Source organism: Coregonus lavaretus (genome assembly GCF_964263955.1).
Source record: "Coregonus lavaretus genome assembly, chromosome: 11".
NCBI classification, from domain to species: Eukaryota; Metazoa; Chordata; class Actinopteri; order Salmoniformes; family Salmonidae; genus Coregonus; species Coregonus lavaretus.
The window spans coordinates 1,023,067-1,095,155 of NC_139998.1; the positions used below are offsets into that span (position 1 = coordinate 1,023,067).

The following is a 72,089-nucleotide window of genomic DNA, read 5'->3' on the forward strand; positions in this document are numbered from 1 at the left end:
AAAAGTAGTACACTATATAGGGAATAGAGTGCCATTAGGGATACACCCAAAGCCAGTGAGGAAACAAAGGCTTACAGGAAATAGACCTCTGCTGTCCACTGTGCAGTCCATGTCAAATCTGCCGAGGTGATCTGAATGGAGAGAGCTGGGGGTAACTGGTGGGCTTGCAAGTGTGTTTTATCCAGGCCTTGTGTTATAAGCAATCTGTAGAAGCCTGTTTTATCCAGTTGATCAATAGGCCTATTTGGCATAAGACTGGAGTGAATGAGACAATGGACTGGAGGCAAGTGGTTTTAGGCCTCTAAGTGTGAGATGGGCCTGGTCAGTTGTCAAAATAACACACAGTGAAAATACATTTTAACCATGCCTACATTTTTATATAGGTTATATTGTTAAACAATACAAAATGTACTACTAAATGATGACCATTTCACCATTAAATGTCTTAGTAAAATGGAGCAGACTATAGGGCCTGTTTCCCCGTACACAAATAAAGCTTAGTCCAGGACTAAAAAGCAAATTCAATGGTGAAATAGCTTTTTAGGACAATATTTTGCCCTAATTTGTGCCTGGGAAATCGGCCCCTTATGTACAGTATAGCCATATACTTTTCTATATGGAGTATATTCCTGAACCATAACATGCCTTGTTTGCGTGTGTTGACCAGGACCTGTGCGATGAGCTGTGCCTGATTGATGTGATGGAGGATAAACTGAAGGGTGAGGTCATGGACCTGCAGCATGGCAGCCTCTTCTGCAAGACTCACAAGATCGTGGGTGACAAGGGTGAGTGAAGAGTCATAAACGTATGCACAAACACTCTAACACACACATACGCACAAACGAGTTGTGCACACACACAAACATACACATGCCCGCACAAGTTGAGCAGACACACAAATACACAAAGGCACACACACACAAACACACACACACCAAACACACACACACACACACACACACACACACACCCTTATTTGTTGTGGGGGTGCTCGGAACACTAGGTTGCATTTGTGTGTGTTTAACGTGCATCTTATATCACACTCAAGACTACAGTACGACCGCCCACTCCAAGGTGGTGGTGATCACCGCCGGTGCTCGTCAGCAAGAAGGCGAGAGCCGTCTGAACCTGGTGCAGCGCAACGTCAACATCTTCAAATTCATAATCCCCCAGATCGTCAAGTACAGCCCCAACGCCATCCTGCTGGTCGTCTCCAATCCTGGTACGAGAGGAGAGAGGGATAATGGAGAAGGAGTGAGAGAGCGAGAGAGAGAGAGAGAGAGAGAGAGAGAGGGATAATGGAGAAGGAGTGAGAGAGAGAGAGAGAGAGAGAGAGAGAGAGAGAGAGAGAGAGAGAGAGAGAGAGAGAGAGAGAGAGAGAGAGAGAGAGAGAGAGAGAGAGAGAGAGAGAGAGAGAGAGAGAGAGAGAGATGGATGGATGAAAGAGAGAGAGCAATAGAAAAGGAAGGTAGACAGATGGATAGTACGATAAAGAGAAAATTGGAAGTGAAGGTAATTCGGTTCAACATGGTCCAGTAAATTGATCATCACTCTAGCATTGTGCTAAGTCATTGATATGTTTGAATAATATTAGTGCTGGGCTGGAACAACTCTATGGTCATATTGCTGACATCTCTGACAAAATGTGTCACCCCCCTTCACCCCTCCTACCCTCCCTTTCAGTCCCCACCGTATGCCCAATCTGCAAAGTCAATATAGGCTATATAGTGAACATTTCTACAAAGAAAACATGTAATTTAAGGTTAGGCTAATGTTAGGGGTATGGTTAAGGATAGGGTAAAGGTTAGGGTTTGTTTTGTTAACTCAGATGTGCTAATATTTGTCACCACCCTTCTCCCCCCATCCCAGTTGACATCCTAACCTATGTGGCTTGGAAGCTGAGTGGTTTCCCCCGTCACCGCGTCATCGGCTCCGGCACCAACCTGGACTCCGGTCGTTTCCGCCACCTGATGGGCGAGAAGCTACACCTTCACCCCTCCAGCTGCCACGGCTGGATCATTGGAGAGCACGGAGACTCCAGCGGTATGTAGGCTATGGCTTCAAATACACTCCACTCCGGAACCTGTCTGTTTGATTACAATATTGTGGAAAACCTTCACGTACATTGGTACTGTATCTATGACAGACAGGTAACTGACTGGATGACTGTCTCTTCTCTTTCTCTCAGTGCCCGTATGGAGCGGCGTGAATGTTGCTGGTGTTTCCCTGAAGGGCCTGAACCCAGACATGGGCACAGACGCAGACAAAGAGGACTGGAAGCACGTCCACAAGATGGTGGTCGACGGGTGAGTCTTATAAACACACATTGCTATCTGTTCAACTCAGAGCGCACCCTTTTAAAACATTTTGCAATGGAAAACAAGCATTACTTATTGGAGAAGTTCAGATAGTACTCCATTCAGATAGTACTCACTCAGTTTCGACGCGTTTTCTTGCATTTCATGCCTAATGAACACAACCCAGTGCTAGCAATGCTTGGGTAAAGCAGAGCTCAGCGACTACTGTAGCACATGACGATACTATTTATATAATTAGAAACCTGTTGTAGTGAACTTGTAGCCTGTCATACTTGGAAATACTCTGCTTTTAGGACCGGTTTCATGGACATAGCCTAGTCCTGGACTAAAAAGCGTACTCAATGGTGAATCTCCACTAAAATAGCTTTTTAGTCCAGGATTAGGCTTAATCTGGAAAGTGGTGTCTAGAGTTTGACTCCAAATGAATCAGTCTATACTCCATAAATCATTAACGCAATGGTGGAGGTAGAGTAAAAATTACTACAGGCCTAATAAAATCCAATGGAGTTTGGAGTAATGAGGAAGGAATTTGGAAAACATGCTGGACTAACACAGTAAGCACTGACTACACCATTGACTAAAGCAGTTTACTTGTTGTTATGGAATGCAGAAGACTGTAATGGTATTACCATTAATTACATGTTTTTACAAGTAATTCACAACCCACTTTATAACTACTTTAATGGCATTTGCTGTTTTCAAAATACACTGAATATACAAAACATTAAGAACACTACACTGCTCTTTCCATGACATAGACTGACCAGGTGAATTCAAGTAAAAGCTATGATTCCTTATTGATGTCACTTGTTAATTCTACTTTAATCAGTGTATGTGTGCCATTCAGAGGTTGAATGGGTAAGACAAAAAATGTCAGGCGCACCGGCTTGTGTCAAGAACTGCAACACTGCTGGGTTTTCCACCCTCAACAGTTTCCCATCTGTATCAAGAATGGTCCACCACCCAAAGGACATCCAGCCAACTTGACACAACTGTGGGTGAGAAGCATTGGAGTCAGTATGGGCCAGCATCCCTGTGGAATGCTTTCAACACCTTGTAGAGTCCATGCCCCGACGAATTGAGGCTGTTTTGAGGGCAAACGAAGGGAGGTGCAACTCAATATTAGGAATGTGTTCCTAATGTTTGGTATACTTAGTGTATATTTTCCGCTAATGGTTTTTTACATTTACAATAGGAAAAACAACCCACATTTCCTATGAAATTATACCTTTTTTACATTTACATTATTTAGCAGACGCTCTTATCCAGAGCGACTTACAGGAGCAATTAGGGTTAAGTGCCTTGCTCAAGGGCACATCGACAGATTTTTCACCTAGTCGGCTCGGGGATTAGAACCAGCGACCTTTCGGTTACTGGCACAACGCTCTTAACCACTAAGCTACCTGACGGTTGTTTTAAATGTTTTACCAACCTTATAGGTTAAAGAGGTGTGTACAATGGTGTTAAGTTAGAGGTGTAGGTTAAAGGTGTGTGTATAAAGTTGTTATGAAGGTTACACATATGTTATATATATGTGTTTAAAGGTATTTGTATGTGTAATATACACTATATATACAAAAGTATGTGGACACCCCTTCAAATTAGTGGCTTTGGCTATTTCAGCCACACCCGTTGCTGACAGGGGTATAAAATCGAGCACACAGCCATGCAATCTCCATTGACAAACATTGGCAGTATAATGGCCTTACTGAAGAGCTCAGTGACTTTCAATGTGGCACCGTCATAGGATGCCACCTTTCCAAAAAGTCAGTTCGTCAAATTTCTGCCCTGCTAGAGCTGCCCCGGTCAACTGTAAGTGCTGTTATTGTGAAGTGGAAACGTCTAAGAACAACAATGGCTCAGCCACGAAGTAGTAGGCCACACAAGCTCACAGACGGGACCACCGAGTGCTGAAGCGCGTAGCGCGTAAAAATAATCTGTCCTCGGTTGCAACACTCACTACCGAGTTCCAAACTGCCTCTGGAAGCAACGTCAAGACAAGAACTGTTCGTCGGGAGCTTCATGAAATGGGTTTCCATGTCCGAGTAGCCGCACACAAGCCTAAGATCACAATGCGCAATGCCAAGCGTCGGCTGGAGCTGTGTAAAGCTCGCCGCCATTGGACTCACTGGAGCAGTGGAAACACATTCTCTGGAGTGATGAATCACGCTTCACCATCTGGCAGTCCGATGGACGAATCTGGGTTTGGCGGATGCCAAGAGAACGCTACCTGCCCAGATGGAATAATGGTCTGGAGCTGTTTTTCATGGTTTGGGCTAGGCCCCTTAGTTTCAGTGAAGGGAAATCTTAATGCTACAGCATACAATGACATTCTAGACGATACTGTGCTTCCAACTTTGTGGCAACAGTTTGGGGAAGGCCCTTTCCTGTTTCAGCATGACAATGCCCCCGTGCACAAAGCGAGGTCCATACAGCAATGGTTTGTCGAGATCGGTGTGGAAGAACTTGAATGGCCTGCATAGAGCCCTGACCTCAACCCCATCGAACACCTTTGCGATGAGTTGGAATGCCGACTGCGAGCCAGGCCTAATCGCCCAACATCAGTGCTTGACATCACTAATGCTCTTGTGGCTGAATGGAAGCAAGTCCCCGCAGCAATGTTCCAACATCTAGTGGAAGCCTTCCCAAATAAGTGGAGGCTTTTATAGCAGCAAAGGGGGGACCAACTCCATATTAAAGGCCATGATTTTGGAACGAAATGTTCGACGAGCAGGTGTCCACATACTTTTGGTCATGTAGTGTATGTTTGTATCTTGGATGTTCCCCTCTAACTCCTCTCCTCGTTTCTTTCTATTTCATATAGTGCCTATGAGGTCATCAAGTTGAAAGGTTACACCTCCTGGGCTATCGGCATGTCCGTCGCTGACCTGGTTGAGAGCATCCTGAAAAACCTCCACAAAGTCCACCCCGTGTCCACCCTGGTCAAGGTAAGAAGACCATATGCTGGGAGTCCATCTGCCAAATTGGGACAGATGCAAGGTTGCGTCCTCTATCATTGTGTGTGGTTGTAGACTAGGAGTGGAGTATTTCTTTGAATGTTTTTTTTTTTTTATAGTCTCAAGCCGACATGCAAACTATATGCTAAATTATATACTGTACCTAATGCTTGCTATGACTGAAGATGTAAGGATTAAGTTGGCACACACACGCTAATACACACTTACACACACCTACCTACCCCTCATGTACACACATGCCCCTCCCCCCCACCACACCCAAACCAACACTCCAGCTGTGTTCGGTCCCTAACCAGTTTCTCTCTCCTTGCCGCCATCCATCCCCCTCCCTATCTCAGGGAATGCACGGTGTGAAGGATGAGGTGTTTCTCAGCGTGCCCTGCGTACTGGGCAACAGCGGTCTGACCGACGTCATCCACATGACTCTGAAGCCCGAGGAGGAGAAGCAACTGATCAACAGCGCCGAGACCCTCTGGGGCGTGCAGAAAGAGCTCACCTTGTAAAGAGCCCTCAGTGCCCTTCCGTAACATCCCCTACCCCCAATCCCACCTTCTGTATACCCGTTCCTGTACTCCCCTATATTCTTACTAGTGATGGTACAAATGAAGCCTTTTAAATATCTATAGGCGGGATCAATTGTGTACAGTAACTTTGTTGAGAAGCCAATGGGAGCTCGGTTTGGCCTCTGATAAAAATGATTATTTTGGGTGGCAGAAGTAGCTACTTGATTGGTATGATGTAGAATTTGGAGGAGTCATTTTGCTGTTGCTAGATATGAATGTGTTGGTTTGTACTATGTCATAGATGTTTCTCGTCTTCCTCACACTCCTTTGCTATTAATGTTTTAGAAAGTCTTCAACTGATTGAAATTGTGAGCAGGTTGATTTCCACCATTGCACTCTTTGTTTAGTGTGTGCTAGAGTTGACCAGAGCCATTCAGTTGCAAAACTAACCGTAAGTGCACCAATGCGAGTCTCTCTCAATGAAAGGTGAGTTCCATTGGTATCGGTAGGCAGTAACACTAGGACCAAGTCTGAAGAAAGGCACTGGGTTTGAACACACTGCCAATTGCACTGTACCTGCTGTTTTGCATGTCAATAACAAAAAGCGTTATAAACAGAGAACTTATTGAAATTGTCTGGGCACTCACATAAAAAAAAAAATCTGATGGCACTTCCAATGTTATGTTTTGAGTTCAAACTTGACCTGTAAGTAACTGATGGTGACGGTGACAATCCTGCTTGTCACCAGTGTTCTGTGCGCTTCTGTGCACCCTAAACGTCTGCTCAGTTTTGTCATCGTTAATGATGATTTCTCAAACTCAGTCTCTCCATGTGGCTTTGGACGGAAGCCTCAGTGGCCCAAACTCCGCTGTGACGGTACTGCGATGATGGCCTATACAGTTATTATGAGCTGAACTGGAACTAAGGCACTGTACTGTGCTTGTCAGGGCAGCTGGATGTACTTACGATCCGATTTGCTTCACCACCAACCAAATAAAACTACCAGGATGAAACAAGCCTCTCTTTTGTCTCTCTCTGTGTGTGCGTGCGCGTGTGAGCTATACCATGCCTGTATGGGAGTTTTGTGTTCACGTGTTAGAATTACAGCTGATTCAGGTTGTTCAATTGTTCACCTCATCCAGTGATATGGAGGTTGCTGCTCTTTTCTCTCAGCGGAGCTCTGTGGGTGGGATATCATTGCTAGGGTCTGTGTTACACATCACACATACAACAATAGAGCTCAAACATAAATTATCAAATCTCTATGCATACAACCATGGGCTCGTGGTTTTTAAGTCAGATATGAACCAATGTTTTATTTCCTGACTTGTCGACAAGTAGTGCAGCGTAATTGTCAGCCTTACCAAGCGGTGGATGTTAACCTTTTCACACACCTGAGCCGAGCTGAACTGTGCTGTGCTGACCTGGTTACAAATGATCAGTTGCAGGAACAATGCTGAACAATGGGAAAATACAATATCCAAGGCAGCACCGTACGGTTTGGGTCGGCACGATAGTGTGAAAAGGGTATACGTGTACTTGATCTACACCATCACCAAAGTGAGCCACCAAAGGAGTCATTTGTGTCAAACCCAGACTTTTTGTGTAGATTTAAATGAAATAAAAATGAAAATCTATTGTTGAAAATGAAACTAAACTGAAAAAAACAAACTGTAAATGTACTATCATAAAAGTGCATTTACATAGTAAAAGCTACTTTAAAGATGCACTATGCAGAAATCCTGTTTGCTAAAATTCTAAAAGTTTGCCTAATTTCAGTTTGTGACAAAACAAGCAGTCATTGTGTAGAGAATCATTGTACCATCTAAACCGCTGTGAAATATATTTTCCATAACAAAAATATTGTATATTCAGCTGGTGTACATAACTGAAAGTAAAAGATGCAAAAACAAAACTTCAGAACGGGACGCATAGAAATAGCACACGTAGAACAGATCTACAGAATGAAAGACCTATAACTCACATTTCTATGTGAATTTGGTCGGGTCGCCCAAAAAGTGATGTATTGTAGCTTTAAAAGAAAACTGTCTGCACACTTAATATAAGTTCATTTCTGATTAGTTCAATCATTTTGAATCCTTCGTATCTGCCACTTTTTACTAAATCACAACCTTTGTACATAAATTGAAAGGGTAAAGAAATATATAAATCTCTTAGGACTTGAAGTGGACAGGAAAAGAATAATCAAAAACCAGTGAAGCAGAAGCAAGAGGGGTTAAGATAAAAAATCTATATGTTCCTTTAGATGCATGTAGTATTTGTATTTATTATGAATCCCCATTAGCTGCTGCCAAGGCAGCAGCTACTCTTCCTGGGGTCCAGCAAAATTAAGGCAGTTCATAAATTTGAAAAACATTACAATACATTGACAGATTTCACAACACAATGTGTGCCCTCAGGCCCGTACTCCACCACTACCACATATCTACAGTACAACATCCATGTGTACGTGTGTGTATAGTGCGTATGTTATTGTACCTATGTTTGTGTTGCTTCACAGTCCCCGCTGTAACATAAGGTGTTTTTTAATCACCTTACACCATTTAAACATGAACATACAGACAGACATTGTACAGGAGCTGAGGGGAGTCTTTTGTGAAAAAACTGACATGATCGAAAGTGACTACCTTGAAAGCCTGTTATTCTTTAGTTAGGTTGGTCAGGGTGTGAATGCTAGAGGTTTTCATGTGAATATCAAGGTATCTATCTGTAGATCTAGATTGTAGGCCGGGTGTGGTTCCCAATCAGAGGCAGCTGTCGATCTGATTGGGGATCATACTTAGGTAGCCATTTTGCCTACCTGTCACGATCGTTATAAGGAGCGGACCAAGGCGCAGCGTGATAGGCGTACATACTTTTATTTAGTGTACTCACACGAACCAAAACAACAAACCAAATGATACGTGAAGTCCTAGGTTAACACCAAAACAAACCATACGGAACAAGATCCCACAATAAACATGTGCCAACAGGCTGCCTAAGTATGGTCCCCAATCAGAGACAACAAGCTACAGCTGCCTCTGATTGGGAACCACCCTGGCCAACATAGAAATACACAAACTAGAACACAAACACATAGAAAACTAAACAATAAACCTACACACCCTGGCTCAACATTCAAGAGTCCCCAGAGCCAGGGCGTGACAGTATTCCCCCCCCCCCCCCCCCCCCCCCGAAGGCGCGGACTGCGACCGCGCCAACCAAACACAACAGGGGAGGGGCCGGGTGGGCATTCCGCCTCGGCGGCGTGACCACCACTCAGAGTGGAATGCTCTGGCTCCAGAGTGGAGCAGCTGACCGGTGCCGGACCAGGCACCGGTGGAACAGGCACGGGCCGTGCCGGACTGACGACGCGCACCACTGGCTTGGTGCTGGGAGCAGGAACAGGCCGGACCGGCCTGGAGACGCGCACCTCTGGCTTGGTGCGGGGAGCAGGAACGGGCCGGACCGGGCTGGCGACGCGCACCACTGGCTTGGTGCGGGGAGCAGGAACAGGCCGGACCGGGCTGGCGACGCGCACCACAGGCTTGGTGCAGGGGACAGGAACGGGCCGGACCGACGACGCGCACCACAGGCTTGGTGCAGGGGACAGGAACGGGCCGGACCGGGCTGACGACGTGCACCACTGGCTTGGTGCGGGGAGCAGGAACAGGCCGGACCGGGCTGGCGACGCGCACCACTGCCTTTGTGCGGGGAGCAGGAACAGGCCGGACCGGGCTGGCAACGCGCACCACAGGCTTGGTGCGAGGGACAGGAACAGGCCGGGCTGGACTGTGGAGACGGACTGGAGGTCTGGAACGGAGAGCTGACACAACCCGTCCTGGCTGAATGCCTATTTCCACACACTCTGTGTGAGGCATCAGCACAGGATGTACAGGGCTGTGCACTCGTACTGACACTACAGCACGTGGCACTGGCGCAGGATATCCGGGACCGAGGAGGGGTACTGGAGGCCACGAGCGTTGAGCCGGCACACTCCGTCCTGGCTGCATGCCCACCTTAGCACGACACGTGCGTGGTGCTAGCACAGGACGTACAGGACTGTGCCGGAACACTCGCGGCACAGTACGTAGCTCCGCATGACTCGGAACCTGCCCAGTCTCACGCTGCCTAGCCTGAGTACGGGGAGTTGGCTCTGCTCTACCTCTAGGCTCCGCCAACCACCCTTCCAGCCCCCCAAACCTGGTGGCCTCCTCTCCTAAATCACCGATGCGCCCTGTAGCTGCCTCCAGCAGCCCCGTCGTCCATGCCGTGTGCCCCCCCCCCCCACCAAAATGTATTGGGGTTGCCTCTCGCGTGTCCGTCGTCGGCACGGTTGGTGCCGTTTCTCCTCTCTTGCCAGGGCCTGTACCTTTGCCCAGGGCCCTCTGCCCGCGAATATGTCCTCCCATGACCACCATTCGCCCACCTGAGCCATCGCCAGCTTCTCCTCCTGGGCACGCTGCTTGGTCCTTTTATGGTGGGATCTTCTGTTTCGATCGTTATAAGAAGCGGACCAAGGCGCAGCGTTATAGGCGTACATACTTTTATTGCAGTACACAACACGAACCAAAACAACAAACCAAACGATACGTGAAGTCCTAGGTTAACACCAAAACAAACCATACGGAACAAGATCCCACAATAAACATGTGCCAACAGGCTGCCTAAGTATGGTCCCCAATCAGAGACAACAAGCTACAGCTGCCTCTGATTGGGAACCACCCTGGCCAACATAGAAATACACGAACTAGAACACAAACACATAGAAAACTAAACAATAAACCTACACACCCTGGCTCAACATTAAAGAGTCCCCAGAGCCAGGGCGTGACACTACCTATGTTGTGGGATCTTGACTCTTGTTTGTGTGTAGCCATTGTGAGCTTCACGTTACGTTGCTTTTGTTGTGTGTTTACTTAGTTAATAAACATGTATGCATTCCATGCTGCACCTTGGTCCAATCCTGTATTCAACGAACGTGATAACTATAAGGGTTCTGCTCATTACATTTTAGTCATTTAGCAGATGCTCTTATCCAGAGCGACTTACAGTGAGTGAATACATTCTTCATACTGGCCCCCCTTGGGAAACGAACCCACAACCCTGGCGTTGCAAGTGCCATGCTCTACCAACTGAGCTACAGGGGACATTAGGCAACAAACAGGGAGGGTCTACCCGTGCTTGTCCAATAAGAAACATATTCCTCCTCCATTGCGAAAAGTTTGAAAACGTCTTCCATTGACTGTCATAATAAACAAGCCTTAGGTCAAGTCAGAATGAAGGATCATCCTGAAAAGCCAACACAGAAAGACGCTCTTAATTGTTCAAGATGCCAATTGGAGCAATTTTGACAGAACAGTTGAGATAAAGAGTAAGGGGGACTGGGAGCACAAGCCATTGACGAGGAGAGAAAGAAGTTCAGGTTGTACTTCCAAAGGTTTCGTGTCAACATGAACGCGACCCTGCTCTGAGAAAGCATGCTCCTACTAGTTGAACCCTTGTTATTTCCTAAAAGGTTGAGACGTGTATTTATATCAGAGTGTAACCTTTCCTTTAGAGGGGAACAGAGCGATTGGTAGCACACACTCACACCAGGAACTGTCACACTGAATGTCAGTGCACATATGCTCACAACTCATGTTTGATACAATTGAAGTCAGAAGTTTACATTCACCTTAGCCAAATACATATGAACTCAGTTTTTCACAATTCCTGTCATTTAATCCTAGTAAAAATTCCCTGTCTTAGGTTAGTTAGGATCACCACTTTATTTTAAGAATGTGAAATGTTAGAATAATAGTAGAGAGAATGATTTATTTCAGCTTTTATTTCTTTCATCACATTCCCAGTGGGTCAGAAGTTTACATACACTCAATTAGTATTTGGTAGCATTGCCTTTAAATTGTTTAACTTGAGTCTAACGTTTCAGGAAGCCTTCCACAAGCTTCCCACAATAAGTTGGGTGAATGTTGGCCCATTCCTCCTGACAGAGCTGGTGTAACTGAGTCAGGTTTGTAGGCCTCTTTGATCGCACAAGCTTTTTCAGTTCTGCCCACACATTTTCTATAGGATTGAGGTCAGGGCTTTGTGATGGCCACTCCAATACCTTGACTTTGTTGTCCTTAAGCCATTTTGCCACAACTTTGGAAGTATGCTTGGAGTCATTGTCCATTTGGAAGACCCATTTGCGACCAAGCTTTAACTTCCTGACTGATGTCTTGAGATGTTGCTTCAATATATCCACATAATTTTCCTTCCTCATGGTTCCATCTATTTTGTGAAGTGCACCAGTCCCTCATGCAGCAAAGCACCCCCACAGCATGATGCTGCCACCCCCGTACTTCACGGTTGGGATGGTGTTCTTCGGCTTGCAAGCCAACCCCCTTTTTCTTCCAAACATAACAATGGTCATTATGGCCAAACAGTTCTATTTTTGTTTATCAGACCAGAGGACAATTCTCCATAAACTATGATCTTTGTCCTCATGTGCAGTTGCAAACCGTAGTCTGGCTTTTTTATGGCGGTTTTGGAGCAGTGGCTTCTTCGTTGCTGAGCGGCCTTTCAGGTTATGTCGATATAATACTTGTTTTACTGTGGATATAGACACTTTTGTACCTGTTTCCTCCAGCATCTTCACAAGATCCTTTGCTGTTGTTCTAGGTTTGATTTGCACTTTTCGCACCAAAGTACGTTCATCTCTAGGAGACAGAACGCGTCTCCTTCCTGAGCGGTATGACGGCTGCATAGTCCCATGGTGTTTATACTCAATAATATAATAATATGCCATTTAGCAGACGCTTTCATCCAAAGCGACTTACAGTCATGTGTGCATACATTATTACGTATGTGTGTTTCCAGGGATCGAACCCACTACCCTGGCGTTACAAGCGCCATGCTCTACCAATTGAGCTACAGAGGACCACTTGCGTACTATTGTTTGTACAGATGAACGTGGTACCTTCAGGCGTTTGGAAATTGCTCCCAAGGATGAACCAGACTTGTGGAGGTCTACCATTTTTTTCTGAGGTCTTGGTTGATTTCTTTTGATTTTCCCATGATGTCAAGCAAAGAGGCACTGAGTTTGAAGGTAGGCCTTGAAATACATCCACAGGTACACCTCCAATTGACTCAAATTATGTTAATTAGCCTATCAGAAGCTTCTAAAGCCATGACATCATTTTCTGGAATTTTCCAAGCTGTTTAAAGGCATAGTCAACTTAGTGTATGTAAACTTCTGACCCACTGGAATTGTGATACGGTGAATTATAAGTGAAATAATCTGTCTGTAAACAATTGTTGGAAAAATTACCTGTGTCATGCACAAAGTAGATGCCCTAACCGACTTGCCAAAACTATAGTTTGTTAACAAGACATTTGTGGAGTGGTTGAAAAAATAGTTTTATTGACTCCAACCTAAGTGTATGTAAACTTCCGACTTCAATTGTACCTCTCACAACATTGTGATTATGGAAGCATATGGCTGCCATTATTAATTTTAAACTGCAAAAATTAACATGGGCAGTAATTTGCTTCCATATCAAACTGCATATTTTCCACATTGGTTAACTAACTAAATGCATGTTTGGGGGATGTTTGAATCAAATGTAAACAAAACATGATAGCTCTTTTTATACAGTTTTAGGAATTAGGCGTAGATTTCACTTAATGGTCAGTTTCAGGAGAAAATCAGTTTCAGGAGAAAAATACCCAAAGGCGGAACTGCACTATTTCAAAGAGAGGAGAGGACAGACCAAGAGAGAGCGAGAGAGACGGGAGGATCTGTACAAAGGGAGAGACTGGGAGAAAGGGGGAGTGTTTGTGTGTGAATGTGGGGTCATTAGAGGTCACTGAGGCCAGCGGTCTGGTGAGCTTTCTGCATGAGGGCTCGCAGCTGGAACTACTTTCGGGAGAGCAGACGCACATGCTGTAACAGGAGAGAGAGAGGGAGATCTTTAGGGAGTGGTGTGTGTGTGGGAGTGAGTGTGCCAGCTATTGTGTACCTTTGTGTGTGTGTTTGCATGTGTTTGCATGTGTATGTGTCCACGCGTGTCTGCATGTGTGCTCCAGGTCTATGACCCCGCGGCACCGTGGCTCTCCCAGGTAGAAGATGGGGTCCTCAATGGCGGTCTCCTCGGCATACAGTTTGAGGATCTGCTTGTAGAGCGGGGCCATAGGCACGATGACTTCATCGATGTCGTTGTTCTCCAAATGGTCCTCTATCTTCTCCAGCGCCTCATCCTTACGCTTCAGTAGGTCGTTGTTCCTTTTTTTCCGACTAATTGGTCGTTTGACCAATCATATCAGATCTTTTCACACCAGATATTGTTCAGAGCTGATCTGATTGGTCAAAAGTCAAGTGAGTGAAAAAAAGATCAGAATCGGGCTGCCTGTCTAAACGTAGCCTAAGAGTCATAAACACATGAACAGAACACACACAAAGTTCTTGTCCACCAAACATAATTCATAAAGCTCTGAGGACAGGTAATACTTGATAGAACTGGGGGAGCTACAGGTAATACTTGACGGAACTGGGTTGAAGAGAGACGAGAGGAGGAATCCTAGAATTCTATTTCTATGAGCGGAATAATAGTTAGAAGGAGAAAGAGAGAATAAGAGAATGAGCATAGAGGGAATGAAAGAGGGAAGAGAGTGAGAAGAGACAGAACCAGAGTGAGCGAAAGAAAGAGAGAGAGAGGAGAGTGGGGGGATTAGAAAAGGACCTAGAGTAAATGAGAAAGAAAAGACAAAATATAGACAGTCAGAATAGGAGAGAAATGTAACTAATATATCACTATATTCCTCCTCAGCACATCCTGGTCTAGCCGCGAGATCATTTCGTCCAGCTTGTGGTGTCCCTTCTTCAGGTCCTCCTCTGTCCTCTTCAATGCGTCCAGCTCGGCCTGCTCCCGGTCCATCTCCTCCTTCATCCTCCAGCAAAGCTTGTCACTCACCGCCGAGATCAGCGACACGTCGATGTTCTCCTCACCTCTGGTGCCATTCCTATTGGGGCCTGGAGGAGAGGAGGAGAGCAGCCTGTATTGGCTCAATTTAACTTATTTACATGGTGAATTCAAATGCCAATTCAAAATTAAAACACTACACAGCAGTGAGGGAGAGATGTGAGAGGAAAACGGAGAGGAGGAGAGGGGCATGGGGTTGGGGAAAGAGAGGAGAGGAAGAAACTAGCAAGGCCATACACTACAAACTGTTCCTAATCAATAGTGCCACAGGCTAAAGGCATTTGCTTTTCCACATTTCCAATCCTTGAAGCACATAGTGTCCTTGTTTGTGTTCGTATGTGACCATTAGGATTTCAGACATAACAAACATAACAGCTGAAGAAGTTGCAATGCCTTATCGGAGTTCAATTCTCAAATGCGAATGGAATGACCCTAACAACATTTGAGATACAGTTAAACTGATAGAGAAAGTTGAAAAACATGTTTCAATGGTATGAGTCTCTGTTCATGTTATTGTGTTGCTATTAACCTAAAATGACTGGGCTCCAGTCAGCCACTGACATGGTTTGGCTGACAGTTGGCAGGAATTTTTGTTAAATGACACACTGTCCAGGCTACAACCGACAGCTTATTTGCATTTCTTAAGTTTCACTTACATTTTTGCATGGGAAAAGGGCCCTCGCGCTCTGATTGGCTCAAGGTTGAAAGCCATCACTGATGGATGACGATCAGGAAAGACTGCCACAGATAGCCACCACCAGGTAGGGCTACCTGGACTCAGAGGTAGACGTGGACCCTGATAGACCATTTCCGGTGGCACCTAAGGGAGGACGTCCGACGGGAGCTAGCCTGCCGGGATGCCATGCTATCATTCTCCCAACTGGTGGACATGGCCATCCGGCTGGACAATATGCTAGCAGCCAGAGGACGTCCTGGTAGGGGTCTGCACGTTCCCACTCCGGACGACTCTGACCCCGAGCAGATGGAGCTGGGGGGAGCCACCTGTCGAGAGAGCGCAGGAGGACAGCGACAGTGCCACTCTGGTGGCACGAAGGGACAATCCACCTCACGTCAGAGTCAACATTATTTTGGGTCTGGAGGCGGTAGGCAGGGTACTCATGCATCACCCCAGGTAACGAACACCCAAACATGTTCAGAGCCCTTTGCGGCACACTGTACTTTATCTATCTCCTTTCCAGATAACTTGGTAGGTTCACAGTGTAAGGCACTAGTTGATTCAGGGGCAGCCAGGAATTTTATGGACAGGGCATTTGCACACCGTCAAGGCTTTTCATTGGTTCCCCTAACCATTCCACTCCTAATTAGAGCACTAGATAGTCGACCATTAGGGTCCGGGTTGGTTAAGGAAGTTACTGTACCAGTCACCATTATTACGCAGGAGACACATGTTGAGCAGATCACCTTTATGATCATTGAGTCTCCTGCTTACCCTGTAGTCTTGGGTATCCCATGGTTAGCCCTTCACAACCCCAATTTCTCATGGCCGCAGAGGGTTCTTATGGGATGGTCGTGTGAGTGTCCGGGTAGGTGTCTAGGTGTTTCCATTGGTGCGACCACGGTGGAGTCCAGACGGTACCCCCACCGTGCGCATTCCCCCCGAATACCATGATCTAGCGCTCGCGTTTTCCAAGACGCAGGCGACTAAATTACCACCTCATCGGGAGGGGGATTGCGCGATAAACCTTTGGGTAGCTGTACCTCCCAGGAGTCATGTGTATCCCCTGTCGCAGGCTGAAACGGAGGCTATGGAAATATACGTCACCGAGTCCCTGCGCCAGGGGTATATACGTCCATCCACTTCACCTACCTCCTCGAGTTTCATCTTTGTGAAGAAGAAAGATGGCGGTTTACGCCCGTGCATTGATTATCGACCACTGAATAATGTGACGGTACGATTTCGTTATCCTCTTCCACTCATTCCTTCAGTGATTGAGTCAATGCATGGGGCCTGTTGTTTCACCAAATTAGACCTCAAGAGTGCCTACAACCTGGTGCGTATTCGGGAAGGGGATGAGTGGAAAACAGCATTCAGCCAAACCTCAGGCTATTATGAATACCTGGTGATGCCCTACGGTTTGATGAATCCTCCATCCGTTTTCCAGTCCCTTTGTGAACGAGGTGTTTCGGGACATGCTTGGTCGCGGTGTGTTGGTCTACATCGATGACATCCTGATGTATTCCGCTACGTGCACCGAGCATGTGTCCATGGTTCGCAAAGTACTGGTCCGACTGATGCAAAATGAGCTTAATGCCAAGGCAGAGAAGTGTGAGTTTTTCCAGTAGTCAATCTCCTTCCTCAGATATCGCATTACCACCACAGGTGTGGAGATGGAGGGAGACCGCATTGCAGCCGTGCGTAATTGGCCGACTCCAACCACAGTAAAGGAGGTGCAGCGCTTCCTTGGCTTTGCCAACTACTATCGAAGGTTTATTCAGGGCTTTGGCAAGGTCGCACCTCCCATTACCTCCTTGTTGAAGGGTGGGCCGTCCCGGCTCCGCTGGTCTGCTGAGGCTGATTTGGCATTCAGTAGATTGCGGGGTCTGTCACCTCAGTCCCGGTACTTGCTCACCCCGATCCATCACTACCGTTCGTAGTGGAGGTCGATGCGTCCGAGGTAGGGATAGGAGCTGTCTTATCCCAACGCTCGGGCACACCACCCAAGCTCCGCCCCTGTGCCTTCTTTTCTAAGAAGCTCAGCTCGTAGGGCTACCTGGACTCAGAGGTATACGTGGACCCTGATAGACCATTTCCGGTGGCACCTAAGGGAGGACGTCCGACGGGAGCTAGCCTGCCGGGATGCCATGCTATCATTCTCCCAACTGGTGGACATGGCCATCCGGCTGGACAATATGCTAGCAGCCAGAGGACGTCCTGGTAGGGGTCTGCACGTTCCCACTCCGGACGACTCTGACACCGAGCAGATGGAGCTGTGGGGAGCCACCTGTCGAGAGAGCGCAGGAGGACAGCGACAGTGCCACTCTGGTGGCACGAAGGGACAATCCACCTCACGTCAGAGTCAACATTCTTTTGGTCTGGAGGCGGTAGGCAGGGTACTCATGCATCACCCCAGGTAACGAACACCCAAACATGTTCAGAGCCCTTTGCGGCACACTGTACTTTATCTATCTCCTTTCCAGATAAATTGGTAGGTTCACAGTGTAAGGCACTAGTTGATTCAGGGGCAGCCAGGAATTTTATGGACAGGGCATTTGCACACCGTCAAGGCTTTTCATTGGTTCCCCTAACCATTCCACTCCCCATTAGAGCACTAGATAGTCGACCATTAGGGTCCGGGTTGGTTAAGGAAGTTACTGTACCAGTCACCATTATTACGCAGGAGACACATGTTGAGCAGATCACCTTTATGATCATTGAGTCTCCTGCTTACCCTGTAGTCTTGGGTATCCCATGGTTAGCCCTTCACAACCCCAATTTCTCATGGCCGCAGAGGGTTCTTATGGGATGGTCGTGTGAGTGTCCGGGTAGGTGTCTAGGTGTTTCCATTGGTGCGACCACGGTGGAGTCCAGACGGTACCCCCACCGTGCGCATTCCCCCCGAATACCATGATCTAGCGCTCGCGTTTTCCAAGACGCAGGCGACTAAATTACCACCTCATCGGGAGGGGGATTGCGCGATAAACCTTTGGGTAGCTGTACCTCCCAGGAGTCATGTGTATCCCCTGTCGCAGGCTGAAACGGAGGCTATGGAAATATACGTCACCGAGTCCCTGCGCCAGGGGTATATACGTCCATCCACTTCACCTACCTCCTCGAGTTTCATCTTTGTGAAGAAGAAAGATGGCGGTTTACGCCCGTGCATTGATTATCGACCACTGAATAATGTCACGGTACGATTTCGTTATCCTCTTCCACTCATTCCTTCAGTGATTGAGTCAATGCATGGGGCCCGTTGTTTCACCAAATTAGACCTCAGGAGTGCCTACAACCTGGTGCGTATTCGGGAAGGGGATGAGTGGAAAACAGCATTCAGCCAAACCTCAGGCTATTATGAATACCTGGTGATGCCCTACGGTTTGATGAATGCTCCATCCGTTTTCCAGTCCCTTTGTGAACGAGGTGTTTCGGGACATGCTTGGTCGCGGTGTGTTGGTCTACATCGATGACATCCTGATGTATTCCGCTACGTGCACCGAGCATGTGTCCATGGTTCGCAAAGTACTGGTCCGACTGATGCAAAATGAGCTTAATGCCAAGGCAGAGAAGTGTGAGTTTTTCCAGTAGTCAATCTCCTTCCTCAGATATCGCATTACCACCACAGGTGTGGAGATGGAGGGAGACCGCATTGCAGCCGTGCGTAATTGGCCGACTCCAACCACAGTAAAGGAGGTGCAGCGCTTCCTTGGCTTTGCCAACTACTATCGAAGGTTTATTCAGGGCTTTGGCAAGGTCGCACCTCCCATTACCTCCTTGTTGAAGGGTGGGCCGTTCCGGCTCCGCTGGTCTGCTGAGGCTGATTTGGCATTCAGTAGATTGCGGGGTCTGTCACCTCAGTCCCGGTACTTGCTCACCCCGATCCATCGCTACCGTTCGTATTGGAGGTCGATGGGTCCGAGGTAGGGATAGGAGCTGTCTTATCCCAACGCTCGGGCACACCACCCAAGCTCCGCCCCTGTGCCTTCTTTTCTAAGAAGCTCAGCTCGGCAGAGCAGAACTACGGAGTTGGTGATCGGGAGCTGCTGGCTGTTGTCCGAGCTTTGACGGGGTGGAAACATTGGCTCGAAGGGGCAAAACACCCTTTCCTCGTCTGGACAGACCACCGTAACATGGAGTACATTCGGGCAGCGAGGAGGCTGAATCCTCGCCAGGCCAGGTGGGCCCTCTTCTTCACCCGGTTTGATTTCACACTCTCATACATTCCGGGTATGAAGAACGTGAAGGCAGATGCACTGTCTTGGCTGAATGACACAGAAGACACCCCCATACTCCCGGCCTCATGCATTGTGGCGCCGGTAGTATGGGCGATGGATGCAGATATAGCGCAGGCATTATGCACAGATCCATCTCCACCGCAGTGTCCAGCTGGGTTGCAGTACGTGCCTGCGCTTATCCGTGATCGTCTGATCTACTGGGCACACACGTCACCCTCCTCTGGTCATTCAGTTATCGGTCGTACAATGCGATGCCTGACCGAGAAGTACTGTTGGCCTACCTTGGCTAAGGACGTGAGGGTGTATGTTTCCTCATGCTCAGTGTGCGCCCAGAGTAAGCACCTAGGCACCTTCCAGCGGGTAAGCTACCACCTTTACCAGTTCCACAACGACCATGGTCTCACCTGAGTATTGACTTTCTCACTGATCTTCCCCCTCCCAAGGTAACACCACTATCCTGGTCGTTGTGGACCGCTTTTCAAAGTCCTGCGGCCTCCTTCCTCTGCCTGGTCTCCCCATGGCACTACAAACTGCAGAGGCTTTATTTACTCGTCTTCCGGCACTACGGGGTACCAGAGGATATAGTGTCCGACCGAGGTCCCCAGTTCACGTCTAGAGTCTGGAAGGCGTTCATGGAACGTATGGGGGTCTCGATTAGCCTGACCTCTGGGTTTCACCCCATGAGCAATGGGCAGGTGGAAAGGGTGAATCAAGATGTGGGTAGGTTCCTGCGGACCTAGTGTCAGGACCGGCCGGGGGAGTGGTCGGTGTTCCTGCCATGGGCAGAATATGCTCAGAACTCTCCGCCACACCTCCACTAACCTAACACCCTTCCAATGTGTTTTGGGTTACCAACCGGTCCTGGCACCGTGGCACCAGAGCCAGACCAAGGCTCCCGCAGTGGATGACTGGTTTCGGCACACGGAGGAGACTTGGGACGCTGCCCATGTTCGCCTCCAGCGCGCCGAGCGTCGTCAGAAGGCCAACGCTGACCGCCACCGCAGGGAGGCCCCAGTGTTCGTACCGGGGGATCTGGTCTGGCTCTCGAACCGGAATCTGCCCCTCCGCCTGCCCTGCCGGAAGCTGAGCCCGCGGTTTGTGGGACCGTTTAAAGTCCTGACGAGAATACACGAGGTGACATACGGGTTGTTACTCCCTCCTGATTACCGTATTAAACCCTTGTTTCATGTGTCTCTCCTCAGGCCGGTAGCTGGTCCGCTCCAGGAGTCTGAGGTACGGGAGGTTCCTCCACCTCCTCTGTACATTGAGGGGGCCCTGGCGTACTCGGTCCGTTCCATCCTGGATTCGAGGCATCTGGTGGGGGGCCTTCAGTATCTCGTGGAGTGGGAGGTGTACGGTCCGGAGGAACGGTGCTGGGTCCCAAGGCGGAACATCCTCGATCCCTCCATGTTGAGGGATTTCCACCATCGCCATCCGACTCACCCTGCTCCACATCCTCCTGGCCGTCCCTGAGGCCGGGGTCAACACACTGCTGGAGCCGCGCGTCGGGGGTGGGGGGGGGTACTGTCACGACTTCCGCCGAGGCTGCCCCCCCCCTACTGGTTCGGGCAGGCTTCGGCGTTCGTCATCACCGGAGTACTAGCTACTGCCGATCACATTCTCATCACTCCACTTGTCATGTCTTGTCAATCAAACACACCTGGTGCTCATTCCCCTATTTAGTAAAGTGAGGGAAAAAAGTATTTGATCCCCTGCTGATTTTGTACATTTGCTCACTGTCAAAGACATGATCAGTCTATAATTTTAAATGGTAGGTTTATTTGAACAGTGAGAGACAGAATAACAACAAAAAAATTCTGAAAAACGCATGTAAAATTTTTTATAAATTGATTTGCATTTTAATGAGGGAAATAAGTATTTGACCCCTCTGCAAAACATGACTTGGTGGCAAAACCCTTGTTGGCAATCACAGAGGTCAGACGTTTCTTGTAGTTGGCCACCAGGTTTGCACACATCTCAGGAGGGATTTTGTTCCACTCCTCTTTGCAGATCTTCTCCAAGTCATTAAGGTTTCGAGGCTGACGTTTGGCAACTCGGACCTTCAGCTCCCTCCACAGATTTTCTATGGGATTAAGGTCTGGAGACGGGCTAGGCCACTCCAGGACCTTAATGGGTTTCTTCTTGAGCCACTCCTTTGTTGCCTTGGCTGTGTGTTTTGGGTCACTGTCATGCTGGAATACCTATCCACGACCCATTTTCAATGCCCTTGCTGAGGGAAGGAGGTTCTCACCCAAGATTTGACGGTACATGGCCCCGTCCATTGTCCCTTTGATGTGGTGAAGTTGTCCTGTCCCCTTAGCAGAAAAACACCACCAAAGCATAATGTTTCCACCTCCATGTTTGACAGTGGGGATGTTGTTCTTGGTGTCATAGGCAGCATTCCTCCTCCTCCAAACATGGCGAGTTGTGTTGATGCCAAAGAGCTCGATTTTGGTCTCATCTGACCACAACACTTTCACCCAGTTCTCCTCTGAATCATTCAGATGTTCATTGGCATACTTCAGACGGCCCTGTATATGTGCTTTCTTGAGCAGGGGGACCTTGCGGGCACTGCAGGATTTCAGTTCTTCACGGCGTAGTGTGTTACCAATTGTTTTCTTGGTGACTATGGTCCCAGCTGCCTTGAGATCATTGATAAGATCCTCCCATGTAGTTCTGGGCTGATTCCTCACCGTTCTCATGATCATTGCAACTCCACGAGGTGAGATCTTGCATGGAGCCCCAGGCTGAGGGAGATTGACAGGTCTTTTATGTTTCTTCCATTTGCGAATAATCGCACCAACTGTTGTCACCTTCTCACCAAGCTTCTTGGCGATGGTCATGTAGCCAATTCCAGCCTTGTGTAGGTCTACAATCTTGTCCCTGACATCCTTGGTGAGCTCTTTGGTCTTGGCCATGGTGGAGAGTTTGGAATCTGATTGATTGATTGCTTCTGTGGACAGGTGTCTTTTATACAGGTAACAAGCTGAGATTAGGAGCACTCCCTTTAAGCGTGTGCTCCTAATCTCAGCTCGTTACCTGTATAAAAGACACCTGGGAGCCAGAAATCTGTCTGATTGAGAGGGGGTCAAATACTTATTTCCCTCAAATCAATTTATAACATTTTTGACATGGGTTTTTCAGGATTTTTGTATTGTTATTCTGTCTCTCACTGTTCAAATAAACCTACCATTAATAATAATAATAATAATAATAATATGCCATTTAGCAGACGCTTTTATCCAAAGCGACTTACAGTCATGCGTGCATACATGTTTATTTTTTTGTGTATGGGTGGTCCCGGGGATTGAACCCACTGCCTTGGCGTTACAAGCGCCGTGCTCTACCAGCTGAGCTACAGAGACTGATAATTTCTGTGTTAGTGGGCAAACGTACAAAATCAGCAGGGGATCAAATACTTTTTTCCCTCACTGTATGTGTATAAGTGTTCCCTCTGTTCCCCTTGTCTTTGTGAGTGATTGTTTTGTTGTGAGAGCATGTAGCTTGGTTGAGCTATTCTCTGTGTTATTGCCAAGGTTGATGTTTTCCCTTCTACAGTTTTGTTTGACGCTTGGGGCGTTTGATTTATGCAAACGGATTAAACTCTGGACTTCGGTATTTTACCTCCTGCGCCTGACTCCTTCTTTCACACCTCGTCACAGTGTGTTTGTCGTTACACAGAAGTTCTCACAAGGATAGTAAAACAAAGAAAATTTGGACAAGTGGAGACATTTCACCGGTCCCAACAAGGAAAAATGCAATATTTTTTATTCTGTACAGGCTTCCTTCTTTTCAATCTGTCAATTAGGTTAATATAATGTTGCTGATCCATCCTCAGTTCTCCTATCACAGCCATTAACATTTGTAACTGTTTTAAAGTCGCCATTGGCCTGTTTTAAAGTCGCCTTCCTCAATGGCGATTTCCTTCCTCTCCGGCAACTGAGTTAGGAAGGATGCCTTTATCTTTGTAGTGACTGGGTGTATTGATACACCATCCAAAGTGTAATTAATAACTTCACCATGCTCAAAGGGATATTCAATGTCTGCTTTATTTAAAAATGTTACCCATCTACCAATAGGTGCTCTTTGTAATGTAAAAATCTTCCCAGCATGAAATAGTTCCAAATCGTTCTGATTGTGTTGTGATTGTGACGTCATGTTGTAACATTTCTCAAAGCGGGAAAATGTTACCAGTTCAATAATTGAACGTGCGTCACTTTATGTGGATGGCTGAGCTCGTGCGGATGTTCCTCTCACACCCTCCCTCGCCCTTGATTTAGCTATCTAACTAACTAACAAATATATGCACTGTCAATCGAAAAAGAAGCGCCCAAGTCTTTGCAATCGAAAAAAAATCTCTTCTCACATCAACCCTCAGCACTTTGATGCGCGAGTCTGGGTGTTTATATGCTGACCTCAAGCCTCAACAAGCTTCTGATTGGTCAGTGTCAATACTCCTGGCCACCATTGATTGGCAGATGTGTGAAGCACAGACTCGTTTTTTGAGGTTGAGGGAGGGTGTGAGAGGTAGCCATCCACACAAGCTCAGCCATCCACATAAAGAGATGCACGTGCAATTATTGAACTGGGAACATTTTCACGCCGGGAGAAATGTTATAATATGACGTAACTATAAGAACACGATCAGAATGATTGGGAACTATTTCACGCTGGGAAGATTTTTACATGACACCCTTCTCTGCGAGGCATTGGAACTGGTCTTTCTGGTTGAATCTGTGTTTGAAATTCACTGCTCGGCTGAGGGATCTTACAGATAGTTGTATGTGTGGGGTACAGAGATGAGGTAGTCATTCAAAAATCATGTTAAACTCTATTATTGCACACAGAGTGACTCCATTTAACTTATTATGTGACTTGTTAAGCACATATTTACTTCTGAACTTACTTACACTCAAGATTTTTTTTTTAAATACACAATTCCACTTTGACGTTATGGGGTATGCTGTGTAAGCAAGCCAGTGATACAATCTCGATTTAATCCATTTAAAATTCAGGCTGTAACACAACAAAATGCCTTGAAAAAGTCAAGGGGTGTGAATACTTTCTGAAGGCACTGTATGTCTATGGTGTATGTGTTATGTAAGCACCTGAGCTGAGCCATAAGGGAGACTAGGCATTTACCACCCCACTACCACTATCAGACACTGAAGGAGAGGACTCATCAGTTCTCATACATTTTAATATGAGAAAAAAATGTTAGTAACTGGCAATTCGTAATGTTTGAATCAATTTTCTCACTGATGCATGCTACATTTGGATAATTTGGAGTGCATTTCTATCTTAAACATTTGAATCGGGGGCCGATGCGTATCGGTGAATCGTTACGTCCCTACATATTATGTATTCATTTATGGATGTCCATCATCCATTTCGTATGATATGTTACGAATTCCAAGTTGTTGTGGCTAACATTTAGGTTAAATTGTTAAGTATAGCTAACATGCTAAGTGATGTAGTTCCAAAGTAGCAAGTAGTTGCAAAGTTGCTAAAATGCTAAAGTTGTCCATGATGAGATTCAAACACGCAACCTTTGGGTTCCTGGATGTTCGCGTTATACGTCCGCCCACCCACCCTTCTAAAATGTAAATGTAAATGTACATATCATACTAAGTTGAGCTTCCCGGATTTTAATTTACTATGTTATGTCTAGTCTATGAGACCAGCTTTGGTAGGGGCTACCTAGAACTGCACAAGGACTACCGGTGATGGTCAGCCATTGAAGTGTAGGGAGGTTATTTTCTTCACAGAAGTAACAGTGTCATAGTATTCCACCTAACAGTCTCATACTTACTAAATTACAACATACAGTTGAAGTCGGAAGTTTACATACACTTAGGTTGGAGTCTTTAAAACTCGTTTTTCAACCACTCCACAAATTTCTTGTTAACAAACTATAGTTTTGGCAAGTCGGTTAGGACATATACTTTGTGCATAACAAAAGTAATTTTTCCAACAATATTTAACAGACAAATTATTTTACTTATAATTCACTGTATCGCAATTCCAGTGGGTCAGAAGTTTACATACACTAAATTGACTGTGCCTTTAAACTGTTTGGAAAATTCCAGAAAATGATGTCATGCCTTTAGAAGCTTCTGATAGGCTAATTGGCATCATTTGAGTCAATTGGAGGTGTACTTGTGGATGTATTTCAAGGCCTACCTTCAAACTCAGTGCCTCTTTGCTTGACATCATGGGAAAATCAAAATAAATCAGCCAAGACCTCAGATAAAAGATTGTAGACCTCCACAAGTCTGGTTCATCCATGGGAGCCAAATGTCCAAATGCCTGAAGGTACCACGTTCATCTGTACAAATAATAGTACGCAAGTATAAACACCATGGGACCACGCAGCTGTCATACCGCCTAGGAAGGAGACGCGTTCTGTCTCCTAGAGATGAACGTACTTTGGTGCGAAAAGTGCAAATCAATCCCAGAACAACAGCAAAGGACCTTGTGAAGATGCTGGAGGAAAGAGGTACAAAAGTATCTATATCCACAGTAAAACGAGTCCTATATTGCCATAACCTGAAAGGCCGTGCAGCAAGGAAGAAGCCACTGCTCCAAAACCACCGGAGAAAAGCCAGACTACGGTTTGCATCTTCACATGGGGACAAAGATCGTGCTTTTTGGAGAAATGTCCTCTGGTCTGATGAAACAAAAATAGAACTGTTTGGCCATAATGACCATCGTTATGTTTGGAGGATAAATGGGGTTGGCTTGCAAGCCGAAGAACACCATCCCAACCGTGAAGCACGGAGGTTGCAGCATCATGCTGTGGGGGTGTTTTGCTGCAGGAGGGACTGGTGCATTTCACAAAATAGATGGCATCATGAGGAAGGAAAATTATGTGGATATATTGAAGCAACATCTCAAGACATCAGTCAGGAAGTTAAAGCTTGGTCGCAAATGGGTCTTCCAAATGGACAATGACCCCAAGCTTACTTCCAAAGTTGTGGCAAAATGGCTTAAGGACAACAAAGTCAAGGTATTGGAGTGGCCATCACAAAGCCCTGACCTCAACCCTATAGAAAATGTGTGGGCAGAACTGAAAACGTGTGTGCGAGCAAGGAGGCCTACAAACCTGACTCAGTTACACCAGCTCTGTCAGGAGGAATGGGCCAGAATTCACCCAACTTATTGTGGGAAGCTTGTGGAAGGCTACCCGAAACGTTAGACCAAAGTTAAACAATTTAAAGGCAATGCTACCAAATACTAATTGAATGTATGTACACTTCTGACCATCTGGGAAATAAAAGCTGAAATAAATCATTCTCTCTACTATTATTCTGACATTTCACATTCTTAAAATAAAGTGGTGATCCTAACTGACCTAAGACAGGGAATATTTACAAGGGTTAAATGTCAGGAATTGTGAAAAACTGAGTATAAATGTATTTGGCTAAGGTGAATGTAAACTTCCGACTTCAACTGTAAATATGAAAACTGACTTAAGTTGTGGGGTGGTGGGGGGGGGGGGGCATAAATTACTAAAATCACCAGCAGAGATAGTGGAGATCTACTGGGATGGGGGAATGCCTAGAGTCAAGGCAATTGCTCTGTACTGTCTGTACAGTATCTGAACTAGCGGGCTGGAGTCAGCAACGTGAATGTCATGGTTATTCGCATGGTGACCCTTATCCGCTTCCACCCCTCTACTCCTCTCCTCCCCTCTACCCCTGGCCTAAATATAAGAGTAGGATTACATTTCCATTAAGCTGATCTGGAGTCAGTTTTAACATGTAAAATTCCCCCTCTTCATAGTTATGTTTATATGTAGACTGATACTAGCGCAGTGCTTAAGGGGTAAAATGTAAGTGTCTTCCCAGAGGTTAAATATAGCTCAGTGTCCTGAGGGGTGTGGGACCACCACATCCCTTGACCTTTCGGTCAACCTACTCTGATTACAGAGATGACCTTTCTGAGGCAGCCCGGCACTCCAGTGAGATCACAGAGGGAGGGGAACAGACCCCAGCCAGAAGGTTAAAGGTCAGGGTCAATGAAAGGTCAACAGAATGGCAGTCAGTAGATCCAGAGTTCACGTGGACTGGTCCTTAGTTAGGTGATAACAATGCTTGTCTAATGATTATTTATTTTAGATATTTTTGGTCTAATTATTATAACTTTGGATAGGTCTTCATCGATTAAAGCAGAGACCCAGGACAGTGTGTGGTGTCTACATTTGACCTATTAATTATTGTGCTACTGTATATTGGTCATTGGTTGTATGATACGTATTTGAACAAAGGTAATGTAACTTCTGAAAGATTACAATGTTGTAGGTTGAAATATGCATGTTTAGATACAATGGCATGCAGAACATTTAATATTGATCATATGAAACATTGGCATACAAGGCAGTATAAATGTGTCCAATATTGGGTATAGAAAACCTTTGTGCTCCAGCCACCCAAGTCAGACTGTTCTCTCTACCTCACAGCAAGCAGTACCGATGCACCAAGTCTGGAATCAACAGGACCCTGAACAGCTTCTACTCCCAAGCCATAGGACTGCTAAATAGTTAGTTAAATAGTTAACCAAATAGCTACCCGGACTATGTGCCTCATCACATACGCTGCTGCTACCGTTTCTAATATGTCACTTTATTCCTAATTATACATACATATCTACCTCAATTACCTCGTACCCGTGCACATCGACTCGGTACTAGTACCCTGTGTATATAGACAAATTATTGTTACTCATTGTGTACTTATTATTACATGTTTTACTTTTCTATTTTCTTTCTCTCTGCATTGTTGGGAAGGGCCCATAAGTAAGCATTTCACTTTTAGTCTACACCTGTTGTTTACAAAGCAACGTTTAATTATTGCTGCGTTATGAAAGAACTAGACACGGACACTAATTATCTGTTTAGTGTGTTAACACACTATTGGTAGTTTGTTGTAACCAAGTATTGGTGCTAAACTGTGTGTTATTGGATGCTAGCATGCTAGTTAGCTATGGCGTCATAGTTAGCTAGCTGAATAAAGTAAGTTGAGTCCATTCCTTGAAACATTGAACCGCTGTAGTTTACAACAATTCTAATTTCTAAAGTGGAAGTTGGGAGAGTTTTATTCGGGTGGTTCAGTGAAACAATTATAGTTTCTGAGGTGGAAGTTGGGAGAGTTATATTTTTTTTTGGTGAGGGAGGCCCTGCTCTCTCCTTTCCCAGATGTTTAGTTCATTTCATTCCGATCTCCTCTGCATTATTGTAGCCATCTGCTACAGCCTGTCAACTATGCCTCTGCCTATCCCTGTTCTCTCCTCTCCGCACAGGCTACACAAACGCCTCACACCGCGTGGCTGCTGCCTCTCTAACCTGGTGGTCCCTGCACGCACCACACACCTGGAGTTCCAGGTCTCAGGCAGCCTCTGGAACTGCCGTTCTGCTGCCAACAAGGCTGACTTCATCCCAGCCTATGCTACCCTCCAGTCCCTCGACTTCCTGGCGCTGACGGAAACATGGATTACCACTGAAAACACTGCTACTCCTACTGCTCTCTCCTCGTCTGACCATGTGTTCTCGCATACCCCGAGAGCATCTGGTCAGAGGGGTGGTGGCACAGGAATCCTCATCTCTCCCAAGTGGTCATTCTCAATTCTTCCCCTAACCCATCTGTCTTTCTCCTCATTTGAATTCCATGCTGTCACAGTCACTAGCCCATTTAAGCTTAATATCCTTGTCATCTATCGCCCTCCAGGTTCCCTTGGAGAGTTCATCAATGAGCTTGACGCCTTGATAAGTTCCTTTCCTGAGGATGGCTCACCCTTCACAGTTTTGGGGGATTTCAACCTCCCTACATCTACATTTGACTCATTTCTCTCTGCCTCCTTCTTTCCACTCCTCTCCTCTTTTGACCTCACCCTCTCACCGTCCCCCCCTACTCACAAGGCAGGCAATACGCTTGACTTCATCTTTACTAGATGTTGCTCTTCTACTAATCTCACTGCAACTACCCTCCATGTCTCCGACCACTACTTTGTATCCTTTTCTCTCTTGCTCTCCTCCAACACTACTCACTCTGCCCCTACACAGATGGTAACGCGCCGCCGCAACCTTCGCTCTCTCTCTCCCACTACTCTCTCCTCTTCCATCCTATCATCTCTTCCCTCTGCTCAATCCTTCTCCCTCCAATCTCCTGATTCTGCCTCCTCAACCCTCCTCTCCTCCCTTTCTGCATCCTTTGACTCCCTGTGTCCCCTATCCTCCCGGCCGGCTCGGTCCTCCCCTCCAGCTCCGTGGCTTGATGACTCATTGCGAGCTCACAGAACAGAGCTCCGGGCAGCTGAGCGGAAATGGAAGAAAACTAAACTCCCTGCCGACCTGGCATCTTTTCACTCCCTCCTCTCTACATTCTCTTCATCTGTTTCTGCTGCTAAGGCCACTTTCTACCACTCTAAATTCCAAGCATCTGCCTCTAACCCTAGGAAGCTCTTTGCCACATTCTCCTCACTGCTGAATCCTCCCCCCCCCCCCCCCCCCTCTCTGTGGATGACTTCGTCAACCACTTTGAAAAGAAGGTTGACGACATCCGATCCTCGTTTGTTAAGTCTAATGACACTGCTGGTCCTGCTCACACTGCCCTACCCTATGCTTTGACTTCTTTCTCCCCTCTCTCTCCAGATAAAATCTTGCGACTAGTGACTGCAGGCCGCCCAACAACCTGCCCGCCTGACCCCATCCCCTCCTCTCTTCTCCAGACCATCTCCGGTGACCTTCTCCCCTACCTCACCTCGCTGATCAACTCATCCTTGACCGCTGGCTATGTCCCTTCCGTCTTCAAGAGAGCGAGAGTTGCACCCCTTCTCAAAAAACCAACACTCGATCCCACTGATGTCAACAACTACAGACCAGTATCCCTTCTTTCTTTTCTTTCCAAAACTATTGATTGTGCCGTCTTTAGCCAACTCTCTTGCTATCTCTCTCAGAATGACCTTCTTGATCCAAACCAGTCAGGTTTCAGGACTGGTCATTCAACTGAGACTGCTCTTCTCTGTGTCACGGAGGCTCTCCGCACTGCTAAAGCTAACTCTCTCTCCTCTGCTCTTGTCCTTCTAGACCTGTCTGCTGCCTTTGATACTGTGAACCATCAGATCCTCCTCTCCACCCTCTCCGAGCTGGGCATCTCCGGCGCGGCTCACTCCTGGATTGCGTCCTACCTGACCGGTCGCTCCTACCAAGTGGCGTGGCGAGAAGCTGTCTCCGCACCACGTGCTCTCACCACTGGTGTCCCCCAGGGCTCAGTTCTAGGCCCTCTCCTTTTCTCCCTATACACCAAGTCACTTGGCTCTGTCATATCCTTACATGGCCTCTCCTATCATTGCTACGCTGACGATACACAACTAATCTTCTCCTTTCCCCCTTCTGATAACCAGGTGGCGAATCGCATCTCTGCATGTCTGGCAGACATATCAGTATGGATGACGGATCACCACCTCAAGCTGAACCCTGGCAAGACGGAGCTGCTCTTCCTCCCGGGGAAGGACTGCCCGTTCCATGATCTCGCCATCACGGTTGACAACTCCGTTGTGTCCTCCTCCCAGAGTGCGAAGAGCCTTGGCGTGACCCTGGACAACACCCTGTCGTTCTCCGCTAACATCAAGGCGGTGACCCGATCCTGCAGGTTCATGCTCTACAACATTCGGAGAGTACGACCCTGCCTTACACAGGAAGCAGCACAGGTCCTAATCCAGGCACTTGTCATCTCCCGTCTGGATTACTGCAACTCGCTGTTGGCTGGGCTCCCTGCCTGCGCCATTAAACCCCTACAACTCATCCAGAATGCCGCAGCCCATCTGGTGTTCAACCTTCCCAAGTTCTCTCACGTCACCCCCCTCCTCCGCACACTCCACTGGCTTCCAGTTGAAGCTCGCATCCGTTACAAGACCATGGTGCTTGCCTATGGAGCAGTGAGGGGAACGGCACCTCCGTACCTTCAGACTCTGATCAGTCCCTACACCCAAACGAGGGCATTGCGTTCATCCACCTCTGGCCTGCTGGCTCCCCTTCCTCTGCGGAAGCATAGTTCCCGCTCAGCCCAGTCAAAACTGTTCGCTGCTCTGGCACCCCAATGGTGGAACAAGCTCCCTCACGACGCCAGGACAGCGGAGTCACTCACCACCTTCCCGAGACATTTGAAACCCCACCTCTTTAAGGAATACCATAGGATAAAGTTACCCTTCTACCCCCCCCCCCCCCCCCCCGCAAAAAAAAAAAAAAAAGTAAAGTGGTTATCCCACTGGCTATAGGGTGAATGCACCAATTTGTAAGTCGCTCTGGATAAGAGCGTCTGCTAAATGACGTAAATGTGCCCTTGAGCAAGGCACTTAACCCTAATTGCTCCTGTAAGTCGCTCTGGATAAGAGCGTCTGCTAAATGACTAAAATGTAAATGTAAATGTGACAAATACCATTTTATTTCTCATAGGGGTTTGTGCATTTTGCCCTTTGACACATCAATAGCTTCAATTAGACATGCCTTGAGCTTCAAGTACAATACCCATAAGGCAGTGCTGTGTGATACATACCCACAGTGGAGGCAGGAGTCTAGGAAGTGTAGTGTGTAGGGCCAGCCATGGCAGGATACGAGTTTCCGCCAGGGCACTGGTACCCCGGATAGCCACTGGAGAGAAAACAACAAACATTTCATCCATCAACCAACAGCCATCCTCCCATCAAAAGACAGCTATGCTTTTAATCAAAACTTAATGTAATCTAATTTCAGCTTTTGATCTATATGGGACTCTGTAAGAGAAGGAACAACTTCATTAATTGGTTTATTGAGTGTGAGGATTCAACTAGACAGACATGCCTCTGTGGATGGGCTGCTTACGTAAGCTCAAAGACAAACATGTCAGAACTGGTTTGTTGAGAGCGAGAGGCTGTGAGAGGCAGAGTGTTAGAGGAGGAAGTTGTAGTCTGGCAAGCACACATATTACCCAGGGTTAGGGTTTGGTCCATACAGGGAGACCGCTGGCATACCTGGCATGTAGTATGGAGCGAGAGAGAGTGAAAGAGAGTTAACGCACGCAAGCGGTTACCGCACAGGACAGCAATTACTCACCACGTACTGGACAAAGATTTTTTCTTTAACGAGTCAGATGCGAAGGATTTTCTTCAGACACCCGACAAGCCCCAAATCCCCATCATTCGCATGAGAAAGAGATGGAGATATCGGGGACATAGGTCGGGGTGCCTTGTAAGGATCCGACGGCGAGTGTGTAATCTGCCTCTACCATCAGTCCTATTAGCCAATGTACAATCATTGGAAAACAAAATAGACAAAGTAAGATCACGTATATCCTACCAACGGGACATTAAAAACTGTAATATCTTATGTTTCACAGAGTTGTGGCTGAATGATGACATGGATAACATACAGCTAACGGGATGTACGCTGCATCGACATTATAGAACAGCTGCCTCCGGTAAGACAAGGTGTGGTGGAGGCAGCTTAAATCCGTTTGACCTAAGTTCTACCAGCATGTTAAATGTGCAACCCGAGGAAAAAAAACTCTAGACCACCTTTACTCCACAAAGTTCTCCCTCGCCCTCCATTTGGCAAATCTGACCATAACTCTATCCTCCTGATTCCTGCTTACAAGCAAAAACTAAAGCAGGAAGCACCAGTGACTCGGTCAACATAGAAGTGGTCAGATGATGCAGATGCTGAGCGACAGGACTGTTTTGCTACCACAGACTGGAATATGTTCCGGGATTCTTTGGGTGGCATTGAGGAGTACACCACATCAGTCACTGGCTTCATCAATAAGTGCATCGATGACGTCATCCCCAGAGTGACCGTACGTAGATACCCCAACCAGAAGCCATGGATTACAGGCAACATCTGCAATGAGCTAAAGGGTAGAGCTGCCGCTTTCAAGGAGCGGGACTCTAACCCAAATGCTTATAAGAAATCCCGATATGCCCTCTGACGAACCATAAAACAGGCAAAGCATCAGTACAGGACTAAGATTGAATTGTACTACACCGGCTCTGGCGCTCGTCAGATGTGGCAGGGTTTGCAAACTATTACAGACTACAAAGGGAAGCACAGCCGCGAGCTGCCCAGTGACACATGCCTACCAGACAAGCTAAATTACTTCTATGCTCGCTTCGAGGAAAGCAACATTGAAGCATGCATGAGAGCATCAGCTGTTCTGAACGACCGTGTGATCACGCTCTCTGTAGCCGATGTGACTAAGACCTTTAAACGGACAATGTTCACAAGGCCGAAGGGCCAGACGGATTACCAGGGAGTGTACTCCGAGCATGCTCTGACCAACTTGCAAGTGTCTTCACTGACATTTTCAACATGTCCCTGACTGAGTCTGTAATACCAACATGTTTCAAGCGGACCCTGTGCCCAAGAACACTAAGAAAACCTGCCTAAATGACTACCGACCCGTAACACTCACGTCTGTAGCCATGAAGTGCTTTGAAAGGCTGGTCTTGGCTCACATCAACATCATTATCCCAGAAAACCTAGACCCACTTCATTTGCATACCGCCCCAACAGATCCACAGATGATGCAATCTCTATTGCACTCCACACTGCCTTTTCACACCTGGACAAAAGGAACACCTACGTGAGAATACTGTTCCTGTTGTATTTTTTTACTTTATGTTTTGTTTTACCCCATGTGTAACTCTGTGTTGTTGTTTTTATCGCACTGCTTTGCTTTATCTTGGCCAGGTCGCAGTTGTAAATGAGAACTTGTTCTCAACTGGCTCACCTGGTTAAATAAAGGTGCAAAAAAATGTTTGACTACAGCTCAGCGTTCAACACCATAGTGCACTCAAAGCTCATCACTAAGCTAAGGACCCTGGGACTAAACACCTCCCTCTTTAACTGGATCCTGGAATTCCTGACGGGCCACCCCTCAGGTGGTAAGGGTAGGTTACAACACATCTGCCACTCTGAGCCTCAACATGGGGGCCCCTCAGGTGTGCGTGCTCAATCCCCTCCTGTACTCCCTGTTCACCCACGACTGCATGGCCAGGCACGACTCCAACACCATCATTAAGTTTGCCGACGACACAACAGTGGTAGGCCTGATCACTGACAACAATGAGACAGCCTATAGGTAGGAGGTCAGAGACCTGGCCATGTGGTGCCAGGTAACAACCTCTCCCTCAACGTGATCAAGACAAAGGACATGATTGTGGACTACAGGAAAAAGAGGATCGAGCACGCCACCATTCTCATCGACAGGGCTGTAGTGGAGCAGGTTGATAGCTTCAAGTTCCTTGGTGTCCACATCACCAACAAACTATCATGGTCCAAACACGCCAAGACAGTTGAGAAGAGGACACGACAAAACCTATTACCCCTCAGGAGACTGAAATATTTGGCATGGGTCCTCAGATCCTCAAAAAGTTCTACAGCTGCACCATCGAGAGCATCATGACTGGTTGCATCACTGCCTGGTATGGCAACTTCTCGGCCTCCGACCGCAAGGCAGTACAGAGGGTAGTGCGTACGGCCCAGTACATCACTGGGGCCAAGCTTCCTGCCATCCAGGACCTCTATACCAGGCGGTGTCAGAGGAAGGCCCTAAAAATTGTCAAAGACTCCAGCCACCCTAGTCATAGACTGTTCTCTCTGCTACCGCACGGCAAGCGGTACCGGAGCGCCAAGTCTAGGTCCGAAAGGCTTCTTAACAGCTTCTACCCCCAATCCATACGACTCCTGAACAGCTAATCATGGCTACCCGGACTATTTGACCCACCACCTCTTTTACGCTGCTGCTACTTTCTGTTTAATATCCATGCACAGTCACTTTATCTCTACCCACATGTACATATTACCTCAATTACCTCGACTAACCGGTGTCCCCGCACATTGACTCTGTACCGGTACCCCCTGTATGTAGCCTCCATACTGTTCGTTTATTTTACTGCTGCTCTTTAATTATTTGTTGTTTTAATTTTTTGCTTATCTATTCTTCTTAAAACTGCATAGTTTTTTTTTCGTTTTTTTCTTCATTTTATTTTTGTCTTGTTTTTTTTAGGGAGTAGATCAGCTTTAATATTGCAGATAGATTGTAATTTCCATCAATGTAATTGTCTGCATCACTTCCAGTCCCACAAATGTTGATGGCTGTCCCCCTCCGTTTACACTGCTGAATTTATCTCCCAAGGAGGAATAGGCCTACAGGCCATGATTCATTATTGTGAAGATTATAGACTACATTTCTTGCACATAACCACTTATTTTGTCATTGTTTTGTACATAGTATAGAGCACATATATGCTTAATACAAATCGAGGGTGTATTATGTTTGGGGTAATTTAGAACATATTGCTAATGATAATGGATCCGGAGCTATTGCTCTTACAGCCATCCATTTTGACTGTTTATGTTTTCATTTTTATTGTTAGATTTAGCAAACTTTTTATCCTTTTATCTTTTTTTATGCAAACTTAAATTTAAAGGTCTGAAGCGGTAAATGGTTACATATTTTATGTTTTACTTAATTTATTTCTCAATACCATAAATACCTTAAGACCCCAAAGAAATATGCTGCTTAAGAGATTTCATATGTAAGGCTGCCACCTGCTGTTATGCTGCAACCCTGTAATGATAGTGCAGGGCGGGGGAAACCGGGGAGGGAGGGCTAGGGGGCAGGGAGGTGGGGGTAGGGAAGGGGGGTTGGTGGCTAGGGAGGGGGGCGGGGGTTGACTAGGGAGTGGGGGGCTATGGAAGGGGAAGGGAGGGAAGGGAGAAGGGGAGGTGGAGGGAAAGGGGGAATGGTTCACAGGGGAGGTTTCTGGATGGTGAACGACCAATGGGTGGGTCTCCATGTGGGTCCTGCTTTTTGTTTCATATCCATGGGCCTATTAACAATAAAGATAACAATTACATTATGAATAAAACATTTCTTTTATTTTTAACAATGGCAATGCTCGCTATTATCTCTTGGAATTTGAAACGCCTAAACTGTCCTATTTATGCCGGAGAGCCTTGGTTGCTTTTGGTCTTATTAGATGTGTCCCGCATGTCCAAAACGGCATTCATGTCTGTCCCAATAACCAGATGGAATTCAGTTAATTCTAACAATATGTTGTTCAGAGAATCAATAAAACATAAGATCATATGAATTTGGACCATACACATTAATATAGGCAATATTCTTTCTGTTATGGATGCATTTAAGGAAAGTGATTCAACCTTTAACCAAGATGGTAATTTTGAGTTTCTTATGTATCATTATGATTACACCTTTAGTTTTTTTGGGGCTGATGAAAAAGCAGCCAGTTTGTACAAATGGTTCTCTATTCTATAAGAGTCCTTTTGGAGCAGGTGTGTTTCTTGGAGCATTGTTATATCAATATGGTTTCTTGCTAGGATATCAAGACAGCTGGAATGGCTGTCCCCTGTAGCTCAGTTGGTAGAGCATGGCGCTTGCAACGCCAGGGTTGTGGGTTCGTTTCCCACGGGGGCCAGTATGAAAATGTATGCACTCACTAACTGTAAGTCGCTCTGGATAGGAGCGTCTGCTAAATGTGTAAAATGAATGTTTTACTCTCTGATTACAACCTCATTGATGTCTGGCGAGCACATAATCCTAAAGCAAAAGAGTACACTTTCTACTCAAACAGGCATAAATCTTTATCTTGAATCGATTTCATATTATTATATACACCTCTATTTTATTTCATTAAGAAAATAGAAATTAGACATATGAGCTTGTCTGACCACCACGCTTAATACTGACAGCTGCAAATTTCAGAATCTCAGAAAAGTGCCACAAGATGGCATTTCAACGTTTCATTACTATAAAATCCTACATTCTGTGATCAATTTGAAATTGAACTAAATGAATTCATAGTGATCAATAAAAAATAAGTCGATGATCCCCGGATTCTATGGGATGCCACCAAAGGTTTTATTAAAAATAATGCAACTGCATTTGCATCTCGGTTGAATAAATCAGAAGATATCAGATTTGGAAATGTTGTTAACTGTGATAGAAAGTTCTCAACAAACACTATTTTCAGACCAGGTAGCTATTACTCTTTCCAAAGTCAAGACATAACTTAATTTATCAAAAAGAAAGGAGGACCAAGGCACTCTTCATATAATTAAATAAAATACCTTTATTTGTATGGCATGTTCTATGGAAACAAAGATGAAAAACTCTGATGCGTTTCGGCTGCATGGCCTTCGTCAGGGAGTACAAAGATTCAATAATACAATGTCCTCTTTTAAACAGCATTTTCCAATACCAGCACCCTGATTTGAAGAGGGAGTAGTTACAGAATTCATTGGACAACACCTAGTAACCAATACTACAGAGATAAAAAAGTGAAATACTGTAGATATGTTATCAAAATGCAAATCAATGCTAGAAGCATCAGACCTCCTAGAAAATGAGTTATAATCTTGAATATGACTGGGCAGAGGTAAAAATAGGAGAGCCATCTATTTTACAGTACACTAGATAACAGCAAACATGGACCACAGCAGTCTAAACAAAGCTGAGGGCAATAAAGCAATATGGCCAATAGATGACAGCGAAGGGACCTCCCACAACCCTATAGGAAATGTGAGAAATCCATATCTTCATTTAAACCAGTGTACTTAGTGGCCTGCAGTTTGTAAATCAAAAAACGTTCCCTTTGGTTTAGCTGTTTAAGACCTTTTCTAATTGAGGATTGAACGTGATCAATACCCACAGCTTGTAGGGAGGCAGGGTCACCATGGTGTAAGGACTTGAAGTGCCTACCTGTATGGCGTACTTCGTTGCCTACCCTTATGGCGTACTTGTGTTCCGCTAAGCGATCTGGAAGGCGTCTCTTTGTCCGTCCAATGTAGAATACCTTGCACTGTGGACATTCCAATCTGTATATGACATGAGTGGTTTTACAGTTAATGTAATGCTTGACTCCTCCTGCCATCCAGGACCTCTATACCAGGCGGTGTCAGAGGAAGGCCCTCAAAATTGTCAAAGACTCCAGTCACCCTAGTCATAGACTGTTCTCTCTGCTACCGCACGGCAAGCGGTACCGGAGTGCCAAGTCTAGGTCCAAAAGACTTCTCAACAGCTTCTACCCCCAAGCCATAAGACTCCTGAACAGCTAATCATGGCTACCCGGACTATTTACACTGCCCCCCCACCCCATCCTTTTTACGCTGCTGCTACTCTGTTAAGTATTTATGCATAGTCACTTTAACTCTACCCACATGTACATATTACCTCAACTACCTCAACTAGCCGGTGCCCCCGCACACTGACTATGCAACGGTACCCCCCTGTATATATAGCCTCCCTACTGTCACTTTATTCTATTGTATATATAGCCTCCCTACTGTCACTTTATTTTTTACTTCTGCTCTTTTTTTCTCAACACTTTTTTGTTGTTGTTTTATTCTTACTTTTTTGTTTAAAATAAATGCACTGTTGGTTAAGGGCTGTAAGTAAGCATTTCACTGTAATGTCTGCACCTGTTGTATTCGGCGCATGTGACCAATAAAATTTGATTTGATTTGATTTGATTTTTGATTTGACTTGACACTCTGTTTAGTGGTCTAGTCAAGTCTTTTGAGAGTCACCAGGAAGGTAGCTGTGGACTAATTTGTCATTTAGGGTATGACATCTCTTAAAGCTTATGACAGGTGGCTCTGGAAAGACTTCACATAGTAGCGTATCACTTTGGGTGATTTCCCAATTATTTTTTATGATTCTTTTAATGTTCTCTGCTTCAGTGCTATATTTTGTAACAGAGTACCATCTCTCTGGTGTATCACGAGGCGCTCCCCTTTGCAACAAGTTCTCTCTGTCAAGTCGTCCGGCCCTTACCCTCTTTCAGGACCTGACTGCTGTAACCCCGGTTCAAGAAGCGATTCTCCAATTCGGCAGATTTGACACTGTAGTCTGTTTCCTGATCGCAAATTCTGCTGACTATTTGGAATTGGCCATATGGAATGTTCACTTTTAGTCTTTTGGGGTGGAAGCTGTCCGCCCTCAGAATGGTATTCCCTTCTGTAGGCTTCTAAAAAGAATGATGTGTGCCAACAACCTTTCTCATCTTTACTGATGTCAAGTAAAAAAAAAAAGAATGTTATCCTTAACTCCATAGTTAGTTTTATCAAGCCTCAGGAGAAGACCCAGATGCAGACAGTTCGAAGTAACAAACGTTTATTACAAAAACAGGGGGCAGGCAAACGACAGGTCTAGGGCAGGCAGAGATCAGTAATCCAGAGCAGAGTCCGAAAGGTACAGAACGGCAGGCAGGCTCAGGGTCAAAACCATGAAAACTAGAAAACAGGGACTAGAGAAAAAACAGGAGTACGGGAAAAATGCTGGTAGGCTTGACCAGACGAACTGGCAACAGACAAACAGAGAACACAGGTATAAATGCACTGGGGATAATTGGGAAAATGGGCGACACCTGGAGGGGGGTGGAGACAAGCACAAAGACAGGTGAAACAGATCAGGGTGTGACAAGTTTGATGTTAGGGTTAATGCTGTTATGGTATTGGTGGAAGGAAATAAGTGAATCTTCTGAGCTAAATCAGACCAGGCAAACATCATCAATATAGCGTCCCCACCAAATAATTTGGTCAAAGAACAGGTTTCTAAAATGAAGTCATTTTCCCATTTACCTAAGTACAAACCAGTGTAGGAAGGGCTTTAGCAAGCTCCCATGGCACATCCTTTGGACTTGTTTAAAGACACAGTCCTGGAAGACAAATATATTATTATTAAGAGTCCATTCAGTCAGTGAGACAATTAATTCTGTAGGAGGCATTTCAGTCTCAGGCCGTGTACTCAAGAAATGGTGCATAGCTGCCAATTATTGTTAATGTTCAATGGTGATGTATAGAGACTTCACATCCATGGTGACTAAAAATAAAGTTGTACCTATATTGTTAAATTCCTTAATTTTGTTCAACAAATTGCTCCATACGGACCAAAGCGGGTTTGTTAAAAAGGGTTTATCCTCAGATAACCTCCGTCGACTGTTGCATATCTTAGATGCTTCATCAGAAACAAAAGCTCCTTGGGCTGTTTAATCTCTCAATACAGAAAAAGCTTTTGATAGACTAGAATGGTCATATCTCTGCTCTGTCTTGGAACATATGTGAATTGCCTCCAATTTCATTAACATGATTAAAATACTATATGCCAATCCCTCAGCCATAGTTATAACAAGCAATATCTGCTCTACTCTGTTCAGAATCACTAAAAGCAGCAAACAAGGCGACCCAATATCTACCCTTATGCTATTATTATTATCCATTCAACCTCTGGCTCAAGCAATTTGTCAATCGTAGGAATGAACACCAATATCCCTCAAATCTACTGATCACTTCATCTCATTATACGCAGACAATATTTTACTATATCTAGACAATGTATCTGAATCGCTCCCAAACTCATTGAAGATCATAGATAAATTCAGCTAGATCTCAAGTTATAAAATCTATGTAACCAAATCAGCCCTACTGCCTCTCAACACCCCGATGGAGAACTCCATCTCTACTAAGAGAATCCCAATCGTTTCCCATTTTAAATATTTGGAGTAGATATTTTATTCCTTAGATAAAACCATTAAAATAAACTTTAACAGAACACTCAAATTAATTCAATCTGACCTCAATAAATGGAATAATATCCAGATGCTTTAACCGGCAGAATATCTATCGTCAAAATGAACATATTGCCACGGTTGAATTTCTGTAGTTCAATGCTTCCCATGGCTCCCCCATCTGGTTATTGGAATATAATTCATAGTGCGGTTCAGAAATATACAGTTGAAGTCGGAAGTTTACATACACCTTAGCCAAATACATTTAAACTCAGTTTTTCACAATTCCTGACATTTAATCCTAGTAAACATTCACTGGCTTAGGTCAGTTAGGATAACCACTTTAATTTAAGAATGTGAAATGTCAGAAAAATTGTAGAGAGAATTATTTATTTCAGCTTTTATTTATTTCATCACATTCCCAGTGGGTCAGAAGTTTACATACACTCAATTAGTAATTGGTAGCATTGCCTTTAAAATTGTTTAACTTGGGTCAAACGTTTCGGGTAGCCTTCCACAAGCTTCCCACAATAAGTTGGGTGAATTTTGGCCCATTCCTCCTGACACAGCTGGTCAGGGCTTTGTGATGGCCACTCCAATACCTTGACTTTGTTGTCCTTAAGCCATTTTGCCACAACTTTGAAAGTATGCTTGGGATCATTGTCCATTTGGAAGACCCATTTGCGACCAAGCTTTAACTTCCTGACTGATGTCTTGAGATGTTGCTTCAATATATCCACGTAATTCTCTTTCCTCTTGATGTCATATATTTTGTGAAGTGCACCAGTCCCTCCTGCAGCAAAGCACCCCCACAGCATGATGCTGCCACCCCGTGCTACACGGATGGGATGGTGTTCTTCAGCTTGCAAGTCTCCCCTTTTTCTCCAAACATAACGATGGTCATTATGGCCAAACAGTTCTATTTTTGTTTCATCAGACCAGAGGACATTTCTCCAAAAAGTATGATCTTTGTCCCCATGTGCAGTTGCAAACCGTATTCTGGCTTTTTTATCGCAGTCTGAGCGGCCTTTCAGGTTATGTCTAAATAAGACTTGTTTTACTGTGGATATACATACTTTTGTACTTGTTTCCTCCAGCATCTTCACAAGGTCCTTTGCTGTTGTTCTGGGATTGATTTGCACTTTTCGTACCAAAGTACGTTCATCTCTAGGAGACAGAACGCGTCTCCTTACTGAGCGGTATGACGGCTGTGTGGTCACATGGTGTTTATACTTGCGTACTATTGTTTGTACAGATGAACGTAGTATCTTCAGGCGTTTGGAAATTGCTCCAAAGGATGAACCAGGTAACTTTGGGTCTTCCTTTCCTGAAACTGGTCCTCATGAGAACCAGTTTTATCATAGCGCTTGATGGTTTTTGCGACTGCACTTGAAGAACCTTTCAAAGTTCTTGACATTTTCCGGATTGACTGACCTTTATGTCTTAAAGTAACGATGGACTGTCATTTCTCTTTGCTTATTAGAGCTGTTCTTGCCATAATATGGACTTGGTCTTTTACCAAATAGGGCTATCTTCTGTATACCCCCCTACCTTGTCACAATACAACTGATTGGCTCAAACGCATTAAGAAGGGAAGAAATTCCACAAAACACTTTTAACACCTGTTAATGGAAATGCATTCCAGGTGACTACCTCATGAAGCCGGTTGAGAGAATGCCAAGCGTGTGCAAAGCTGTAATCAAGGCAAAGGGTGGCTATTTGAAGAATCTCAAATATAACATACATTTTGATTTTTTTAACACTTCTTTTGTTACTACATGATTCCATATGTGTTATTTCTTAGTTTTGATGTCTTCACTATTATTCTACAATGTAGAAAATAGTAAAAAGAAAGAAAAACCCTTGAATGAGTAGGTGTGTCCAGACTTTTGACTGGTACTGTACATATCCATACACTGAGTGTACAAAACATGCTTTTTACATGACATAGCCTGAACAAGTGAATCCAGGTGAAAACAATTATCCCTTATTGATGTCACTTGTTAAATCCACTTCAATCAGTGTAGATGAAGGGGAGGAGACAGGTTAAAGAGACATGGATTGTGTATGTGTGCTATTCAGAGGGTGAATTGGCAAGACAAAAGATTTAAGTGCTTTTGAACATGGTATGGTAGTAGGTGCTAGGCACACCGGTTTGGGTGTGTCAAAAACTGCAATGCTGCTGGGTTTTTCACTCTCAACAGTTTCCCCATGTGTATCAAGAATGGTCCATCACCCAAATGAAATCCAGACTGTGGGAAGCACTGGAATAAAGACGGCATTGTAGAGTCTATGCCCTGGTGAATTGAGGCTGTTCTGAGGGCAAAAGGTGGTCATCTAAATATTAGGAAGGTGTTCTGTTTTGTACACTCAATGAAAACAGTGACTTAAATTTATTGAAAATGAAATACAGAAATATCTTATTTACATAAGTATTCACACCCCTGAGTCAATATTTTGTAGAAGCACTGTTGGCAGCGAATACAGCTTTGAGTCTTTCTGGGTAAGTCTCTAAGAGCTTTCCAAACCTGGATTGTGCAACATTTGCCCATTATTATTTTCAAAATTCTTCAAACTCTGTCAAATACAGTGAGGGAAAAAAGTATTTGATCCCCTGCTGATTTTGTACGTTTGCCCACTGACAAAGACATTATCAGTCTATAATTTGAATGGTAGGTATATTTGAACAGTGAGAGACAGAATAACAACAAAATAATCCTGAAAAACGCATGTCAAAAATGTTATAAATTGATTTGCATTTTAATGAGGGAAATAAGTATTTGACCCCTCTGCAAAACATGATTTAGTACTTGGTGGCAAAATCCCAGAGGTCAGACGTTTCTTGTAGTTGGCCACCAGGTTTGCACACATCTCAGGAGAGATTTTGTCCCACTCCTCTTTGCAGATCTTCTCCAAGTCATTAAGGTTTCGAGGCTGACGTTTGGCAACTCGAACCTTCAGCTCCCTCCACAGATTTTCTATGGGATTAAGGTCTGGAGACTGGCTAGGCCACTCCAGGACCTTAATGTGCTTCTTCTTGAGCCACTCCTTTGTTGCCATGGCCGTGTGTTTTGGGTCATTGTCAAGCTGGAATACCCATTCACCACACATTTTCAATGCCCTGGCTGAGGGAAGGGTACATGGCCCGTCCATCGTCCCTTTGATGCGGTGAAGTTGTCCTGTCCCCTTAGCAGAAAAACACCCCCAAAGCATAATGTTTCCACCTCCATGTTTGACGTGGGGATGGTGTTCATGGGGTCATAGGCAGCATTCCTCCTCCTCCAAACACGACGAGTTGAGTTGATGCCAAAGAGCTCCATTTTGGTCTCATCTGACCACAACACTTTCACCCAGTTCTCCTCTGAATCATTCAGATGTTCATTGGCAAACTTCAGACGGGCCTGTATATGTGCTTTCTTGAGCAGGGGGACCTTGCGGGCGTTGCAGGATTTCAGTCCTTCACGGCGTAGTGTGTTACCAATTGTTTTCTTGGTGACTATGGTCCCAGCTGCCTTGAGATCATTGACAAGATCCTCCCATGTAGTTCTGGGCTTGTAGATATTGCATGGAGCCCCAGGCAGAGGTAGATTAACAGTTATTTTGTGTTTATTCCATTTGTGAATAATCGCACCAACTGTTGTCACCTTCTCACCAAGCTGCTTGGCGATGGTCTTGTAGCCCATTCCAGCCTTGTGTAGGTCTACAATCTTGTCCCTGACATCCTTGGAGAGCTCTTTGGTCTTGGCCCTGGTGGAGAGTTTGGAATCTGATTGATTGATTGCTTCTGTGGACAGGTGTCTTTTATACAGGTAACAAGCTGAGATTAGGAGCACTCCCTTTAAGCGTGTGCTCCTAATCTCAGCTCGTTACCTGTATAAAAGACACCTGGGAGCCAGAAATCTTTCTGATTGAGAGGGGGTCAAATACTTATTTCTCTCATTAAAATGCAAATCAATTTATAACATTTTTGACATGGGTTTTTCAGGATTTATTTTTTGTTATTCTGTCTCTCACTGTTCAATAAAACTACCATTAAAATTATCATTTCTTTGTCAGTGGGCAAACGTACAAAATCAGCAGGGGATCAAATGCTTTTTTCCCTCACTGTAACTGACATAAGACAGGGAATTTGTACTAGGATTAAATGTCAGGAATTGTGAAAAACTGATTTTAAATGTATTTGGCTAAGGTGTATGTAAACTTCCGACTTCAACTGTATCTACAACACAAAATCCTTGTGTACGTTTGTGCATAGTACATACAGTGCTATGAAAAAGTATTTGCCCCCTTTCTAATTTTCTCTACTTTTGCATATTTGTGATACTGAATGTTTTCAGATCTTCAGCCAAAACCTAATATTAGATAAAGGGAACATAAGTGAACAAATAACACAACAATTACATATTTATTTCATTTATTTCATAAACAAAGTTATGCAACACCCAATTCCCCTGTGTGAAAAAGTAATTGCCCCCTTACACTCAATAACTGGTTGTGCCACCTTTAGCTGCAATGACTCCAACCAAATGCTTCCTGTAGTTGTTGATCAGTCTCTCACGTCCCTGTGGAGGAATTTTGGCCCACTCTTCCATGCAGAACTACTTTAACTTTAGCATTACTTGAACCATGTCGTCCAAAAAGTTATACTTTTGAATCATCTGTCCATAGAACGTTCTTCCAAGAGTCTTGATGATCATCCATGTGATTTTTGGCAAACTTGAGTGAACTTTTTGGATGAGATGGGTCCCATTATGCCTGGCGAAAACCAAACTCTGCATTCCACAGTAAGAACATCATACCAAAGGTCAAGCATGGTGGTGGTGGTGTGATGGTTTGGGGATGCTTTGCTGCCTCAGGACCTGGACGACTTGCCTTAATAGAAGGAACCATGAATTCTGCTCTGTATCAGATAATTCTACAGGAGAATGTCAGACCATCCGTCTGTGAGCTGAAGCTGAAGCGCAGCTGGGTCATGCAGCAAGACAATGATCCAAAACATACAATCAAGTCTACATGAAAATTGCTAAAAAGCAACAAATTTGATGTTTTGAAATGGCCTAGTCAAAGTCCAGACCTAATCCCAATTGAGATGTTGTGGCAGGACTTGAAACGAGCAGTTCATGTTTGAAAACCACACGTCACTGAGTTAAAGCAGTTCTGCATGGAAGAGTGGGCCAAAATTCTTCCACAGCGACGTGAGAGACTGATCAACAACTAGAGGAAGCATTTGGTTGGAGCCATTGCAGCTAAAGGTGGCACAACCAGTTATTGAGTGTAAGGGGGCAATTACTTTTTCACAAAGGGGAATTGGGTGTTGCATAACTTTGTTTATGAAATAAATATGTAATTGTTGTGTTATTTGTTCACTTATGTTCCCTTTATCTAATATTAGGTTTTGGTTGAAGATCTGATAACATTCAGTATCACAAATATGCAAAAGTAGAGAAAATTAGAAAGGGGGCAAATACTTTTTCATACCACTGTATGTGACACGACTTCCTCCGAAGCTGCCTCCTCTCCTTGTTAGGGCAGGCTTTGGCGTTCGTCGTCACCGGCCTTCTAGCCACTGCCGCTCCTCATCTCATCATTCCATTTGTTTTATCTTGTTTTTACACACACCTGGTTCATATCCCCTCATCAGTCCTTGTATAAGTATTCCCTCTTCTTGTTTTCATTTGGCTCGGTGGAGCTTTATGTATTGTATCGCCGGGATATTCACCAGTGTGTTTTTGTTTTCTCCAGTGCGCCGTTATGTCGCACTGTAGTGTTTTACGCATTGCTGCGTACCGCTGTATTTGCCGAATAAACCATTTAATCTGTGATTTACCCTCCTGTGCCTGACTCCGTCCAAATCACCCGCTACCGAATCACACACCCAACAGCATGAAGTCAGCAGGAGCAGACTATATGCCTGGAGTTGTTGAGCGGGTCCTGGAGCATGCCAACATGTTAGCCAGCTTGGGCGAAGCGATGGTCCGGGTTCTCCTGGTCGTCCAGCGCCTGGAGAGGAGAGGACCCGACCCTGCGGAACCAGCTGAGCGACCGGATCCAACCACCCACACCCCAGCGCCCAGAGGTATTCACCTGTCTCGACCGCAGGAATACGACGGGACAGCGGCCCGCTCCGTTGGATCGGGAGAAGGTATCTGCCCTCGTCTCCTGCCTCTCGGGGAAAGCCCTGGAGTGGGCCAACAAGGACTGGAGTGAAGGTGGAGACGCGTTGACAACTACGGGGAGTTCGCTCGCCTCTTCCGGGCAGTCTTCGATCATCCCTCCGAAGGAAGAGAGGCGGGCGAGCGTCTGGTCCATCTGAGGCAGGGGTCGAGGACTGCGCAAGACTTTGCCCTGGAGTTTAGAACTCTAGCGGCAGGGTCCGCGTGCCCTCATCGACCACTTTTGATGCAGCCTTCGTGAGGACGTCCGAAGGGAGCTAGCCTGCCGGGATGCCACGGTGACCTTCAACCAACTGGTGGATATGGCCATCCGGTTGGACAACCTGCTGGCTTCGAGAGGACATCCTGGAAGGGGCCTGCCCGTTTCACCCCCCTTCAACCCGGATCACGTTCCGATGGAGCTGGGTGGTGCAGCGATCCGGGAGAACGGAGGACGACAGATCCAGCGTCACTCTTGTGGCAAGAGAGGACATTTTACTGCACGCTGTCGTCAGAGTTCTTCTGGGTCTGGAAGTGGCAGGCAGGGCACTCTCGCGTCACCCCAGGTAGCGCAAACACACACTTGTTCAGAGCCCTCTGCTGCGCACTTCACCATCCACGTCTACTTCCCTGATTACACAGTAGTTCCCCAGTGTAAGGCACTGGTCGATTCGGGTGCAGCTGGGAACTTTATGGACACGTCTTTAGCTAATAGTCAATGTATTACATTGGTTCCCCTATCCATTCCATTGCCCATCAAAGCACTTGACAGTCGACCATTAGGGTCAGGTATTATGAGGGAGGATACAGTGCCAGTCACAATTATTATGCAGGAGACCGATAGGGAGCAAATCACCTTTAATATTATTGAGTCCCCTGATTTCCCTGTTGTGTTGGGCCTGCCCTGGCTAGCACTACAGAACCCCACCTTTTCATGGCCACAAAGGGTTCGCACTGGGTGTTCACGAGCGTGTCAAGGTAGGTGTCTAGCTGTTTCCGCTGGTGCAACCATAGTGGAAAGTCCAGACACTACCTCCACCGTGCGCATTCCCCCCGAATACCTCGACTTGGCGCACGCATTTTCCAAAACACAGGCGACCAAATTATCACCCCATAGGGCGGGGGATTTCGCGATAAACCTCCGGTTAGATGCTGTGCCTCCCAGAAGTAATGTTTATCCCTTGTCGCAGGCTGAAACGGAGGCTATGGAGACATACATCTCCGAGTACCAGCGCGAGGGGTTCATACATCCCTCCACTTCACCCGCATCCTCAAGTTTATTTTTCGTGAAGAAGAAAGACGGAGGTCTGCGCCCTTGCATTGATTACCGTGCACTTAATCAAACGACCATTCGCTATAGTTACCCTCTACCCCTCATCTCCTCTGTTATTGAATCAATGCATGGGGCGCACTTCTTCACGAAATTAAATCTCAGGAGTGCGTACAACCTGGTGAGTGTCCGGGAAGGAGACGAGTGGAAGACAGCATTTAGCACAACCACGGGGCATTATGAATACCTGGTGATGCCATATGGGTTGATGAATGCTCCATCAGTCTTCCAGTCCTTTGTGAACGAGGTGTTCCGGACATGCTTGGTCGCAGTGTGGTGGTCTACATCAATGACATTCTGGTGTATTCCGCTACACGCGCCGAGCATGTGTCCCTGGCTCGCAGAGAGCTGGGCCGACTGTTGGAGCATGACCCATATGCCAAGGCAGAAAAGTGTCTGTTCTTCCAACAGTCCGTCTCCTTCCTCAGATACTACATCCCCACCTCAGGTGTGGAGATCGAGGGAGACCGCATTTCAGCCGTGCATAATTGGCCGACTCCAACCACGGTGAAGGAGGTGCAGCACTTCATTGGCTTTGCCAATTACTATCAGAGGTTTATCCGGGATTTTGGCAAGGTCACAGCTCCCATCACCTCTCTGTTGAAGGGTGGGCCGTCCTGGCTCTGCTGGTCTGCTGAGGCTGACAGGGCTTTCAGTAACCTGAGGGCTCTGTTCAACTCAGCCCCGGTACTGGCCCATTCCGATCCATCAATGCCGTTCGTAGTGGAGGTGGATGCATCCGAGGTAGGGGTAGGCGCTGTCCCAAGCTCTGCCCTGTGACGAAGTCAACCACAGAGAGGGAGGAGGGGGGAGGGGGAGGTGGATTCAGCAGGGAGGAGAAGGTGGCAAAGAGCTTCCTAGGGTTAGAGGCAGATGCTTGGAATTTAGAGTGATAGAAAGTGGCCTTAGCAGCAGAAACAGAGGAAGATAATGTAGAGAGGAGGGAGTGAAAAGATGCCAGGTCCGCAGGGAGTCTAGTTTTCCTCCATTTCCGATCGGCTGCCCGGAGCCCTGTTCTGTGAGCTCGCAATGAGTCATCAAGCCACGGAGCTGGAGGGGAGGACCGAGCCAGCCCGGAGGATAGGGGACATAGAGAGTCAAAGGATGCAGAAAGGGAGGAGAGGAGGATTGAGGAGGCAGAATCAGGAGATTGAAGGGAGAAGGATTGAGCAGAGGGAAGAGATGATAGGATGGAAGAGGAGAGAGTAGCGGGAGAGAGAGAGCGAAGGTTGCGACGGTGCATCACCATCTGAGTAGGGGCAGAGTGAGTAGAGTTGGAGGAGAGCGAGAGAGAAAAGGATACAAAGTAGTGGTCGGAGACATGGAGGGGAGTTGCAGTCAGATTAGTAGAAGAACAGCATCTAGTAAAGATGAGGTCAAGCGTATTGCCTGCCTTGTGAGTAGGGGGGGACGGTGAGAGGGTGAGGTGAAAAGAGGAGAGGAGTGGAAAGAAGGAGGCAGAGAGAAATGAGTCAAAAGTAGACGTAGGGAGGTTGAAGTCCCCCAGAACTGTGAGGGGCGAGCCATCCTCAGGAAAGGAACTTATCAAGGCGTCAAGCTCATTGATGAACTCTCCAAGGGAACCCTGAGGGCGATAGATGACAAGGATATTAAGCTTAAATGGGCTAGTGACTGTGACAGCATGGAATTCAAATGAGGAGATAGACAGATGGGTCAGGGGAAAAATAGAGAATGTCCACTTGGGAGAGATGAGGATTCCTGTGCCAACACTCCGCTGACCAGATGCTCTCGGGGTATGCGAGAACACATGGTCAGACGAGGAGAGAGCAATAGGAGTAGTAGTGTTTTCAGTGGAAATCCATGTTTCCGTCAGCGCCAAGAAGTCGAGCGACTGGAGGGTAGCATAGGCTGAGATGAACTCTGCCTTGTTGGCAGCAGAACGGCAGTTCCAGAGGCTGCCTGAGACCTGGAACTCCAGGTGAGTGGTGCGTGCAGGGACCACCAGGTTAGAGAGGCAGCAGCCACGCGGTGTGAGGCGTTTGTATAGCCTGTGCGGAGAGGAGAGAACAGGGATAGACAGAGGCATAGTTGACAGGCTGCAGAAAATGGCTACAATAATGCAAAGGAGATCGGAATGAAATGAACTAAACATCTGGGAAAGGAGAGAGCGGGGCCTCCCTCACCACAACACCCAAATATAACTATCCCAACTTCCACCTCAGAAACTATAATTGTTGAAAACTACAGCGGTTCAATGTTTTCTAGGAATAGACTAACTTAGTTTATTCAGCTAGCTAACTAGGTACAGTATTCTTCCGTGAAAATCGTCCAGGGCATCTAGTCACAAGACGCCACAGCCAGCTAGCATGCCGGACTCCAACAACACGGTTTAGCACCAATACTCGGCCACAACAAACCACCAGTGTGTCAACACGCCAAGCAGATCGTTCGTGTCCGTGTCTAACGTTGTGGGTTAGTCCCGACAGCTTGAGCGAGTCCGTCATCAACTTATTCAGCCAGTTAGTTAGCTAGAATAGTTAGCATACCAGCTAGCCATTGCTTTCAGACAAAGAAGAAACCCCTCCTTTCAGGGCACGAACACACAGATAGAGCCAAACTAACATTAACTAGTCACCCATGTCCCGAATTCCTTGAACGACTCTGGCTACCAATATGTAAAAATAAAACACAAATGTAGGTTATGACTTACCCCTAGCAGCTACTGTTAGCTAGCCAAGTGCAAAGCTAGCCACTGAATTGACTCAGCCAGTTCGCGTCTGTTCGCTAGGTCATTCCAGCTATTGTTTACTAGTTGCTATCCAGGTAGCAACAAGCTAGCTAAATTTCAAGCACAGTAGCCACTTACTACCTAACGTTAACGGTTCAGACAATGAGGTTAGAAAACAGCTGAATGGTAGGCAATTATTGTATGTAATTATTGTAGGCAGCCAGCTGGCGTAATTACAGGCACTCTCAGGCGTGAAACAACTATACCATTGCTAATAGTTGCCAGTACCTACCCGCCAGGTAGTGGGTTAGCCAGCTAGCTTCGTGCTTCACCGGGCTCAGTCGAATACAATACTAACCTACAATAATTACAGTGGGGAGAACAAGTATTTGATACACTGCCGATTTTGTAGGTTTTCCTACTTACAAAGCATGTAGATGTCTGTAATTTTTATCATAGGTACACTTCAACTGTGAGAGACAGAATCTAAAACAAAAATCCAGAAAATCACATTGTATGATTTTTAAGTAATTAATTTGCATTTTATTGCATGACATAAGTATTTGATCACCTACCAACCAGTAAGAATTCCGGCTCTCACAGACCTGTTAGTTTTTCTTTAAGAAGCCTTCCTGTGCTAACTGTGCCACTAGAGATCCTGGTTCGAATCCAGGCTCTGTCGCAGCCGGCCGCGACCGGGAGACTCATGGGCGGCGCACAATTGGCCCAGCGTCGTCCAGGGTAGGGGAGGGAATGGCCGGCAGGGATGTAGCTCAGTTGATAGAGCATGGCGTTTGCAACGCCAGGGTTGTGGGTTCGATTCCCACGGGGGGGCAGTATAAAGAAATATATATATGTATTCACTAACTGTAAGTCGCTCTGGATAAGAGCGTCTGCTAAATGACTAAAATGTAAAATGTAAATGTATTAACTGCACCTGTTTGAACTCGTTACCTGTATAAAAGACACCTGTCCACACACTCAATCAAACAGACTCCAACCTCTCCACAATGGCCAAGACCAGAGAGCTGTGTAAGGACATCAGGGATAAAATTGTAGACCTGCACAAGGCTGGGATGGGCTACAGGACAATAGGCAAGCAGATTGGTGAGAAGGCAACAACTGTTGGCACAATAATTAGAAAATGGATGAAGTTCAAGATGACGGTCAATCACCCTCGGTCTGGGGCTCCATGCAAGATCTCACCTCGTGGGGCATCAATGATCATGAGGAAGGTGAGGGATCAGCCCAGAACTACCCGGCACGACCTGGTCAATGACCTGAAGAGAGCTGGGACCACAGTCTCAAATAAAACCATTAGTAACACACTACGCCGTCATGGATTAAAATCCTGCAGCGCACGCAAGGTCTCCCTGCTCAAGCCAGCGCATGTCAAGGCCCGTCTGAAGTTTGCCAATGACCATCTGGATGATCCAGAGGAGGAATGGGAGAAGGTCATGTGGTCTGATGAGACAAAAATAGAGCTTTTTGGTCTAAACTCCACTCGCCATGTTTGGAGGAAGAAGAAGGATGAGTACAACCCCAAGAACACCATCCCAACCGTGAAGCATGGCAGTGGAAACATCATTCTTTGGTGATGCTTTTCTGCAAAGGGGCCAGGACGACTGCACCGTATTGAGGGGAGGATGGATGGGGCCATGTATCGCGAGATCTTGGCCAACAACCTCCTTCCCTCAGTAAGAGCATTGAAGATAGGTCGTGGCTGGGTCTTCCAGCATGACAACGACCCGAAACACACAGCCGGGGAAACTAAGGAGTGGCTCCGTAAGAAGCATCTCAAGGTTCTGGAGTGGCCTAGCCAGTACCAGACCTGAACCCAATAGAAAATCTTTGGAGGGAGCTGAAAGTCCGTATTGCCCAGCAACAGCCCCGAAACCTGAAGGATCTGGAGAAGGTCTGTATGGAGGAGTGGGCCAAAATCCCTGCTGCAGTGTGTGCAAACCTGGTCAAGACGTACAGGAAACGTATGATCTCTGTAATTGCAAACAAAGGTTTCTGTACCAAATATTAAGTTCTGCTTTTCTGATGTATCAAATACTTATGTCATGCAATAAAATGCAAATTAATTACTTAAAAATCATACAATGTGATTTTCTGGATTTTTTTGTTTTAGATTCCGTCTCTCACAGTTGAAGTGTACCTATGATAAAAATTACAGACCTCTACATGCTTTGTTAGTAAGAAAACCTGCAAAATCGGCAGTGTATCAAATACTTGTTCTCCCCACTGTACATACAACAACCCACGATAACTACCTACAATACCTAACTACAATCTAAATACATAGTTTAAGCCTTACTCGACAAAGCCCAAACTATGTATAAAGCCAAGCTTACCCGACGACCTCACCCGACAGCGTGTATGGCGTGACCGCTATAAGCCTTTGGCAGTTACGTATTGTATCGCCAGGATATTCACCCATGTGTTTTTGTTTTCTCCAGTGCGCCTTTATATCACACTGTAGTGTTTCACGCATTGCTGCGTACCACTGTATTTGCCAAATAAACAATTTATTCTGTGATTTCCCCCCTTCTGCACCTGACTCCATCCAAATCACCCGCTACAACATGTGATTGTGTGTTTGTATCCATGATTCCGTGCCTGTGTTTGTGTTTTGCTTCACAGTCCCCGCTGTCCCATAAGGTTATTTTACTGCTTGCATGAGTTACTTGATGTGGAATTGATCTCCATATAGTCATGGCTCTATGTAGTACTGTGCGCCTCCCATAGTCTGTTCTGGACTTGGGGACTGTGAAGAGACCTCTGCTGGCATGTCTTGTGGGGTATGCATGGGTGTTCTAGCTGTATGCCAGTAGTTCAAACAGACAGCTCAATGCATTCAACATGTCAATACTTCTCACAAATACAAGTAGTGATGAAGTCAATATTTCCTCCACTCTGAGCCAGGAGAGATTGACATGCATATTATTAATGTTAGCTCTCTGTGTACATCCAAGGGCCAGCCATGCTGCCCTGTTCTGAGCCAATTGTAATTTTCCTAAGTCCCTCTGTGGCACCTGACCACACGACTGAACACTAGTCCAGTTGCGACAAAACTAGGGCCTGTCAGACCTGCCTTGTTGATAGTGCTGTTAAGAAAGCAGAGCAGTGCTTTATTATGGACAGACGTCTCCCCATCCTAGCAACTGTTGTATCAATATGTTTTGACCATGACAGTTTACAATCCAGGGTTACTCCAAGCAGTCTAGTCTCCCCAACTTGCTCAATTACCACATTATTAATTACAATTTTTAGTTGAGGTTTAGGGTTAAGTTAATGATTTGTCCCAAACACAATTATTTTAGTTTTTGAAATATTTAGGACTAACTTATTCCTTGCCACCCATTCTGAAACTAACTACAGCTCTTTGTTAAGTGTTGCAGTCATTTCAGTGGTCTGGTAGCTGACATGTATAGTGTTGAGTCATCCGCATACATAGACACACTGCCTTTACTTAAAGCCAGTGGCATGTCGTTAGTAAAGATTGAAACAAGTATGGGGCCTAGACAGCTGCCTGGAGAATTCCTGATTCTACCTGGATTTTGTTGGAGAGGCTTCCATTAAAGAACACCCTCTGTGTTCTGTTAGACAGGTAACTCTTTATCAACAATATAGCAGGGGGTGTAAAGCCATAACACATACGTTTTTTCAGCAACAGAGTATTATCGATAATGTCAAAAGCCGCACTGAAGTCTAACAATACAGCCCCCACAATCTTTATATCATCAATTTCTCTCAGCCAATCATCAGTCATTTGTGTAAGTGCTGTGCTTGTTGAATGTCCTTTCCTATAAGCATGCTGAAAGTCTGTTGTCAATTGCTTTACCGTAAAAGAGCATTGTATCTGGTCAAACACCATTTTTTCCAAAAGTTTACAAAGGGTTGGTAACAGGCTGATTGGTTGGCTACTTGAGCCAGTAAAGGGGGCTTTACTATTCTTAGAATGGGGAATAACTTTTGCTTCCCTCCAGGCTTGAGGGCACACACTTTCTAGTTGTGTCACACCTTGATCTGTTTCACCTGTCTTTGTGATTGTCTCCACCACCATCCTTGTGTCGCCCATCTTCCCCATTATCCACCTGTGTTCTCTGTTTGTCTGTTGCCAGTTCGTTTTGTTTCGTCAACCCTACCAGAAGTTTTCCCCTTGCTCCTGTCGTTCTCAAGTTCCTGTTTTCTAGTTTTCCCGGTTTTGACCAATCTGCCTGCCGTTCTATACCATTTGGACTCTGATCTGGATTACTGACCTCTACCTGCCCTTGACCTGTTGTTTGCCTGCCCCCTGTTTCCGTAATAAACTTTTGTTACTTTGACACTGTCTGCATCTGGGTCTTCTCCTGCAATGTTATAGTAGGCTTAAATTGAAGATATGGCAAATACGAGGGGCAATATAATCTGCTATTATCTTCAGAAATGTTCCATCTAAGTTGTCAGACCCAGGTGGCTTGTCATTGTTGATAGACAACAATAATGTTTTCACCTCTTCCACACTCACGTTACGGAATTCAAAATTACAATCCTTGTCTTTCATAATTTGGTCCGATATACTTGGATGTGTAGTATCAGTGTTTGCTGCTGGCATGTCATGCCTACATTTGCTAATCTTGCCCAATTAACAAATCATTAAGTAGTTGGCAATATCAGTGGGTTTTTTGATGAATGAGCCATCTGATTCAATGAATGATGGAGCGGAGTTTGCCTTTTTGCACCAAATTTCATTTAAGGTGCTCCAAAGCTTTTCACTATCATTATTTGTCATCTATCTTTGTTTCATAGTGTAGTTTCTTCTTTTTATTCAGTTTAGTCACATGATTTCTCAATTTGCATTACATTTGCCAATCAGTTGTACGGTCAGACCTGTTTGCCATTTATTTTGCCTCATCCCTCTCAACCATACATTTTCTTAATGGGTGCATGCTTATTAGTAACTGGGATAAGCAATTTCATAAATGTGTCAAGTGCAACGTCTGGTTGCTCCTCATTACACACCATGGACCAACAAATATTCTGTACATCAACAACATAGGAATCACTACAAAACTGTTTGTATGACCTCTTACACATTATTAGGCCCAGCCTTTGGAACTTTGGTTTTCTTAGATATGGCTACAATATTGTGATCACTACATCCAATGGATTTGGAAACTGCTTTCAAACACATTTCTGCAGCATTAGTAAAGATGTGATCAATACATGTTGATGATTACATTCCTGTGCTGTTTGTAACTACCCTGGTAGGTTGATTGATAACCTGAACCAGGTTGCAGGTACTAGTTACAGTTTGAAGCTTTCTCTTGAGTGGGCAGTCTGATGCAAGCCAGTCAATTTTTTAATCACCCAGAAAATATACCTCTCTATTGATATCACATACATTATCAAGCATTTCACACGTTATCCAGATACCGACTGTTAGTACTTGGTGGTCTACAGCAGCTTCCCACCAGAATGGGCTTCAGGTGCGGCAGATCAACCTGTACATATTACATGTCTACATATTACTGAATATAAAAACAGCCACACCTCCACCTTTGGCATTTCTTTCTTTTCTGTAGATCTTATAACCATGTATTGCTACCACTGTATCATCAAAGGTATTATCAAAGTAAGTTTCAGAGATTGTCAGAATGTGAATGTAATCTGTTACTAGCAAATTATTGATATCATGAACCTTTTTTCTTAAGCTACATATGTTAACGTGGTCTATTTTTAACACTTTTCTGGGATGTTTGAATGTCTTTCTTGCTTTACTGGGAAGCTTAGCAGAGGTAGACATGCTTGAGTTATTTACTTTAGTGCAGGGTGAGCTGCACACAGTGGACTTCCTGCTTGGGCACACCACCTCAGTGCTAACAGTATAACTCTGGTTCATAGGCATATGAGTACTGCATACAATAGCTGTAGGATCAGCAGAGTTATTCCGGGTAGTAAGAGGGACATACATTAGGTTATATACATTGTGTATTCCAACGTACCTAGGATGATGTACATTTGCTGAATAATTATGACAACTCAGTGACACAATGGTAGGGATTAAATGAGCTGGACCTGGGTCATTGATAAGTCATTGTTTCAACGCAGCCTTATAATGCTGTGAAAGGCTCCAGGAACCTAAATGATTTGGGTGGATCCCATCCTCCTCATAATACAAGCTTTGTATCAAAATTGTCAATGAATGTTACACCCACAGAGCTGTAATAGTCTCGTAGCCAGTTATGGAGGGCTAAAAGTCTGCTGAACCATTCAATGCCACGATTTAGGGAGGGCAGAGGGCCAGATATTATGGGGCGTTTGTTGGTGTCAAGTAGTGACCGAATCAGTTCTTTAAAATCCATCTTCAGCTGTTCTGAGCTGACCTTCATAATGTCATTCAACCCCACATGAACGGTATCAACCCCTGGTGACTGACGCACAACCTTGGGAAACAACCTGGTGATATCCTGAACTTTTGCCCCATGTACAGATACATGCCTCACCATCGAACTTGAAATCCCTATCACAATATCTGGAATGATCCGGCCTCCGCTGGGCCGTCCTCTCTGGATCAGAGCTCTGTCCCTTTGGCTGTTGTGGCCTGCACGCAGCCGGCGTCTCAGCAGCCCTCTTCTCAGGTCAGTTCTGTGGCTCTGGCCTCGCAATCAGCTTCGAGACACGGCAGAGGCCGGATCATTCCGGCTATTGTGATAGGGAGTTCGATGGTGAGGCAGGTATCTGTACCTGGGGCAAAGACTTTGTATTTTCCTGGGAAAAAGTTCAGGATATCACCAGGTTGCTTCCCGAGGCTGTGCATCAGTCACCGGGGGTTGATACTGTCATGGTTCATGTGGGGTTGAATGTATCTAAGTTATCCATCAACTACCCTGCTGTGCTTATAGCCCTTGGGATCCATGCGGAAAATATACTTGCTATGACTGTGATATGTGGTTGTCTCACCAATCTAAGATGAATACAGTAATTTCAAGTTGCTCTAGATAAGAGCTTCTGCTAAATGACAAAAATGTAATTGAAAAACTGCAGGATTTTTTTTGGGGGGGAAAGCATCCACTGTGGTTACTGTAGAAGTGTCACAGTGCGTAGTTAAGGGACGGTAGACGGAGTGCTCGTGGAGTGACATCCTTTTTATTTTAACTTTAACGTCACACTATAAAGTATTCCAAATAAACAAGGAAAGAAAAGCACCAAGTGACTTACGTGCTGTGAACACAATTGCAGACAGGCACAAACACGAACAATGATCCACACACAGGTGGATGTGAGAGGTGCCTAAATACTATCCCCAATCAGAGACAAACTCTAGACAGCTGTCTTTGATTGGGGATCATAAACCACCCCTAGTTATGATGTGAGGGCTTGACTGTGGTCCTACCCCTCCCCCTAGTGGGAGTAAGGCCTAACCACAGTCAAACCCTCACAGTACCCCCCCCCCCCCCCCCCCCCCTAAGGTGCGGACTCCCGACCGCACATGATCCCCCCTCTCCAAAAAAGACACAAAACTAGGGGGAAAAGGGCGGACTACTGGGGCGGTTGATGGTGGGGGCTCCGGCTCCTGGCGCGACGTAGGCAGTAACGGCTTCTCCCTTCCTGCCTCCCCGTTGCACGCCCGGTCCGGTCCGGACCCCGGTGCGATGCTTCCCCCCTCAGTCCTCCCGCGATGCACCAAGTCCTGTGTGGACCCTGGTGTGGGGCTGACATCTGGTCCCGGCTCGAGCCCCGGTGGAGCAGATGGCTCCGGCATGGGGGCGGAGTAGACGACCGGACCCGGACTGGGCACCGGTGGAGCGGACTGCCCCGGCTCTGGAGTGGAGCAGATGACCGGAGCTGGTTTTTGCACCGGTGGAGCGGACTGCTCCGGCACTGGAGTGGAGCGGCTGACCGGATCTGGACTTGGCACCGGTGGAGCAGACTGCTCTGGCATGGGGGCGGAGTAAATCTCCGGTCCCAGATTGGGCACCAGTGGAACGGACTTCTCCTGCACTGGAGCGGAGCAGACTTCCGGACCCGTATCCATCCCCATCTCTGGAGCAGGACTGAATGCCGTGCCCAGCCTGGACACCGACGCAGAGGAGGATTCCAGCCCCGTGGTTAGGCTGGCTGCCGGCCCCAGACTGGGCACCGACGTGCTAAGGTGCTCCTTGCAGGGGACTGTCGCTGGAGGCTCCGTGCAGGGGACCGTCGCTGGAGGTCGGGTGCGTTGAGCTGGAACGGGCCGTACCGGGCTGGGGTCACGCACCATTGGGCTGGTGCGAGGAGCAGGCACGGGCCGTACCGGGCTGGGGACACGCACCATTGGGCTGGTGTGAGGAGCAGGCACTGGCCATACCGGGCTGGGGACACGCACCATTGGGCTGGTGCGAGGAGCAGGTGCGGGCCGTACCGGGCTGGAGAAATGCACCTCTGGGCGGGTGCGTTGAGCTGGAACGGGCAGTACTGGGCTGGGGACACGCACCATTGGGCTGGTGCGAGGAGCAGGCGCGGGCCGTACCGGGCTGTGGATGCACATTGATGGTGTGGTGCGCTGAGTCGACACGGGCTGTCCCGAGTGGTTGGTGCGCACCGATGGTGTGGTGCGCTGAGTCAACATTTTCCGTGATCAACTCTGGACCAGTGCTAGAGGCACCGGACTGGGAACTGGCGTTGGAGATCTACGACTGCTCCTGTCCTTCTCTCTCCACCGCCAATCCCCATCCTGTGAGGACTCCTCCGGGAGCCCCCAAGAGTGAGGGAACAGAAGTACATCGTCGGGGACACGCACCATTGGGCTAGTGCGAGGAGCAGGCGCGGGCCATACCGGGCTGTGGATGCGCACCGATGGTGTGGTGCGCTGAGTCGACACGGGCTGTCTCGAGTGGTTGGTGCGCACCGATGGTGTGGTGCGCTAAGTCAGCATTTTCCGTGATCAACTCTGAACCAGAGCTGGAGGCACCGGACTGGGAACTGGCGTTGGAGATCTACGACTGCTCCTGTCCTTCTCTCTCCACCGCCAATCCCCATCCTGTGAGGACTCCTCCTGGAACCCCCATGAGTACAGTGGTCAGGGCTCTTCTCCCTTGATCCCCGACCACCCCCATAGCCCCCCCTCTAAAAACAGTTTGGGGGTTCTTCTGGGCTCCAGGCTGGTCCTTAGCATTTCTGGCCCGTCTACATTTCCCTGGTCGACGGCGCCGCTGCTCCGGACTCCAGCCCTCCTCCACCGCACGGTAATGGTAGAATTCCTCCTCTGTAATGTAATTCCCCACTGCGTCCCAGGGTGGTGGATCATTCTGTCACAGTGCGTAGTTAAGGGACGGTAGACGGAGCGCTCGTGGAGTGACATCCTTTTTATTTAAACTTGTCACACTATAAGTATTCAAAATAAACAAGGAGAGAAAAGCACCAAGTGACTTACGTGCTGTGAACACAATTGCAGACAGGCACAAACACGAACAATGAATCAAGCTCAGTGTTCAACACCATAGTACCCTCAAAGCTCATCACCAAGCTAAGAACCCTGGGACTAAACACCTCCCTCCACAACTGGATCCTGGACTTCCTGACGGGCCGCCCCCAGCTGGTAAGGGTAGGTAACAACATATCCGCCATGCTGATCCTCAACCCGAGGGTCCCTCAGATGTGCGTGCTCAGTCCCCTCCTGTACTCCCTGTTCACTCATGACTACATGGCCAGGCACGACTCCAACACCATCATTAAGTTTGCCGATAACACAACAGTGGTAGGCCTGATCACGGACAACGACGAGACAGCCTTTAGGGAGGAGGTCAGAGACCTGGCCGTGTGGTGCCAGGATAACTACCTCTCCCTCAACGTGATCAAGACTAAGGAGATGATTGTGGACTACAGGAAAAAGAAGAGGACCGAGCACACCCTCATTCTCATTGACGGGGCTGTAGTGGAACAGGTTGAGAGCTTCAAGTTCCTTGGTAACATGGTCCAAGCACACCAAGACAGTCGTGAAGAGGGCACGACAAAACCTATTCCCCCTCAGGAGACTGAAAAGATTTGGCATGGGTCCTCAGATCCTCAAAAGGTTCTACAGCTGCACCATCGAGAGCATCCTGACTGGTTGCATCACTGCCTGGTATGGCAACTGCTCGGCCTCTGACCGCAAGGCACTACAGAGGGTAGTGCGTACAGCCCAGTACATCACTGGGGCCAAGCTTCCTGCCATCCAGGACCTCTATGCCAGGCGGTGTCAGAGGAAGGCCTTAAAAATTGTTGAAGAATCCAGCCACCCTAGCCATAGACTGTTCTCTCTGCTACCGCACATCAAGCAGTACCGGAGCACCAAGTCTAGGTCCATAAGGCTTCTAAACAGCTTCTACCCCCAAGCCATAAGACTTCTGAACATCTAATGAAATGGCTACCCAGATTATTTGCATTGCTGGACTCTGACACCCAAAGTTAATATACTACTTGCTATTAATCAATTAAATGTGGTAAGTGTGTAATTTGTGTGAAATACCCCTTCCATGGAGGTTCTTGTATTGATATAGAACAAGACAAAACCAGGGCATAAAACAGGGCATAAAATATGCTCTAAGGCACCTGTATTTACTTGTTTTTACATTTACGTCATTTAGCAGACACTCTTATCCAGAGCGACTTACAGTTAGTGAGTGCATACATTATATTAATAAAATTATTTTTTTCATACTGGCCCCCTGTGGGAATCGAACCCACAACCCTGGCATTGCAAACGCCATGCTCTACCAACTGAGCTACAGCCCTGCAGGTTTTCCTACTTACAAAGCATGTAGAGGTTCTGTCATTTTTATCATAGGTACACTTCAACTGTGAGAGACGGAATCTAAAACAAAAATCCAGAAAATCACATTGTATGATTTTTAAGTAATACATTTGCATTTTATTGCATGACATAAGTATTTGATACGTCAGAAAAGCAGAACTTAATATTTGGTACAGAAACCTTTGTTTGCAATTACAGAGATCATACGTTTCCTGTGGGTCTTGACTAGGTTTGCACACACTGCAGCAGGGATTTTGGCCCACTCCTCCATACAGACCTTCTCCAGATCCTTCAGGTTTTCGGCTGTCGCTGGGCAATACGGACTTTCAGCTCCCTCCAAAGATTTTCTATTGGGTTCAGGTCTGGAGACTGGCTAGGCCACTCCAGGACCTTGAGATGCTTCTTACGTAGCCACTCCTTAGTTGACTTGGCTGTGTGTTTCGGGTCGTTGTCATGCTGGAAGTCCCAGTCACGACCCATCTCCCATTACTCCTCTGGATCATCCAGATGGTCATTGGCAAACTTCAGACGGGCCTGGACATGCGCTGGCTTGAACAGGGGGACCTTGCGGGCGCTGCAGGATTTTAATCCATGGCGGCGTAGTGTGTTACTAATGGTTTTCTTTGAGACTGTGGTCCCAGCTCTCTTCAGGTCATTGACCAGGTCCTGCCGTGTAGTTCTGGGCTGATCCCTCACCTTCCTCATGATCATTGATGCCCCACGAGGTGAGATCTTGCATGGAGCCCCAGACCGAGGGTGATTGACCGTCATCTTGAACTTCTTCCATTTTCTAATAATTGCGCCAACAGTTGTTGCCTTCTCACCAAGCTGCTTGCCTATTGTCCTGTAGCCCATCCCAGCCTTGTGCAGGTCTACAATTTTATCCCTGATGTCCTTACACAGCTCTCTGGTCTTGGCCATTGTGGAGAGGTTGGAGTCTGTTTGATTGAGTGTGTGGACAGGTGTCTTTTATACAGGTAACGAGTTCAAACAGGTGCAGTTAATACAGGTAATGAGTGGAGAACAGGAGGGCTTCTTAAAGAAAAATTAACAGGTCTGTGAGAGCCGGAATTCTTACTGGTTGGTAGGTGATCAAATAGTTATGTCATGCAATAAAATGCAAATTAATTACTTAAAAATCATACAATGTGATTTTCTGGATTTTTGTTTTAGATTCCGTCTCTCACAGTTGAAGTGTACCTATGATAAAAATTACAGACCTCTACATGCTTTGTAAGTAGGAAAACCTGCAAAATTGGCAGTGTATCAAATACTTGTTCTCTCCACTGTACATGTTATTCAATCATTGCATCCACGCTGCTCGTGGGCGTCATCGAGCGTCTTTATAGCCAGGCGCTAAAATAGAACTTGGTTCTATTTGTGACGATTGACGCGCTGCAAGTCCCTCTTCTCCCATCTCCTCATAGTTTTTTAGGAGCATTTACCCACGTGGGTGATTGAAAGATGAACTGAGGTCCACACTCCAGTCCAGTTGCTGGTGGTAGCGCACCTTAAAGTTGGTTGGCAACCGCCATATAAAGTCCAAAGAAGAAGAAGCCTGAAGGAAGAGAGATTACTTGAAACAAACTTGGTTTACCCTTTTATCTGTGGATTAATTGTCGGAGTAGAGGACCTTGTGCATTTCAGGTAAAATAACAACCCAATGTTTTAAACCCAGGACAAATTATTTAGCGCTAGCTTGCTAAATTACCATACATGTTTAATGCTTTTCGACCTGTCCCCAAATTAATATAGTTGGTTCAGAGTTCGTTTTGATATTTCAACCTGCATGTCCTGATCGCGTCTGATGTGGGTGGACAAAATCACCATCATGCACGAGCCGTCTTGTCAGCGTGTTATGCAGTTTTACAATGTGATATTTTCAGAAACGCCACGTTAGAAAGGAATACCTACACATACTGACCAGCTCATGTTATAGACAGAAGCATGCTACATGGCAGACCATTCCAATCTCATCTCTTGGCATGTCCAGCTCACTTATTATCTCAGCCAATCATGGCTAACGGGAAGCTTGCTGTCTTTTTTCCGTGGCTAAACCAACTACGCTCGTAATTTAACAATTGTATTCGTATTTACAGATGGCATACAAGTTTGTTATTAAGGCACATGAAAGATCACATGTTCCAGAAGGCATTTCTGCCCAAAAACGCATTTTGAAATCAAAAAAGGAGGTTTGCTTTCAAATGGCGCTCCTGTGAAGTAGTGACGCACAACATACGTTTCCTGAACCAAGTCACAATTGAATTTACCACAGGTGGACTCCAATCAAGTTTTAGAAACATCTCAAGGATGATCAATGGAAACAGGATGCACCTGAGCTGAATTTCGAGTCTCATAGCAAAGGGTCTTAATACTTATGTAAATAATCTGCATGAACGTGCCTTAGGCATGCTGCAAGGAGGCATGAGGATTGCAGATGTGGCCAGGGCAATAAATTGCAATGTCCGTACTGTGAGACACCTAAGACAGCGCTACAGGGAGACAGGACAGACAGCTGATCGTCCTCGCAGTGGCAGACCACGTGTAACAACACCTGCACAGGATTGGTACATCCGAACATCACACCTGCGGGACAGGTACAGGATGGCAACAACAACTGCCCGAGTTACACCAGGAACGCACAATCCCGCCATCAGTGCTCAGACTGTCCGCAATAGGCTGAGAGAGGCTGGACTGAGGGCTTGTAGGCCTGTTGTAAGGCAGGTCCTCACCAGACATCAACGGCAACGTCGCCTATGGGTACAAACCCACCGTCGCTGGACCAGACAGGACTGGCAAAAAGTGCTCTTCACTAACGAGTTGCGGTTTTGTCTCACCAGGGGTGATGGTCGGATTTGCGTTTATCTTCGAAGGAATGAGCGTTACACAGAGGCCTGTACTCTGGAGCGGGATTGATTTGGAGGTGGAAGGTCCGTCATAGTCTGGGGCGGTGTGTCACAGAATCATCGGACTGAGCTTGTTGTCATTGCAGGCAATCTCAACGCTGTGCGTTACAGGGAAGACATCCTCCTCCCTCATGTGGTACCCTTCCTGCAGGCTCATCCTGACATGACCCTCCAGCTAGACAATGCCACCAGCCATACTGCTCGTTCTGTGCGTGATTTCCTGCAAGACAGGAATGTCAGTGTTCTGTCATGGCCAGCGAAGGGCCCGGATCTCAATCCCATTGAGCACGTCTGGGACCTGTTGGATCGGAGGGTGAGGGCTAGGGCCACTCCCCCCAGAAATGTCCGGAACTTGCAGGTGCCTTGGTGGAAGAGTGGGGTAACATCTCACAGCAAGAACTGGCAAATCTGGTGCAGTCCATGAGGAGGTGATGCACTGCAGTACTTAATGCAGCTGGTGGCCACACCAGATACTGACTGTTACTTTTGATTTTGAACCCCCCTTTGTTCAGGGACAAATTATTCAATTTCTGTTAGTCACATGTCTGTGGAACTTGTTCAGTTTACGTCTCAGTTGTTTAATCTTGTTATGTTCACACATATATTTACAAATGTTAAGTTCGCTGAAAATAAACGCAGTTAACAGTGAGAGAACGTTTCTTTTTTTGCTGAGTTTATAAGGAAATCACTCAACTGAAATAAATTCATTAGGCCCTAATCCATGGATTTCACATGACTGGGAATACAGATATATATCTGTTGGTCACAGACACTAAAAAATAGGGGTGTGGATCAGAACCAGTCAGTATCTGGTGTGCCACCATTTGCCTCATGCACCTCATTCGCATAGAGTTGATCAGGCTGTTGATTGTGACCTGTGGAATGTTGTCCCACTCCTCTTCAATGGCTGTGTGAAATTGCTGGATATTGGCGGGAACTGGAACAAGCTGTCGCACACGTCGATCCATAGCATCCCAAACATGCTCAATGGGTGACATGTCTGGTGAGTATGCAGGCCTCTTAAATGGCATTGGAGGCAGTTTATGGTAGAGAAATTAGCATTACATTATCTGGCAACAACTCTGGTGGACATTCCTGCAGTCAGCATGCCAATTGCACGCTCCCTCAAAACTTGAGACATCTGTGGCATTGTCTTGTGTGACAAAACTGCACATTTTAGAGTGACCTTTTATTGTCCCCAGCACAAGGTGCACCTGTGTAATGATCATGCTGTTTAATCAGCTTCTTGATATGCTACACCTGTGAGGTGAGATGGATTATCTTGGAAAAGGAGAAATGCTCACTAACAGGGCTGTAAACACATGTGCATAACATTTTAGAGAAATAAGCTTTTTGTGCGTATGGAACATTTCTGGCATCTTTTATTTCAGCTCATGAAACATAGGACCACCACTTTCAAGTCTTCTGCAATAGATGAAGCCTTTGAGACCTATCCTTCTATACTACAATGAGGCCAATCCATTCTAAACAGTCTATGGGCCTATCATTGTATGGATAATTAATATTGAACACAATCAATACATATTGCCACTTTTTAAAGCACATTCACTCACATTCAGATATTAAAAACACACACAGACATCCAGAAAATGAGTACTTTAAACCATGTCAAGAGTTTATTTGACAGTATTTCAGAATATCTTTCAGTAAACAAGTTTATTGTTATTTTTTAGCAAAATGTAATATATCCATACTGTCACATTTCATAAAAACAGTTGTCCACTTCGGTATTTGAAACTACAGTATCAATAGTACAGTAAACCATATTTTGTAGGAATTCAGCTGTACATGGTGTATAATACATGGTTAACACGTATACTGAGCTTAATGAGGGATTCATGAACGTGCCATCCTTCACACAGATTTATCATTAGTCACACAGATTTATCATTAGTCATCTTTTTTTCTGTATACAAAATCACTCACAGCAGGCAGGCAAGGGAAAGCCTCCACGGACACACAGAGGGCTGAGCGATATTGTCCGCGTTCCTAGCTGACTACATTGAAGACGAATGCCAGATCTCACAACCACTCGAACAGTGTTTAACATATCAGCTAACCACACAGCCGAATGCAGTCGATGATGTGGCACACAACCATTGGTTGATGCATGTAGTCTATCTGGAACGCAACCAGTATCAATTTGTTCACCTTTGAACTTTTTTATTTTACCATAGAAATGATATGTTTATCGTCTTGACTGGAACACTGCACTCAGTCTAGTGAATCTGCATTGAGAGAAACCATCTTATAGAGGAATGAACACGTGTTTTCGGACAAGAACAGCATCTGTGCCAGTATGAGCATCAGAAGTTTCATCCTCTCTGCAACACATGCAACTTACCCCTCAAAATTCAAATACTATTACCAAAGAAGAGATATATGGGTTCTGATTTTGTGAATTTCCAAATGCCTATAAAGATGGCAGGAGCTCCCAACATTGGTTCTGAAATTAATCAGTGCTTGCAGGATTGCACTCCAAAAGAACACACACTCGTGTTTGGCCTCTTGTGGCTTTTGATGATAAAATAACAACAGTCAACTTGGGGCAACAGGAATCGAAGTATGCTCCAGGATGACATTTTTCCCTAGGTACCGATCAAAGATCAGCTTCCCATCCACCAATCCTGACATAAAATGCAAAACTGACCCAGGAATCAGTGTCTAGGGGCCTCTCTCTATGAAGGCCATTCACTTGGACCTTCATGCTACAGTACAGGCCAGGGCAATATAGTTTAGATTAGAGATAGATCTTGAAATTAGAATTATGATTGAGAAATAGATTGAGAAATATAATTTGACCTGTTGGCACCAAAAGCTATAAGACTGCAAATATGAGTATTATTATTTGGTGCCAACATGAAGGACTCTGAATTTCTACGACTAGCCTCTTCTACAGGTGACACATAATCCCAATAGGAAAGCCCAAAATGCACTGTACTCTGAAACAATTCATTTACGCACCCATAATATGATGACAAAGTAAGTTGGCTAAAGAAGTCAGACTTTTTATGATTCTTCTGCATATGATTATTCACGTTTTCAAGTACTGGTGACAAATGATGCATTCCGATTCTTGCATTGATTGTAATGGTGTGTAAAATACTTTTTTGAATGTTGTACTGATTATGATGAGCTAATGCAAAGCTATTTGCCGGCTATGTGTGGTGCCATGTTTGTTGATATTATAGAATGCATTCTGGTTGTCACGTAAGCGTCTGTCAGACCAAAGATGTTATAACAAGGGATAGTTCACTCGACTGATTTATGGCAGGTAGCTTAGTGGTTAAGAGCGTTGTGCCAGTAACCGAAAGGTCGCTGGTTCTAATCCCCGAGCCAACTAGATGAAAAATCTGTCGATGTGCCCTTGAGCAAGGCACTTAACCCTAATTGCTCATGTAAGTCGCTCTGGATAAGAGCGTCTGCTAAATGACGTAAATGTAAATGTTGTAAAAATGGTGCTTTCAAGACAACTGTGAACTCTGAAAAATACTAGGTAAAATCATGACGTCAATGATCTTCAGGTCGGAAAGTCTGAGCTCTAGAAAGAGGCTTGAGTTCCCGAGTTGGAATTTCGAGTTGGATGACCGTTCAAAGCGATTTTTCCCAGTCGGAGCTCGTTTTTTCCCAAGTTGCCAGTTGTCTTGAACGCATTGAAGTCGGAAGTCGTAGATTTCCCAATTCCCAGTTGTTTTGAACGCGGCATCAGATTGTAACTTTGGTACCTCAGGGTTGCCAGCTCAGACCCCCCTTTCCAGGGGTTTTATTTTTTTTAGCATATAAACTTCTCTTGTGTTTGCCCCCATTTATTGATAAATCCCCCATCATAGTAATATTTCCTGCATCATATCCCCCCCACAATACCTTCCCCCATTTCTACCCCCTATGAACTTGAAACCCCCCCCCCCCCCCCCCACACAAATAAAATGAACCCCTCTACAAACCCCCCTAAAATGGTTTCATCCCTGTTTAGCTTTCACGCTACAGTTAGGCTAGGCAGTAGGCTTGTATTTGGTGTGATGATCTGTGAGGTGAAAACATTTGATTTGCTTTGTGATTTGTCAAAAACGGTAAACGACTTGTCAAGTCATGTGCTCCGGTTCTTGTATACACTGTAACAAGTACATCAATGATTTGTAATATGCTGAAAAGTGGCTTAACTAAGTTCATATTTTTCAGGCAATGAGCGCAGCCATCTTTGTCTTTGTTTATTTGCGTTTTATAGTGAATGACATTCTGGGATTAAGGATTTTTCGCCAAGTCAAACATAAACAAACATGGCTGCCATCATAAAGCTGCTGTTAGCTTAGCTGACACTAATTTATTTTATAAACAACATTACATTAGTCTCTTGTGCTCACCAGAGATGTGGTACATTGTAAACTAGTCTAGCTGTTAGGTCGCTAATTTATGTTTTATTTTTTGTCAGCGCAACCTGTTATTTAGACTGGTTTATGGAATGAGTTTGGCTGTGGATATGTTCCGTGTGATGCTTGGATGATGAAGTTCGCATTTATCTTTTACAATAAAAGGTTAAATTGAGGAATTAAGTTTAAGAACTTTATTTTCCATCAGAACAAAAAAATATTTAGATGCTGTTCAGACAACAATGCTGTTTAGACGCGTTTGTTGCGTCATACGTTCTGTTGCTACTGTTCCAATCAGATATTTGAGATCATACGCTGCAGGGACCCCTCAGCAATGATCACAAATACGTGATCATACGCGTCAAAGGGTTAACACTTGCAAGCTCCATGACAGAAATACCCAACTGTTAGCTACCTCCAGTGATTATGTTTATCTATTTGTTTGCGATGTTTTGTGTAAAACAACTGTTGAAGGGTGTATAGATTTTTGTAAAACATTTGAATTTGTGTCCTTCAAAATGTATGGAATTTCTATAAAAAAAGTGTTTTTTTATATCCTAAAACCTCCTAAAAAATTCTACTTCTAGGAGATTTTAGTCCTTGTTTGATGATGTCATGGTGATTCACCACCATGCACAAGAACACTGCATCACTCTGTAGTTCCGTGTCAGCTGACTCCACACAAAGTCTTTGATATGTAGTAATAATAAGACGAGGCCATGGCAATTTGAATATTAAAATACGCTCCCAATATCTGACTTTCTTTTCTTCATTACAATGTACAGTTGAAGTCGGAAGTTTACATACACTTAGGTTGGAGTCATTAAAACTTGTTTTTCAACCACTCCACACATTTCTTGTTAACAAACTATTGTTTTGGCAAGTCGGTAAGGACATCTACTTTGTGCATGACACAAGTAATTTTTCCAACAATTGTTTACAGACAGATTATTTCACTTATAATTCACTGTATCACAATTCCAGCAGGTCAGAAGTTTACATACACTAAGTTGACTGTGCCTTTAAACAGCTTGGAAACTTCGAGAAAATGATGCCATGGCTTTAGAAGGTTCTGATAGGCTAATTGACATTAATTTGAGTCAATTGGAGATGTACCAGTGGATGTATTTCAAGGCCTACCTTCAAACTCAGTGCCTCTTTGCTTGACACCATGGGAAAATCAAAAGAAATCAGCCAAGACCTCAGAAAAATAATTGTAGACCTCCACAAGTCTGGTTCATCCTTGGGAGCAATTTCAAAACTCCTGAAGGTACCACGTTCATCTGTACAAACAATAGTAAGCAAGTATAAACACCATGGGACCACGCAGCCGTCATACCGCTCAGGAAGGAGACGTGTTCTGTCTCCTAGAGATGAACATACTTTGGTGCAAATCAATCCCGGAACAACAGCAAAGGACATGTACAAAAGTATCTATATCCACAGTAAAACAAGTCCTATATTGACATAACCTGAAAGGCCGCTCAGCAAGGAAGAAGCTACTGCTCCAAAACCGCCATAAAAAAGCCAGAACACGGTTTGCAACTGCACATCGGGACAAAGATCATACTTTTTGGAGAAATGTCCTCTTGTCTGATGAAACAAAATTAGAACTGTTTGGCCATAAGGACCATCGTTATGTTTGGAGGAAAAAGGGGGTTGCTTGCAAGCCGAAGAACACCATCCCAACCGTGAAGCAAGGGGGTGGCAGCATCATGCTGTGGGGGTGCTTTGCTGCAGGAGGGACTGGTGCACTTCACAAAATAGATGGCATCATGAGGAAGGAAAATTATGTGGATATATTGAAGCAACATCTCAAGACATCAGTCAGGAAGTTAAAGCTTGGTCGCAAATGGGTCTTCCAAATGGACAATGACCCCAAGCATACTTCCAAAGTTGTGGCAAAATGGCTTAAAGACAACAAAGTCAAGGTATTGGAGTGGCCATTACAAAGCCCTGAACTCAATCCTATAGAACATTTGTGGGCAGAACTGAAAAAGCGTGTGTGAGCAAGGAGGCCTACAAACCTGACTCAGTTAAACCAGCTGGGTCAGGAGGAATGGGCCAAAATTCACCCAACTTATTGTGGGAAGCTTGGGAAGGCTACCCGAAACGTTTGACCCAAGTTAAACAATTTAAAGGCTATGCTACCAAATACTAATTGAGTGTATGAAAACTTCTGACCCACTGGGAATGTGATGAAATAAATACAAGCTGAAATAAATAATTCTCTGACATTTCACATTCTTAAAATAAAGTGGTGATCCTAACTGACCTAAGACAGGGCATTTTTACTAGGATTAAATGTCAGGAATTGTGAAAAACTGAGTTTAAATGTATTTGACTAAGGTGTATGTAAACTTCCGACTTCAACTGTATCTAACTACAACAACACCTCAAAGGCATGTTTTTTTTTTTTTTATGTAAATTTTTTTTCTTCACATTTGTACATTTACAGTATATATGATATATCGGTAGGCATTTTTGATATTTAACATATTTCTCATCAACAGAGCTGTCTCTCATGTTTGTGCCAGATTACCAAAAAACGGTAACTGTAATCAGTTACGTTACCAGCACAAATATTGTAATCAGATTACAGATACTTTTGAAAAACTAGTTAGGAAAGGA

The 72,089-nt window shown here is 45.6% G+C and overlaps 1 protein-coding gene and 1 pseudogene across 2 annotated transcripts in view; one reads left to right on the top strand and one right to left on the bottom strand.

The window, feature by feature from the left end:
• The window catches only part of LOC311137693 (L-lactate dehydrogenase A chain), a 15,789-nt gene extending 8,980 nt beyond the window's left edge, over positions 1-6,809 (top strand). The window contains exons 3-8 of the mRNA XM_084172238.1: positions 668-785; positions 1,049-1,222; positions 1,870-2,043; positions 2,189-2,306; positions 5,143-5,266; positions 5,635-6,809. Of these exons, the coding sequence (XP_084028364.1) occupies positions 668-785; positions 1,049-1,222; positions 1,870-2,043; positions 2,189-2,306; positions 5,143-5,266; positions 5,635-5,799 (873 nt within the window). The 3' untranslated portion in view covers positions 5,800-6,809. The remainder of the gene's footprint in view (positions 1-667; positions 786-1,048; positions 1,223-1,869; positions 2,044-2,188; positions 2,307-5,142; positions 5,267-5,634) is intronic.
• A 6,830-nt stretch (positions 6,810-13,639) lies between these two features.
• LOC311137359 (tumor susceptibility gene 101 protein-like) lies at positions 13,640-32,685 on the bottom strand (annotated as a pseudogene). Its single transcript has 5 exons — positions 32,636-32,685; positions 32,225-32,319; positions 14,595-14,812; positions 13,847-14,058; positions 13,640-13,726 (listed from the first exon to the last, which is right to left on the bottom strand). The product of its transcript is annotated as a tumor susceptibility gene 101 protein-like (transcript).
• Between the last annotated feature and the right edge of the window lie 39,404 nt (positions 32,686-72,089).